The 71,700-nt window shown below is 46.2% G+C and overlaps 2 protein-coding genes across 6 annotated transcripts; one reads left to right on the top strand and one right to left on the bottom strand.

Annotated features, from left to right (window-relative positions):
* Positions 1-20,274: 20,274 nt before the first annotated feature.
* On the bottom strand, positions 20,275-33,139 carry tmem154 (transmembrane protein 154). 3 transcript variants are annotated; one of them, XM_035418139.1, is made up of 9 exons: positions 32,989-33,139; positions 30,104-30,160; positions 29,767-29,835; positions 28,763-28,837; positions 28,189-28,386; positions 27,879-27,933; positions 26,568-26,644; positions 25,800-25,852; positions 20,275-22,442 (listed from the first exon to the last, which is right to left on the bottom strand). In XM_035418139.1, the coding sequence occupies exons 1-8, from the start codon at positions 33,080-33,082 to the stop codon at positions 25,812-25,814; spliced, it is 666 nt and encodes a 221-aa protein (XP_035274030.1). In that variant the 5' UTR covers positions 33,083-33,139; the 3' UTR covers positions 20,275-22,442; positions 25,800-25,811. The 3 variants fall into 3 exon arrangements, with proteins under 3 accessions (XP_035274030.1, XP_035274031.1, XP_035274032.1); XM_035418140.1 differs by having other exon boundaries at positions 28,189-28,383; XM_035418141.1 differs by having other exon boundaries at positions 28,189-28,356.
* Positions 33,140-38,035: 4,896 nt separating this feature from the next.
* Positions 38,036-68,386, top strand: arfip1 (ADP-ribosylation factor interacting protein 1 (arfaptin 1)). Of its 3 annotated transcripts, XM_035419001.1 has the most exons (10): positions 38,036-38,300; positions 42,633-43,024; positions 50,834-50,932; positions 55,256-55,358; positions 58,259-58,354; positions 59,485-59,597; positions 61,971-62,192; positions 64,891-65,048; positions 66,153-66,327; positions 66,680-68,386. In XM_035419001.1, exons 2-10 carry the CDS (start codon positions 42,635-42,637, stop codon positions 66,836-66,838), a joined length of 1,515 nt encoding a protein of 504 aa, XP_035274892.1. In that variant the 5' UTR covers positions 38,036-38,300; positions 42,633-42,634; the 3' UTR covers positions 66,839-68,386. The 3 variants fall into 3 exon arrangements, with proteins under 3 accessions (XP_035274892.1, XP_035274894.1, XP_035274893.1); XM_035419003.1 differs by lacking the exon at positions 42,633-43,024; XM_035419002.1 differs by lacking the exon at positions 58,259-58,354 and having other exon boundaries at positions 38,043-38,300.
* The last annotated feature ends 3,314 nt before the right edge of the window (positions 68,387-71,700 follow it).

Below are 71,700 nucleotides of genomic sequence, written 5' to 3'. Positions count from 1 at the left end.
GAGACCGCCGGGCTCGCTGATCCTCCCCGAGCCCTGCTCCTCCGCGCCGCTTCAAAAGCCGAGGCCAACGCCGCGCCGCCAACGCCCTCCACGCCGCGGAGAACAAAGCTCGGCTCGGAAGGAGCGCGGGCGTGCCGGAGTCCGGGAATCCTTTCGGGAGGGCGAGTTAGCATAGCGGTCCGCGAAAACCGCGGATCGGGGCCCGCCGGTGGGGCGCGAGGTTCAGGAGACGCATTACGACACACTTTACATACATCACATACATTACGCACATGAACACATAATGCACTGCCCCGGCAATAGACTATAACCCTTACCCAACTATTTCATGTGTCCATGTAGGCCTATACATTTACAAACATTTTCCATAAATGAACGCGGGCTATTTTGTCATATTTTAATAATGAGTGGGTAACAGGACACAAATTCACTCCTTAAGTGGGCCATGGGCTTTGAAATTCCCAATGAAAGCACTACATTACAGGCATTTAGCAGACTCTCTCATCCAGAGTGACTTATGCAACATTTTTACACAGCATTTACATTGCATCCATTTATACAGCTGGATATATAGTGAAGCAATACAAGTTAAGTACTTTGCTCAAGGGAACAACAGCAGTGTCCTTCACGGGAATCAAACCTGTGACCTTTAGGTTACAAGACCGGCTCCTTACCCATTATACTACACTGCCGCCCGTGCCGCTACATGAAGAGTGAGGGGGAGAGTCAGGCGGGGGCTCTCCCGGCTCACGTCAGTCAGCAGTGACTGCGGCATGCCCCCCCGCAGGCTGCGACAGCTCCGTCGGGCACTCACAGCGCCGCGAACCGCCTTGCCGATTAGCGTCCCGCCACAGGACGCCCCGCGCGCGGCGTGGGATAGCGCTGCATGCCCATTAGCATTAGCGATCACCGGTAGTTAGCACTCAGCTACAATTAGCACTTGTAGGCAGTTAGCACTCGGCAGTGATTAGCACTTGGCAGTAGTTAGCGCCCGGCTGCCCTGTAATGTTAAGCAATGCAGAGAGAGAAAAGCGGCCTGGCGTCCCGCTTTCCGGGAGCTTCCGCCCGACGGGGGGGGAGGACAGCTGCCAGGGAAGGAGTTCGGAGGAGGGAACCAGAACAGAAACTGAAAGACAGAGAAACCGCTGGCACTCACGACCGCGGGCGCGGATCCCAGAGGAAATCAGGAGAGGAACGCGCCGTGTGCGGCGCGAGGCTCCGTTGCCATGGAAGCCGCGATGAGAGCACAGGTGTAATCCAAGGAGCTCGAGCATCCTCCATTACCTCAGGAAGGGGGAGGAGCAGAGGAATCAAACGGAACTCTGCGCAGGGCTGGTTCAGTCATGGAGAACCTCCAACTACACCAGTTACATTCCATTCAACCAAACCTTCTCAAAAGCCATTATGACACCTTATCTAATGTTTACATGACATTACAGTACAGGCATTTAGCAGAAGCTCTTATCCAGAGCGACTTACACAACTTTTGCATAGCATGTACATTAAATCCATTTATACAGCTGGATATATGCTGAAGCAATCCTGGTTAAGCATCTTGCTCAAGGCTACAACAGCAGTTGGGAACTGAACCCGTGACCTTTAGGTTACAAGACCAGTTCCTTACACATTATGCTGCACTGCTGCCCTAAAACCTGGCACGGGATGCATAGAGCACAAAGTAACAAAGATGTTAGCGTACGCGGGGCTAATGTGAGCAGAGCTAATGCGCAGTGACCCGGCCCTGCTCATCTCCAGGCCCTGCAGATAAGCCGGCGCTGAGCTCCAGCACCGCTGAGGAGCTGCCAGGGGAGCGTGCCAAACGCACAATGGGCACGCGCTCATCTCCAGCGCGCACAGGAAGCCCGCTCGGGAAAGAGAGCCGCCAGAGATAAGACACTGGAAGAGCTCCCGTCTGGGAAGAGGAAGCGCCTGCGCTCACACACATAGCCATGCAAATGCAGACACACACACAGACACACACACACATTAAATCAGATGCACACACACACACACACAAGTTAAATCAGAGAAACACACATCCACGTTAAATCAGATACAGAAACACTCACACACTCATGTCAAATCACACACACACACACACACACACACACACATCAATGTTAAATCAGACACAGAGACAGAAGCACACACACATGTCAAATGTCTCTCTCTCACACACACACACACACACACACACACACACACACATTAAAGCAGATACGCATGCTCAGTAGTAATTAAGCAGAACTTTGAGCAGCGCTGTCACTGGTACTTATCTGTAGATCATCTATACATCAACTACCACAGACCAGCGCAGGGTGGGTGGTGTAGCCTACATCCTGTGTAAGACTGCACTTTGCAGAATGCACCCCTTTAGAAGGATTACACCTCATCAGGCAGCACAGGCAGCCAACGAAGGAAATAAATATTCACTTTCAGGGCTGAAAAGTTTTCATTGTTGCCATTCCCCAAATATACATAGCATAACCCCAAATATGGAAAGTAATGATGGTCAAGTATATGCAATCATGATGCATGTTGAAGCAGGTGGCACTCCTAAAGCTCAACCCTAAAGAGGCTCAACAAGACTCCAGCAGCAGCAGAGATGGAAGCCAAAGCGCAGAGCGCCATTTTGGCTCTAATTATAATGTCCCGCATACTGCAGAGCTCAACCAGGTGAGTGGAAACTGGGCTTTGGTCAGCAGATGTGGCCAGACTCATTTCCCGCTACCTGAACGGAGGGAGAAACAGAGCTTTCAGCGCCGCGCGGGGCTCGGCGCGCCCGAGGCAGGGCTGGCAGTGTCAGCCGTGACCGCGGAGCTCCGGCCCAAGCGGCGCCATCTCCCCCAGCGCAGAGCGCCGCGTTCAGGAGCCGGACCACAGCCGCGGGTAACGGCGAGAGACGACAGGAACTCACGCAGTCTCAAAAAAAAAAAACAGGAGAGCACGTTCCAGGCACACACACAGAAAGGCACATGCATATTAGGGGCGTATGATAATACCCGGGCGGATCGGCAGATAACGGCTTCAAACGAGTCCGTGTTGATAAGATTACGGCCGATATGATGATGCCTGATAAAGGGGTCAGCGGGAGGACACGGATGCCTTGCTGATCTGTAAACCAAATGAAAACGTCAGGCTCAAACAGTAGCCTAGGCTAATCATAGACAACCCAAGCACTTACTTGTTATTCATTTACAAGGTGTCATTTTTACAGGGCAAGCTCAAAGCAAAGCTATGCAGAGAAACCACAGATTTCTAGGCATGCTACCCCTGTTTGACTGCACACCAAAGTGTCACAATGGTCGGTTCTCATTTCATCAGTACCATGATAGCCGGGTTGGCGTGTATTTCATATCTAAATTGGAAATGGTGCAACACTGGTTAGCCAGCCACACAACCTGTGGGAACATTGCTTTCCTTTGTAATACTGCTAAATAGTTATGAAACCAGCTCACAGATTTAAAATGGATGCTTATGAACCAACTAGCAAGACATGAAACCTTGCAAACATTAGCCATACAATGCCAGGGGCTGCAAATAGGCTACCGTATTTGCAGTGCATTTCGTATCTAGAATAAGTGTGATCCAAGTTAACCCACGTTTCCCAGCAGACTATATATTCCAAACTTGTCAGAAATCGCAGTCTATTTATATTACTAAATTATACAGTGAAACCATGGTCACTATAGTATTTTTCAGGAAGGTTACCATACAGTCAGAAACCCATGTCACACAGGCCTACTCTAAACTCGCTCTTAGTAGGAGTCAGCAACTTGAAATGTTCTGCTACAAAAAACACAATGTTGCATTTAAGCTGACACTTGTGCTCCCATACTTCTTCCATGAATGTGGAAATTTGGTTGGAGTTTGCATTCTGTGCTAGAATGCAAACGAGGGCGTTAGCGGCATCGGCTAACATCGCAAAACAAACAGCCTATCAGTTATCGACATCGGCCTTCGACGTCCGTATCGCTAAAATAAACAAAGCCGTTATATTCGCTGAGTGTCTCCCCGTACCGACCGAGCAGCAGGGCCGCCCGCCTGCATTCTGAGGGAAGCTCGGTGGAACCGAGGACAGACTGCGCCACAGTTAAAAATTAGCCTGAAGACAGGTTTGCTCTGTTTCGGCTCACTCAGCTGCCAGACTATCGCAGTGAGATTATCCCCCGCGCTGGTAAACACTGGCACCTGCCAGATTAGCCCACAGGTGTCTGGCATGCGGCTTTATGCGCTGGTGCCCGTGTCGTACACCCGTCTGCAGGTCCCACCGACGCTACCATCGGTGGCCTGGGGCCCTCATTAAACCACTTCTGTGACGGTACAGAGAGTGCCAGCCCTTGCACTGAAGGTGTGTGAGTAAAGTCCTATTGGCCAGCGAAGGCCTGGGAGTCACCCAGCCACAGTGAAGGGGGATGTGAGGTTTCAGGAACCCCACATTCGAGGGGGGGTACGCGAATCTGTCAATCACTCGCCCGTCCGAACAAATCGAAAGGGCTTTGCTCTCCACAGCAGAACACAATGACTGGTTCAGATGCGTCACTGGCACTGCCCAGTTTAGCTTTTTTTAAAACCTCACTTACACATCGTCACCCGGCAGCACAGGCCCCGCCCCCTACTCTGGGCTCATGCGGCCCTGCGGGGGGCCGAAGAGCCCTGGACTCGCCGTGCGACGGGCTCAGCCTCGCAGTGGGGGGGGGGGGGGGGGCTCTCCGTCCTCGTGGCGAGGCGCCACGGCAACTGAATTCCAATGAGCGGTAAATAATTCAGGGCGCGCGGGGGGGGGTGGGGGCGGAGAGCGATGCAGGCCGATTCTCCGCAGTCGACCGCTCTCTAAAGCAGACATGTGTTTTTCGGATTCGTCCTGAGAGGGAATCCATCCGCGAAGCACTCCTATCAAAGCAGCCGCGCACTCCAGACTAAAATACCCCGCCTCGACGCTTGCTGGAACACTTAATGCGCTGAAACGGTTCGCGTTTAAGGCATAACCTGAAATAATTTACTTTCGCAAGCCCCGGGGGGGAAAGCTGAACTAGTTCGTACCCAATATTCCACGCCGCTTTAAAAACAGTTTTTATTCAGAAACGATATTACCTGGCATGACCAAAGTACAGAAACGTTTTATTAATCTTCAGGGGGAAATTCTCCCGGTCTCCAGCAGCAGGCATCTGTGGGTCGCACAGACACACAGAGACGTAAGAAAAACCGCGAGCTTGCGACAGACCTTAAGAGATGCTGAGGTATGGAAGTCCAGACGCAGTGCACAACCCAAATTACTCTTAATGGGAGGACGAAAACAGAAAACACTAAAAGCACTAATTAGCCTCACTTAGATACCCAAGAACAACAGGAAGAAAAAAGCCAAATAACAACATTCAGACAGATACATAGTGAATAACCTAGGCCAAAATGTGTTACTGCCATTATGGAGAAATGAAGCAAAGATTCATGTCAGCTGGAACTGCAGATATGAGCAGATGTGGGTCTCTTCCACAACACGACATACAGGACTCTAGTGGCCCCATGTTAGGACCATTTGCTCCTGAAAATGTGTGTGCGCTAACAGAAAAAATCATTTAGGAGCACATCTGCTAATTGGGATGCATAGCCCGTTGCTGAATCTTTCTACTCAAGTCCTTCTCAACGCGTCAACAGTCCAGGTACTGCAAAAAAGGTTTTGGCTTGATTATTAATGTGCCCCTCCTTTTTTTGCTGTGCTCGTCTTGTGAACAAACCAGACCGCCTTGTTGAGGGAGGGACTGGCGGAGGCACTTCCTGGTCAAGAGGGCATTGGGTATTGTAGTTCGTTACACCCACCCAGTCGGTGAGTACAGGGCTCCGTTCACAGATAGCATTTCCCTCTGCTGGGAGCCACCCTCTGTCAGCGAGCCGGCGGTCCATCCCGTATCGCCCTGCCGTCGGATCAAAGTCCATTGTGTTTAGGCAGAAGGTGGAAAAGACCAGAAGCCAACGAGACTGACTCAGAGAGAAAGAGAAGTGACAGAGAGAGACAGAGAGAGAGAGAGAGCAATAGAGACAGACAGAGACAGACAGAGAGAGAGAGAGAGAGAGAGAGAGAGAGAGACAGAGAGGAGAGAGAGGAGCAACAGAGAGAGACACAGAGGCAGTGGCCTCACACAGTGAACCACTGTTCCAGTGCACTCAAAGAGAGTGCACTGCTCTCACACAGGTAAGCCCATTCAGATAGCTTTAGAGAAAGCCCAGCAGTCTCCCGGTCAGTAGAATTCCCTGTTAGTAAAGAGAGGGGGGTTTTGATGTCGGGAGGTGCTGAGGGATAAGAGCACCCCCGACGGACCGGCTCGCCCTCGAATCGGCCGCGGGGTCGCCCGGGCGGGCCTCCCGAACCCCCAACGCGCGGTGACCCCCGCCGCGCCTGCCGCGAGGGAGCACGCCAAACGAACACGGCCCGGCGGCGGGGGAGAGGCGCGAGGGCGAGCGGTGAATTAATCATGCGGGTCTGCTTTGATGTTGAGGGGAAGCCAAAAAAAATGACGGACGCCCCGGCGAAGGGTGCAGTGACGCTCGGACGCTCCGCGGCGAAAAACGGCGCTTTTGGCGAGGGCCCTCCCCCTAAGCACGCCGAACAGACCCGCAATAAGGGGGCGGGGCCTGGAGGAATCCAGAGAACCCCGTTATTCCGTTTGTTTATTTAGTCTCCTGGCATTTTTTCCTCTTTTTTTTTTGGCAGGGGTTGTATTTAGTCTGTGGCTGGCACAGGGCTGCGTGTTCCTCTGGGGACGGCTGTAGCAGCAGCAAACGCAGTTACGCTCTGCAGCGTGTTTCTTTAAAAGCATCGGCTTCTGCATACGTAAAAAGCTTGGGAAAATTAAAACTACCAAATTCCGCTTTAAAGCCCAGGGCCACAACGCAGCACTGTTTGCCGCCGTCGTCCCGGACGACGCTGGACCGCGTGTGCGACTGTTGACGAGGCCAGGCCTGTGTCAGTAAGGGCGATACGAGCCGGTTTCACAGACACAGATTAAGCTTAGTCCATACAGAGCATCTCCATTCAATGCTGAATTTAGTCTAGGACCAGGCTTAATGTGTGTCTGTAAAACCAGCCCAACGCGTACAGGATTTAAGTGCTGCTGTTGTGTCTGCACTTCCCATTAAAATATTCTAACAATAACCTGACTGACGAAGCACCTTTCATCTAGGCCTGTGACACAAAGGGCTTTACAGAATAGAAACAAGAAGTTAACACAAAATGCCACGGAGCAGGTGGCGAAAGGAACAGCAGGAGAAAGAAAATGGTGCCATGAAAAGCCAAAGTTCTTTGGTCAGATATGCACCTCAGCACATTATGAAAAGTATAATTTGTTATACAAGCAACAGACCACACACTGACTCCAATAACCTGCACTGTAAGCCCACTGCTTCAAATAGCCCATTTTAACTTCAAAACAGGCAAAGGCTGGTTTGAAATGAAACAGAATTATTATTACTATTATTATTAAGCCATATAGAAGTCTGGGGCTGCTGCACTATAAGGCACTTAAACAGTCTCCCCCCATACAGACTTTAAAGGTCTGCTGTACTTTGGCATCTCTAATTAAAACGCACACATAATGCGCTTCCTGTTCAGTCCCATTCAGCCACATAATCCATACAGCACCTGAGAGAACAGGGTAGTCGTCCACATCATCGACAAACCACCGTAAGCCCAGCATGCACCTCTGCTGACTGCACAGAGGGAGGCTGACTGAAATTTTAGAAAAACAGTGGGAGCTGTATCACTGGGAAAATTCAAGCACCCCCCCATTACACACACACACACACACACACACACACACACACGGCTGGCTGTACGTGCAGCCCACATCAAAGCCTGCAGGCTTGCTGGAGTACTCCCATATCAGGGCTGAGAGGCCCGGTGCTGAATTATTCAGAGCCTCTCCCTCTCTCTCTCTCTCCTGCTCTATAACTCTCCCTCCCGCTAGGTATCTCCTCCGGTCTCCTCCGCAGAGCAGGCGGGAGAGGCGTGAGGCTATTTGTAATGGGACACCAGGAGGGGGGGGGGCGGTGAGGGTTTGCATGCGGTGAGCATTCGCCAACAGAAAAACGTACGACCGGCAAACAAGCCTCCTCCACAGAGCCGCATTCGAAAACCCCCCACGACCGCTGAGTCCGCTCCACTCTGGCGCCCCTCCCCCCCCTGCGGCTTGCTAGGCACCCCGAGCCGCCTCCCCACCCCCTCTCTTCCCCCCGGGGTGACCCCCCCGGCGAGGTCAGAGGGGCCCCCCGGTCTGCGCGCTCACTCACACACCTGGGGAATCGGCGGAGTCGCCCCCCCGGCCCTCCGCCACCCCTTTCATCCGACAGCGGCTCTGTTTTGCCAACATGGACTTCAAAGCCAGGAAGGAACAACGCTGGAGGCTGAACAGCACTCACGAGGGATGGGGTGGGGGGGGGTCGGGGCAAGCCGACGGGGGCGAGGCAAGTCAACGTGGGGCGAGCGGGCGGGGGCAACGTCAGCGGGAAAACCGAGTCAGCGCAGCCGCCATCGCTCCTTTCCAGGGGCGTCTGAGCCAGTTACTGCGCGACTCGAACCTCCGTAGGGAGGGCAGACGCCAACCCCTACCCTCTAAAGTAAAATAAAAAAACACAATGGAAAACTGCCACGCCAGCCCATCCTCTTAACGAGGGCCTTGTGCTCTTCCTCCGCCGTCAGAGCTGACGCGTGATTGGACGAGCGTGGGCGAAAGGCTCAGGAGCGGCAGGAAACCGGACTGGAAACCGCGGCGGAAAAGGATGGGGAAGCCAGCAGGACAGGACAGGACACAGGCAACAAACAGAACATCATTCATGTTACCAAAGGGAACGTTCAAGGGGCAGGTGAGAGGAGAGCCAAACGTTCACACCTGGTTTTGACTGCCAGAACAATGGAAATGTACGACCTTCACCCCCGAGTGCCTTGTGGAAGAGCTTATTTCAGTTCCTATTACTGTTCGGTTAAAGGAAAATCTCACGCCCAATGAGACAGATGCAGACGACACTGTGCAGTGGGAGCTCAATCCCCAGTCCTGCAGCGCCACAGTGTCTGCAGGTTTCTGTGAATTCCTTTCAACCAGCAGCCAATCTAGGCCTTGGAAACCATGTGTAGACTCTTATCTTATCCAACACTTTAAAAAAAAGATTTTTTAAAAACACTGGGATGCTGAAAAACACCAATGACCAACAGACACTCCGACTCTCAGGATTCTAGTTTTGAGATCCCTGACATAGAGCAAGACAGAGAACCAGCTTACAACATGCACTGCACCGTGCATATAAAAATTCTCTCTCAGAAATTCATGAAAATAACCATTTTATTTGGGGTGGGGGGGGGAGGATTTCTGCCCCCATTCATAAAAGCTCAGCTCAGGAGACGCAGGTCCTCCGGCACCCTCCCTGACTCCGCGCCGGGGATGACGCTCGGCCCCGTGACGGAAAACACTGACGCCGTTCCCTCAGACTCCAGCGATGTTCTGGGCTTCGCGCGCATCAGACAAAGGCGAGGGAGGGGAACAAAAGGCGTCTGCGTAAGGAAGGGAACGTCACGCGGAAGGGCCCCTTCGGGGAGATAAAGGGGACGCGTTCGGCTGGCTGCAGATCACTCTCCCCCCATCAAAGGAGGGCTGGTGCCAAACACGAAACGCCATGGAGAACACAATGCGTGTGGAGCACAAAAGCGCGTGTTGTGTGAGGTACGACAACCTCAGCGTGGAGGGAGGGGGAAAAAAACCAATCGAGACTCCTATCCTGCCTTGACTAGCCTCCAGTACTGCATTCTGGCCTAGTTAGATAAGGCTGTTCCTCAGGTCTGTGCAGAGGATGAGAGATGCAGCCATTTCTTTAGCTCCTAAGACCTGAACAGGCTTTCACGCTCTTCTTCTGTGGTTCCGGAACCAGGCTCTCTCATCCAGGTGACGCTCCTCCGACTGCGGGCTTTGGAGCGGGGCGAGAATCGGCTGCCGAACCGCAGCCCCGTAAAGAGCGGCGGGCTGGCGTGGCAGGCGGCGGGCGGCGCGGGCAATGCTACGGGAGGCGTCGCTCGGTATCCCGTTAAGCGTAGCGACAGAAAGACGACTGGCGTAGAAACGCGCGTGCACACACACACACACTAGTCCTGGTACAGTCTGTGTGGGAAATAAACTGCAGCCCGGGTCTAGCAAACGGAAAGCTAATCAATCTTCATCAGCCTGGCTCAGCTGGGTAGCAGCGGGGCGCAGCTTGCGAGCTGCATCGGTAGAGCGGAGGCATTAACGCCTACGCCTGCACAAATTTACACCTACAGACTCGCGACGTCGCCCGGCCCTAATAAACCAGCTTCTCGTCTCGTGCTCGCCTGATCGGACCGCCCCGGGGTCGCTTCAGCCTGAGGAGGCGTTTCCGCGACGAACGCTGACCTCGCGCAGGACCCGCCCTTCCATACATCAGCTGAAGAGCCGCCGCTCGAAATCGCCATCGCCGGCCGTAAGAGGACATCGAGCGACGGCAGCTCATGTGACATGCTCTCCGGCTCAGCTGCCTCCATTACGGCTCTTATCTCGGTACAGCGGCAGCTCAGTTGCAGTTTTTCCTGAGAGAAACAGCGCCCTTCAAAACACACATCCCATCCCATTCATGGGGAACTGGGATTGAAAACAGGCTGCAGTTGATATCTGTACCACATTCAGAGAGGCACCGTGCAACTCCTGTGTGCTACAAAAGCATGTCTAATATAGAAGGTGAAATGGGTGGATTTAACAGGAAGTGAGAGAAGTCACCCCTTACAGCAGGGGTGTCAAAATGAACCCAAGGGGGCCGCAGTGTCTGCTGGCTTTTGTGTTTTCCTTTCAATGAGCAGCCAAATTAAGGCCTTGAGAACAAGGTGTGTGGATTCCTTAGCCAATCAATGACTTAAATGAAACGCTTGTGCCGAGAACACCGCAAAAACCAGCAGACGCTGCGGCCCTCCAGGACTGGCGTTTGACACCTGTGCCCTACAGGACCCAGCCCTGGCGCCGACCCACAAGAGTGCATAGAAAAGCCCAAGTTCCCCCACCCCCAGGCCCCGAGTCCCGGTTCCAAGCGGCTCTGATGCTGCTCCACCCGCCGTCTTCCCGCCATCTGCTTTCCCTCTCTCCCTCCCTCCCTCCTTTCTCCTCTCCTTCATTTATCAGCCGTTTCCTCTGTCAGTCGCTTCCCCTGGTCTTCCCGGGAGGACGCGCACAATGGGGCCCTCCTCGCGCTCTGGAGACGGTGCGAGCGGGTGTTGGGCCGTGATAAATGGAGTCTGCACGGCCCTCCCCTCCACCCAGCCGCTCAAACGCAGACGGAACGGGACAGGCTGGCCAAACGCAGGATGATGCCGTGGAGGACAATGCCACAAAAGCAAAACAGTCCACTCGCAGATTTTTCTTGAGGATGCTGGACGTTCAGGTGTTTACAATGCGGCATAGCACTACACTGTACAGATGATTTGTGCTGAATGACAGGGCAGGGTTCTACGATAACATTTTTTCCAAGGAGCACATGTGCACAGAAGTTGAAATATTTAGGAGCGCACTAATGCCTCCCAATTAGTAGATGTGCTCTAAATAAAAAAATTATTTTCCAGCACCACATCAATTTTCGGGAGCAAATGCTCCTAAAATGGGAGCACTGCAGAGACCTGCGGGTGCAGACAAAATGGTCAGAAACACAAGGGGAAACGGGCCAGCACACATATGAGAGAAGGGATTTCCAGCGCTGATTTTCTGCTGTGCGCTGAGAAGCCGCGGCGTTCGGCTGTTCTCTACGGACGCCCGCCGGCAGCAGCGTGTGAACTCCGCGGGTGAAGCAAGGTAGCCCGGTGCCCCGACCGTCTGCACGCTAGCAACGGCTCAACGGGCTGGAATCGCTCCTTTGAACTCTGCATTCGTTCCATTGCTAATGAATGGCTCGCGCTTTATGCTCTTTGCATTACCCCTTTTTACACTTAAACGCTAACTCGTGCATTTCTTTCTAGCCTGCCCGATCTTATTTCTTGTTAGCGAGGTCTAGCCTATCGATGCTGAAATACCTCCCACACAACATTCAGTGGTGCACAGCACAACGCTTAGCCAACAGCCTCAATTGTGTGCAAACGCTTCATTCCTACCGGTGAAAGAACACTCAATATTCAACCGTGTACAATGCTGAGAATCAACTGCCTAATGCTCAAACACATCCCCAGACAACAATAAAACGTGTCCTAAGTTACAATGCCACCCAACAATACAATAACCGAGTCCATACATAAGTACCTCTCTAAAAACATTTAACTGGTGAGCGCTGATGTCACTCCCTCTGCAATAATTTCATGGCAATGGTGTCTCATAGAACGTCCCATGTTCTCAAGTCAGAGAAGACAGGTGTAACTTTATGTAATAACGGCCATTGCATAACAACAAAAACAGACAAATACGAATATATTCCAAGAACCACTTGCATAACGCATCAGAAACTTGTGAAAGAGTTTAACAGTTGTGAAACACAGTGTCCGTCATTGATGCACATATTCTTCAGGGAGATACTGGAATGACCTTTTGACATACTTTCTATGTACCGGTGGTTCAATCGTCACAATAGTTCTAAACCACGGTTAAAGGTCAACAGCAAAGTACATGCATAGCATTATAATAAACTGGTTGGCAGGCAATAACAAACCGTGCAGTTACCAAAATGAAACTGGACAACATGAAGTCAAATTTTGCAAGTTGATCATTCATATGCAAATGTGATGCATGTATAAGTAGTAACTTATTCACACATTTCATGACAATAACTGTTGAGTGTTCCTTGCAAATCTGAGGAATGTCTTTCGTGACACTAGATAGAATACATACAAACAGGTAAAATGGTCCATTAAGCGCATTCCGACGGGTGACCTTCGCTTAAGGTAACGTTAAAAACAAATAATGTTCAAAAAAACTCATACGTTTTTATGTCTCCTTCAAATAGGCCAGCCAATTTTGAAAGCCGTTCTCCCAGTTCAGGTTAAATAAATATGCTAACGATAGCTAACGTTATGCCTACTCGAGCAGGCGCAAAGCATTGTTCCCAGCTAACTAGCCGCCATATAACCACTTTCGTAGATCGCTTGTTATTTGTGATCGTTATAACGTTAGCCACCTAAAAGCCCAGATTGTATTAGTTCGTTAGCCCACTCGCAAGTTCAACCTAGAATTGTAGTACAATATGACCGTTTGCGCATAAAAAGCTTGAAAGTATACAGCTAGCTAGCTAACCGGCTTACATGTAGAAATCAAAAGTTTTGTAGGCGAGTTTGCTTGCTGCTTGGCTAACTTTGCACATGCCAAGTAGTTACAAAGTAACGGTAGAGAACGGTCAGATTAATGCTGCTTGCAGTTATGGTTAGTTGATAAGACAATAGTCTAGCTGGTGAAAACTCGAGAAAATATAGCTAACGATGTTAATACCTAGCTAGTAAGCAAACATTAGTTGAACCAGACATGACATAGCTTGCAAGCTAGCTGCTTAGCGACGTGAACTGAATATCAAATGAGGACTTTTGTACTCTGCAACATAAGACTCCCCTATTATCATCCTCACTGTGATACGTGTTGGCTAGCTAGCTGGTATCACTTAGCTAGCTAGCGACCACTATACATTGTAGCTACCTACTTAGCAAGATAATGTTGCCCAGCTAGCTAGTTACCTTGAATGCCCAAGTAACGTTACGTTTAATAAACGACAGCCAAAGAGAATGCATGCAAACATGAGCAACATAGCCTTCGACATTACTTTTACTTCAGCAAACTATCGGTGATAAAAACGCGCGAGGTGTCTAGCTAGTCCTCTAGTTTGCTAACATTAAACGAATATTTTTCATTAAAAAATTCCCCATTGTGCGTCTCCTTTACCCTACCTTGACCCTTTGAACAAAAACATGAATGACCCGTTTCCTTTCCTATCGTTCGTTTACTTGGAGATTGTAGCTAGGTATGCGTGTTGTAGACTACACGGGCAAGAAGTGAGATATTTAACAAACTAGCTAGTGCAAAATAGACAAATCATTCGGTATACTGGCAGAAACCTTTGCAACGGTTATGGTTTGAAAGCAAGGTTCTCAACTTACTAAGCTGCCCCACTGTTTTGCCTGGCCTTTTCTGCAAAGATTTCCGTAATATGTCACGAATAAGATGACCAGCTTTCTCTGAAAAAGTCAAGTGATTTTACCTCATTCAAAGACGCACGGAACAGGGTCCACCAAGTGGGGCCTCCTTTCCCTTTTTTAATTTTCCAGCACTATGAAAGGTTCCCTTGGATGGACCCAGTGAGTATAGCCCGGTGCGCCGCGGCTACGGGTCCCTCTCCGCTTCTTTTTTCCAGCACAGCAGCAAGCTGACGCTAGCTTGGTTGCCCTTCCCTGGGCTGTTAGCTAACGTTAATTGAATAGCTAACTAAAAGCTATGCTAGACTGGATAGGTTGTTCAGTGTTGTATGTTTAAAAACTCACGATCGATACCCGCAAAATGACTGAAGCGGCTCTTCCCTCAGTTTAGTTGCCCATGGGAAACAAATCTTTCTCCGGAGCGTTGTAGGTCTCAGTCCACTGAGAGCTGACGGGGACTCGGCAGGAAATAAGACACAGAGCTCGATGCTCTCCGCTTTCCCCAGCTTTTATTTTCACCGACACACGGAGTCGCGGAGAAATGATGTCAGCAACGTAGCTTCAGTTAGCAACCGCTGCTCCCTGGCGCCGGAATGTGACATCCCCAATGAACTGTTCATTGGACAGCCTTATTGATATTGGTAAAGATGATGGTATGGTCACTGTAACCAACCATTTATTATCCCTTCGTTTTCTACGTTGTATAGTCACATTTTCTTTATGCTTATATATATTGTGAATTAATTGTGAATTCATTGTTTATTTATTTATTTATTTATTTATTTATTTATTTATCTATTTCTTCTTCTTGTTATTATTATTATCATTGTTGTCTGAAAGGGAAGAAGAGATTCAGAGTAGATTTGTCATTTATTGTTTGTTTTTGGAGGCGAGATGAAAACACCTAGTTGAGTGAGATATTAAAGAGTGAAGACATGAACTAAAACGGATTAGTCTACAATGTTTGAAAGAGAGGTGAAGGGAAACGTTTCACTGGTAGATGAAGTGCTCTGATACAGCAGGAGCTGGCAAACATCAGAGTCTCAAGGAAACTGACTGCTGGGAGTTCACACACATTTCAGACATTTTCAAGGTTTTTAAGGCCAACACAAGACAGTAAGTAGAGAACCAAACAATTGAAGGCTGGAATGAAGTCATGCACATCCAGAAGAGTTTTTTTATGCGCTTGACATCATTCTTGCTTTCCATTGTTTGTTTTTTCTACATGTGGCCTTGTATCCACAGAGAACCTTATTTAACGGTTCACTTGTTTCATAATAAAAGTGTGTTAAAAGAGCAGATGCACACACATACACACACACTGACGGATGGATGGATATATAATACTTTAGAATTCCAGAGATATTTATTGAGTGTAGTACTATATGCATAGTTACTTTTATCTAAGGACAGTCACATAGTCACAGTTCACCCTTTTACAGAGTTTGTATTACAGGAGCAATCCAAGAACAGATACGTATCACTCAGTATATATATATATGTATAACCCATCTCAAAAATAATAGATATACGTAGCCAGAATATAATAACAGGAATCACTATCTACAAAATCTCAGCAAGTTCAATAATATAACTGAATGCCAGCCATCTACAGTGGCCTGTTGTACTTGTGGAATTTTCAAAGCCGTATTGTTTTAAACATATCCTCTTGAAACAAAAATGGACACAATGAAAATAGTGTAAGGTACAGTTGTGTAAGCATAACTCCCCCCCCCCTCCACCCCCCATTAGATATTCCCTGTCCTCGGGGTCTGTCTGTATTTACAGAGTGTGCCGTCTGCTGTTGAGCCGTTTTTCCATTCAACATTTCCATGTTGAGTATCTGGGCCTGCCAGGGGGAGAGACTGAAGCCCCGCGCTATCGCTAAGCACCAAAGAATGTGATTCTGAGAAGCATGGAATTGACACTGGCGGCAGGCCAGGAAAACGCAGAAGAGCTCCGTGTGCTTCGGAGAGATTCAGGGCCTTCCCCGAGGGGCACAATTGGGATGGAAAACACACAGTACCCAGGAACACCTTCACTGAAAAGAACTGTGTTTGTCATTGGAGACCGTAGATTGGCATTTCTGGTAGTAGACGCAACCTAACTTGAACAATACTGTTGCGTTGAATGTGGAATGAAGGTAGAGCGGAACTGGGGAAATTGCACAGATTTCTTATTTCTTCATAACTGGCCACATAACCACAAGTTTTTTGTTTTTGTTCTTTTGTTTTGTTTTGTTTTTTTGGGTTAGAATCCAAGGTGGCACTATGCCATTATGCCGTAATCCTAGCATTAGTCTTAGAATTATCAGGAATACAAAACTATGTCAAATAAATAATGCTCTCTGTAAAGACTACATTAAATCTAGTCATATAAAAGTAACCGGACTCACAATATTAATTATATATCTTTTATTTTGTGTATCATTGTTAGATATAATTTTTTTGACACCATAAGGCACAGATGTCAAACTCCAGTCCTGGAAGATCGCATTGTCAGCTGGTTTTCAGGGTGTTCATTAACACCGATGGTTCATTTACAGTAAGTCATTTATTGGCTAGAGAATCCACACACCTTGTTCTTAAAGCCTTAATTGGCAGCTGATTGAAAAGATAACACAAAAACCTGCAGACACGGTGCCCACCTGGGAATTAATTTTGACTCCCCTGCCCTAAGGGGACAATAAAATCAGTGAGTATCATTATCCAACAGGTACAATCTGACAGGTTGGCACACTACTTTTTTTTTACAAAATTGCTTCATAATTCTATAATACTCTACCTGAAGATCAAAGAAGTGTGCTTGGTTGCAGGTTGTGGCATTTCCCTTATATGGGTGTGAGTTGTGCTGCTTTCCATTCAGTTACCTTGATTTCAAACAACAGCTCCAATAGCCAAGCCCACCTCTTCACATAAGACAACGAAACCGCCATATGCAGATGGCCTATGTGAAATCGTGGTTGCTGTATAATTATGACTGTGTATGAGGCCTTCAAAAAACATGTTCCTCTTAATACCTTTCATTTGGGGCAGTGTAGAGTTACAGTGAAGGATACCGCATAACCATGAAGGGCTTAATTAGCAGAGAGATTTCCTCACATACCTCCACACATAACTCAGATTAGTGGGAGTCTAAAGCAGCCAATCCAGAGCCCACCTCATGAGGCCAGGGAGACCCAAATGGCTTCCATCTGTTTCTCTGTCTCACGGCCATCAACAAGACCCACAGTTATTTAGCTGAGTTTGGTTGTAAAGGCTTTCACAGACAAACAGCAAGCTTATTCATTCATTCATTCTCAGTCTATACTTTGCAACAATGTCTTAGCCCATAAGATACATAGTTTTTGCCATTCTGTACAATCACAATGCTTTTTGGTTTGAAAATCTGATTTCAGCGTTTAAGCTCTTAACTGTTTACAGTTTGAATCAAACCTCTCTCTGTGCTGCCTCTTTGCTCCTGGTCTGGAATTGAAGGGCTGCTTGAGCTTGGTTTGAAATGCTGATTGGCTTTTGATGACTGCCAGGTGATTAAACAAAGTGAGGCTTGTCAGAGCTACACATACAAGTAAGCTAAAGCAGACATAGAGGATGTTCAAACAGCAGTTCTGACAGCTTTCCTATGCATGTTGTTAGAGTACAGGATGAGGATTTGTTTTAGACAATTAGGCAACATGGATTCACCACTGGCTACATAAGTGGACTAAATATCGAATACAAATAAGGACTGAATCCTTGTAGCCTCAATCAACAACAACTCTTGTGACCAAGCCCTGCCCCCAGCGGCCAAATCCCAGCCTTCATTGGGTGGAGCCCTGCCTCTCTTGTCCCTGTCCTGGGGTGTGCCCGAATTGGCCTCCTAACTATTGTGTCCTCAGTATATTTACTGAGCATACTGTGTACTGTTTAATAGGTATCTTTTAGTATTCTCCATACTGTTTTCCTAACATATTGTGGAAGTGTCAAAACACTTCACAAAGAAAGCAAAACTCTGCAAAAAGGCCCATCCCATATTCCTCAGACACAAAAATACTGCAGACATTTTTGTATTAAGATATTTTCTGACATCCTATAGGTCTCTTCCATCATTAATTAATTATCTGAAGTAAACTTTGGTTTCAGAGCTCTCTCCTCTCTCCCTGGGAATGAGCTACATAGATAAACAAAAAGGCTATGCTTCTGTTAAATGCCATGTTTGTCATACGCTGGTCCACAGAGAACCAGGAGAGAGGGCATTGTGATTGTCGACGATCACTTTATGCATCAAGGGAACAAGGCAAAGTCATTCATATGGCAACAGTGCAGGTGTTTGCATTGCTGCAAATAAAACAACCTTTCCTATTGCAACAATGATCTTAAATCAATTGATGGGAAGTGTGTTTGCTGTATGTTTTTCAGTGGTTCAGTTGACAATAGATGTTGCCCGAACAAAATGAGAACACATGAAATCTCATCTGATAATACCTGTATCGGGTTGTGTTAGACAGATTTTCATTAGCTTTTAGTGGATCATGCCTACGTTATTGTCAGATGCTGTATTACGTTATGTGAGAACTGGTCTGAAGATTCACATTTACGTTTCTCCCTCATAATTTATATAGACCATAGATTCAAAGTTGTATAGTCTAGATTTGTATTGATTTGTATAGCGTATGTATCTATTTGTGTGATCTCAGCTTTTCACTGCAACCTTCGCAGATAGCTCCTGAACTCCTGACCTCTAACCACTTCCCTTTTCCAGCACACCCCTTTGCTCTCATTGGTGGCCTATATTCAGGAGGGAGGGCAACTGGCTGCTTGCGTGCTTGTGAATAAGATCTGATTGGGTGTGACAGTGACAGACCCTTAGGCATGGAATGATACACTCGTGAGGTGTCCTCCTCCCTGATACATCATATAAAGCTTTTGGCATACACCACAAATCAGCGAAGACAAATGCTGAGGATTCTTTGGTTGCAGCATTAAGAACCAGTTGCTTTGTTCTCTCTGTGTATTCTATTTTTTTAAATTCCACAAACACAACAGCGTATTTGCATATCTACCTTTTGTATTCCGGTATCACATTTTAACAACATAGGTTGCATAGGTCACAAGGTCACCACCCTAAATTATCTTCATAATTTTCAATTATTTTCAATACATGACTCCACTATAAATTCATAAGAATAATAGCTGTTACACCATTCAACTTTTGGAAATGTTCAGGGTTCAAGCTGGACCTGTCAATAAAGACAGTAGAGCCCTTAACAAAATGGAATATATTGCAAAACATTACAAATATGTGACTTATAATGATAAATGCTACATTTCACAGTATTTTAAGAAAATACAATGCAATATCTGGAAGTATCAATAATTTGTATACTTGCATAAATAATATATTTACTTGCAATATATTTTCAGTATGTTCCATTTCCGTGAGGGAGAGCCGTCATTGTGCAGTGTCTTAAGCGTAAGGTCTCCTTACATTTGTACCCACCCCAGCTTCAAATCCGAGAGCAGGTCTGCCAATGGGCCGGGGTCACGTGTGTGCTTTTCCATTCAGCGTGTGCGTAAACCAGTTTTACCTGAATGCGGGTCTAGCCAGAGTGGGTGACGGGAACGCCTCCACGCCTGTTCGCGGTACCGTTGGCGGTAATGCAGCGGCGTGGCCGAGCCTACCGGCCACCCCGGCGTGAGACGGAAACCCCGTGCCCTCTCGGTGTTGTATCCGTTCGTCGCAGGCTCGGTTGCCGAGACAGATTTCTGATTAGTGAGGGCTAGTGACAGCCAATGAGAGCGAGCCCGTGTCCTTGTGTTAGGGCAGGTTCACCCAGACCTGTCGGCCCCTTGCTCAGTGGACACATTTTTATTGGCGCGGAAGTAGGAAATACAACAGCTTGATTATCCAACCGGCTGTACATCAAATCAGGTCCTGCTACTCCCGCTGCCACCAGACACTTCACACCTGGCCTAGTTCCACCTGATTGGCTCCAAATTAGAGAGGAGGGGAGAAAGAGTTTGGGGGGGGGGGGGGGGGGGGGGGGTGGAGCGCTTGGTACCCTAGGTCAGGTGTTCAATGCTTTATGATAAATAACCGAAATATATGTTGTATGTATTTGTCTGCTGTTTGTACACACAAGAAGGAAACTGACATTTAAAATGTAGCTCAGCTTTATTTAGAAATGATGTAGACAAGCATTATAGAACAAAACTGAGAAAAGATGCTTGAGCTGAAATAAATTATTTACAATCCAAAGGAAACCTCAGCAATCTGAACAAAAAAGCTGACAGTGACCAAATTTTCAATAAAAAGTAAAATAAAGTAAAAGGCATTTAATAAAGTAATTTGCAAAGGTGGATTCGAGACTGGATCTGAAGCCAGGTGGGAAATACAAGCTTTTCTTCGCACACTTAAGTGAAGTGCGCAGAAATTCACAGTAGACCCGGGGGTAAAAAAAAAAAGAGCCTTCAGCACTTCTTTCAAAATAATTCTCTAGGTCCAGGACCAGTGGTGAGCAACAGCAAAAAAAAAAGAAGATGGAGCCCATTTACGGTGCCACGGATTCCTTATTTATATGCATTGCTTTACGGGGTCTCTGTCCTTGTCCGCTGCCTCCGCCCGTACGGATTCCATTACGGCTCAGCGATGCACAGCTGTACACAGCACCCACTGGAAATGAGGAACTCAGAGCGGAGGGCTCTGCCGTCAGGAGCAGCCGGAGGAGTGACAGTTTACAGACGCATCGTGCGCACCGGGGCGAACCCGGGTTCCGCAGCCAACAAACGGCAGGTGAGCGTGCTCCGCCGGTGGTTTTGGCCCGATGACAAGCGGATAAGGCCTGTGACTAGGGAACATTCACTCAGCATTTCATTTGTCTCCAGTTATACGTTTTTTAATCCACATTGCTATTGCGAACACACACACACACACACACACACACACACTCTTTTCAGCATGACAGGATAGCATTCCCGAGACTCAAAGGCACTTACTGTATATACCCTCTTGCCTATATAAAGTAATGAACAAATAACAAATCCCATTCCAAATTGAATACGTATCTGCCTCTTTTGCTAAAAATCAATAGAAGCAAAACTCTACCAACATGAACAAAACAATGAACTTAAAAAAGTAAAAATAGAGTAAAAAAGCATGAACATTTAAAAATATATTCTTTATATTTACAAGTATAAAATCTGAAAATAAGGACAGAAACAAAAAACAATGAAAGCACATTGAAAGTCTTGTTGTTCATAATTGTACAAACACCAGGCGGTTTGTCGTTGAAAGTGCTCCTGTTGTACTGTGCTATCATATAGGACCTGACAACAGGGGATACACTAGTATGTACTGACAAGTCAGACATACTGAATCCATTATTTGGCTATTTTGGACGAGTGTAAAACAGATAACACTGAGGAAAAGCTTATACTAAAGCTGCTTCAGCAAGCTTGCAGAGCTTACGCATGTAAAAACAGGAGCCCGTCCAGGAAGGGACTGTTCAAAACACATGCAGTAGCCAGCGCGCTAACGAAGCCGAGGAAATGAAAAGCTTTGTTGGCATCGCTCCCGCATTACCGTCGCATATTAATTTGCATCCTGACCGAGAGGAGCATTACTGCAGTGTTGCAATATCTCAAACGGCCATTCTCCCATTTGTAATGTTGAGCCCTCGAGGTTTGACAGCGATGACGCGAGAGGTGAGACGCGGTGACGTCAAGGGCGGACCACGCCCCGGCAAAACGGCATGGCGTGCCAAGAACGGAAGACGGAGCGCCGAGCTGAAATGTCTGCAGCCTGAATACCAAAAGGTGTTAAAAACACACTCGCACGCTGTACAGAGATCACATGACCTGGGGCACTGCGAAGAGTTCAACCCTAATGCCCCATCACCCACCCCCAGGGGCACAATCTGCCTGTAGGAGTCCGTAGGCTGCGTGTTACATTGCCTTTGCAGTACAAAACATGTAGTAATGCATGCTTATGCAGGCTCATTTTTTTTTTTTGCTTGCTTGCTTGTCCATGCTTGCATTCATGTATGCGTTAATAAGAAAGCATTAAAATCACCCCGGGCACTATTCTATCGCTCATATAAATTATTCATTTTTTTAAAAAAAAGCAATAGGCCTGTTTGTTCCTGTCATTGTTCGCTGCGCTTCAGCAGCGTTTCCAGAAATGCCTGTCCGTAGGCATTGGTTTAATGTTGAGGGAGCGTTGCTGGTGCGTATGGGGTTTTGCGGCGTACAGTGAATTGATCTCTTAACCCACAGGAATGGTCCACGGACTTCCAGGGATGCGTGTGTCACGCCTCAGACAGACCCTGCAAGGAGAACAGAGTCAGTTCAGACGAGCTATCTCCATTAATAATCGTCTGATATTTCAATACTCTAAGGCTCAAAATAAAATATTCCAATTCAATCCTGCCCACCCCCCTTTCCCCCAGAATTGTATGAAACTCAATTTTTGTGCAAATTATGACTCACTGCAAGATAAATCATCACAATTCACTTTCAGGCAGCTGATTAAAATCATTTAACTGCCCTACTTTACGCAGGATTCATAGGCCCTCCTTTACAAATATATACATGGATACATTCTGTTTTCACAGTGCACAGTCCCATTCCCTGTGTGGCCTCCACCTGAATTACGCACACCCATTTTGTAGCACGGCGCTTACTATGTATCAACTTGGAGCTGGTTCAATTGCCAGACGGAGAGAGCCAGATTGGGAATGTTCCAGAACACCAGGGAACCCCTTGTCTTCTCTTTAATAGCCACAGCAAGTCAGGACCTCGCCTAACATCTCACTGGCGAAAGACAGCGCCTCTGGCAGCAAAACACAACTCCATCTGTTTTGCTTTTCAGCTCGGTCCATAGGGAACCTGCTTGCCCCTCACTGGCCCGCAGATACCGCCTCCAGCAGCAGCCAGGCATCCCCCCCCCCCCAGGAGAGAGCTCGCGTACGAGTGCAAACGGCAAACGAAACCCGGGTCAATTTTGAGCGGGAGAGGGCCGCCAGGTGACCCGGCCGCCGGCGGTCCACCCTTCACGGCGCGTCCTCGCGGAGCGTCGGTGCGGCTGAGCATCGCGGGCGATTGCGAATCAGGGCTGACGGCTCGCGCCGCGTCTGAGAACGAGCAGCTGTTCAGACTCGCTCGCTCCGCCGCGCGCCGCTGCTTGTTTTTCTCCAGCGGCTGCCCGCGCGGCGTTTTGAATAGACGGAAGGCGAATGTTTGGACTGAGCGCATACGGTGGCCCTTTGGCCTTGCTGTGACGGAGATTTCCTCATTTCCCAGAACCGACAGCGAAGCGAAACCCACGCAAGGGGGGGGGGGGGTGTGTGGACAGGACAGGGATGGGGGAGGCGGTGTCAGACCCCTTGCCCTGTGATGCAGGGACAGGACGGGTGGGACACTGAGGCAGCAGCCTAAAACCAGCAGCGCGGTTTCAGTTTCCCACTGCTTTCGGTGCCTCCCTTCTGGTTTCACATGAACACAGAGAACATCTGTGCATCCGCTCCACAGACGCCCTCTCCCAAACACAGAAAAAGACACGGCAGCCATAAAAAAACATCAACTCCCGCAAGAGTTATCCGCTCAGTAATGGAAGCATCTTTTTAAAGACAGCTACATACTTAGCAGGCGCATCAGAATCATCGTTATCTTCTACACCTGCAAACAAATGCGCCATGCGTTCATCGATAGTTCAGATTTGCTCTTGCGTTAGCAGTCTGCATTCGTAGCATAGCGCTGAACTCAAGTGAACCGTTTCGTTTTCTCTACGGTTTCCCCCATCATGGGTGTCCTTACGGCAGGCCCGGCCCTGATAGCAGAGAGGTCTCTGCGTCACAGACACGAGCTCACGCTCTGCCCGGCGGACCCTGACCTCAGCGCTCCCAACGCGAGGCTCTCCCTCCCCCCGGCTGCGCCACAACGTGCGTGCGCTACCCGGGTAATGGCTAACAGATGCCGCAGTTGTTCCGGCCTTAAAAGTGCCCGGGCTACGGCGGGACTGCCAGGGGCTCGGGGTTCAGGGACCCGGGGGCGGGAACGGGGGTGGCATCGGGACGAACCGCGGGACGAATCAGCTGTGATCTCCGAGGACAAGCCTGAAGCTTTTCTTTATGACCAATAAAACATACATATACACTGAAAAACCATGTTTTAAAAAGTGGAAACAGTTTGCACTGGGGGTATGGTTAGAAGCTTGGGTTTCGAGCTAGGGTTGAGGCTGAACTAAGTTAAACGTCTTGATTATGGTTAGGGTTGGGAGATTAGGCAAAGGGTTAACATTAGAATTAGGGTTGGGGTTAAGGTTATAATTAGGATTAAGGTCAGGGTTAATGTTGAGGTTAGGATTGGGGTAACGGTTGGGAGCTAGGGTCAGGATTAGAGTTTTAGGGTTATGTACAGGTTGTCTAATTGCTTCTTGTGGACTGCTTCTCACTGTTGACACAGTGTTAAGTGTTAGCTAAAACCCAGAAGGGGAATTGGGTAAGGATTACTCAGTGACATTGAATTCCACCTGACTGTGGTACTGTGATCTCTCCAGACAGTCAGAGTTCAGTTTTTTGACTGCTATTGATCGCTTGTGTTGCTGTGAGGGAAGGGGGGTTACCTCTCTCTCCTGTCCATCAAGGATGGTGATTGGGTGAGGAGAGTGTGGTCCTATATGGACATTGAATATACTACAATAAATTGTAAATATTTTTGGAAATGGAAATATATTTAATTGCAATATATTTTTCAAAAAATAATGGAAATTATTAGTAAAATTGCCAATATATTGTGAAGTTTTAATATCTGTTTAAAATCAATATATAGCATATTGCATTTCCATGAGGCTGGGAGGACTTTAGAATGGAGCTGGAGCAGCAGTGTGGAGGGGCTCTCCCTCCACACACCACGGCTTCGGAGTGACTGTGAACTCCACTCCAACTGTGACACAGCACAGCCCTGAACGGAGTGGGAGGGGCTGTCGCCACGGCTACTTGTCTTATTATTCCCCATTGGAGCAGTGATCATACACACGGTTACAGCTATGGGAATGACAAATAAATATAGGAGATATTTGTTATGTAGATAAATAAATGCTATGTAAATAGATTTTAAAAAACCCTGTATGCTGTATTTCTGAGCAAACAAAAAATAAACACCAAACGTTTACCACGACTTATATTGGTACCTCAAAAAAGCCATGCTATTAGTTAGTAATAATTTATTCTTTTCCCAAAGTTTATATGTTATCTTACAACCACAGAAGAAAAAGAAACAGTGCTCAGTAGTGTCTCACACATTTCCACGAAAACATATTGCAGAACTACAGACTTCTCCGTTTCCTATCTCGCTATTAGTCAAAGGTGTTGTTATGAGAGCCGGAAGCGCTCTGTCACTTATTGCTCCCCGATTCCCGTAAATCCCAGCCACGGGCGTTGCATTCAAGGGCGTGACGCCTTCCCCATCTTGTCTCGTCTTGTAACCTTACGGAATCATTCAGAGAGTGTGAGAATCAAGCAGTCATTATATCCTGCAGGTGATATAATGGGGCTGCACGGCTGGTAACCTTAGTGACACACTGAAGAGAAATTCGAGGGGGGTTGGGGGCATTGGAAAAAGGAGATCATCTGGAGCAAATTCTTCAGATATAAAAAGATAAAAAGAGTCAGCAACCTACTCACCAAGTATTCCTCTTAGCGTTCATCTCCTGCAGAATCCACACAGATTCTCCCAGCTGTCAAAAATGTATAAATAATGAAATTAGGCAGATAAACAATATCACTGGCTGAGATTTAGAGACTAATAAATCATAGCCTGGTATAAACTGTGAATCGTATCTACTTTGTTACTCCGTACAGTACATCTCTCAGGGGAGAGGTATATGTTGAGTCAGAACGCTGGCTCAAGGGGAACACCGAGTAGTCACATATACAAAGAAAAATAAATTGATTTTTTAAAAATCTTTCCCACATGCATTTCCTTTCTCAGCTGAGAGGTGAGCCTCTTATTCATGTTACATGGACGTCTTCAATAAATATCATCCAGTGGAGAATGTTAAGAAAGTTTAAAAAAGTTTTTTAAAGAGAAGAAAATCAGCAAGCAGTCAATTCAATATGTAATCAACACTGTGCGCTAAAAGATGAGGTTTGTAGTATAAGAGGCACCTCTACTGGTGAAAGTGTTGCACTGCAGGAGAGTGTGTTCTATTTGAATGGCCCAGCAGTACAGGGTGAATTACACTAAAACACATGTAATTCGTTTTTCACATTGTTAACAGCAATTAATTACTTTAAGAGGGTGTTACAGTGTGTGTGATATAATAATGGATATAGATAGGGATGTTTAGACTATCCATTGTCACCGTCTCAATCCTGAGCAAAAAGGGGAAAAAAAGAAAAAAAGTGGTGAGGTTTACCAGAGCCTGAATGTAATTTAAAGATGTGACTCACTGTCTTTTACCATCCATTTCTCCAGGTCCTCCATCTCTAGCTCCAGTACCGATGGGACATCATCCTCAAACATGGGCCTAGATGATGGGCAGACATAGCTCAGGGCACAGATTCTTGCCTATGTCACAATTTTAGCTTATATTTATTTTAAAAGGATGACGTCAGGATTTTCACCCCTCACACTGTTTGTACTTGGTCCAGACAAATCGGGTCGCAAATGCTCACCCATTAAAAAACAAACGTTTTACGTATGTGTAATACCAATTCTGTCCAGCTGATGGCACTGTAGCCTGACTTATTTGACTGACGTCAATTATCTATTATTCACACCGAATGGCAGACATCACCTTGTTCATTTTCCACGCTCTTCTTTTCTTGATTCTCTAGATCTCTATGCTGTGCTCTCAAATAATAATGAAAATTGCATGTGAAATAAATGCAAAGAAATGCATATAACCTGCTGCCCCAGCTTGTCTGTTTATCAGTGGCAAACCTGCTTGGCGAAGCTAATTAGCCATTTTGAACTATAATTTCCCACTCAAGCAATTAAATGTTGGCTTGAGAAATAGGGCTAGGCCATGGCCTTTGGGGAGGGGGTTTCTCACGGAGGACAAGTACCTATATGTGTTTGTTCCGCGGCCTACTGTCGGCCTATGCAAGCTAGTTGCAACGAGGGAACTAGGTGTTAGTTCTCTTTTCAGAAAAACCCTAACATGGGTGGAAGCTTGCAAGCCGGAGGGAAATTGCAGCACATTGCAAGGGCGCAATAAGCTCATGTATTCACGCCGTCACTTCAGACACACCTCACTGCGGAGTCACAATGTTGATTATTGCATTCAGCATCACCAGAGGAAATAGGATTGTCGTAACTGTTGTGTGACAGTTTTAAAAGTGCATGTTGTGAAACATGATGGTGGCAACCAAGTGGTGCTGTCACTTCTTAAAGGTACCAAATACAAGTTAACAATAGCTCATTAGTCAGAGTTCCAGAAAGCATCTGTCACCCTTTTAGCATGTGATTTACAATTTGATGTCAAGGATCTATGGAACACTTTGAAAAAGGAATCTTTTATGATTTTATGAGATCTTGCTTCCTTTTCCCCAAAATTTCCCTAATTTTATCCTCCCAAATTTGGAACTATGTATTATACAGTGCAGCGCAGCAGAATAGGGCACCCCGTGGTTTTAGAAAAAGCCAAACATTAATTAAAAAAACCCTCCGTTGGTAGATCTGGTCATGTTCGTGTGGAAAAGGCCTATTCTAAACTGGACCAAAGGAGACTGAATTTGTGACAGCTTTTGTTTACTTACATTGGTATTTTTTCATTTTCACACCCATGCAAGATCTCATCTTCTGTCAAATGCCCTGAAACAGAGAACGATCATGTTTTTGGCATATGTTGTGTTTGGAACACAGTCATAAATCTCAATTTTAACCAGAGGCAAGAAGCACAATTATAAATTTGGCGATTCATGAACCCCAAGAATGAAGACCATTCGCATATATACTCGTGAGCAAATATATATATATATATATATATATATATATATATATATATATCATTCACACTCTAACCACAAACAAAAGTTCTTTTGAGAGATGAAGCTCAGCTCGACTCACTGGGATCGCTGTGTTTTTTTGCCCTCCTCCGGCTGATCGTGTACGCGGCCAGGGATGCGATGACAACCAGCAGTAAGAGCAGCACAAGCGGGATGATGATCATAAGGGGGTCCAGGTCTGACGCTTCCAGGTTTTCATCTTCCTCCGGCGGAGTGTCTGTAGCGTCGCCTGGTGAATGCAGAGGGTTCCCGCGCCCTGCTTAACAACAACTTCCATTACCTGCTTAACAAGGTCACCATTAGCACGCAGGCTACTAACAAGACATCTATGCCGCCCAGATCACTCTTTGAAAACAATTAATTATAGCTTCAACTGTAACTCTGCAGACGGAAACATTTAACAGTACAATAGCCTACATCACTGAAATTAACATTAAATTATAAAATGTAATGATATTATGAACACATACAGAAAAAGGAAACCTCAATGTATCATAAGATCTCAGCAATATTCTTGCTGGAAGCCGTATGTTGGTGATATAAAGCTCCGCTCAGACAGATACTGTAATTTTCAATATCTGAAAAGGAAGATTGAAAATATAGGCTGAGCATATATGTGTTTCAGGGACCATTACTTGTGATTAATGGAGGGTTCAATTCTCCTTCCCCGGATAAGCCATTGTCATCTGGTGTAATGTCCCCTTCTTCTCCTGACAATGAAGAACAAAAATTAAATAAGTAAATGGTACATAATGACACATGAATTCCATGTCATGGGTATCTCTGGTCAGCTATGTGAACATTATTGCTGGATACACTTGTATATACTACTCAGACAACAATCCTTTTACAAGCACACAAGTGTGGAAACAAAAAGGCAACAGACATTTTAAAATGAAAGTGTGTTTTTGGACATACCACAAATGCCAAAGGGCCACTCTCATGTGGACAATTTATAATTCTTGGGCATGTCCAATCAGACCCTTTACCTGGGTTTGATTGGCTCACAGACCAGAGCTAGATTCCCTTACAAGTTGCTGTTAAATTCTTTGTGCACTACTACCACCTATATTACAGTATAATACTGTATTACTGGGAGAGGTGCTGTGTGGGGAGCCTGAACTCATTATATTTGCGTTCAGACATTCCACGAGAATTGCATTAAAATACAGCACAAAGCAGGAGGCTAATCCTGCGTCCTTGTTCATGACTTCATCAGAGATTCCTGGTAGTTTAAGAAATGATTCACGCCATGCCCATATTCTAAGACTGAAAGTCCCTTTCCTGTTAAAACAGTTGTCTTCACATGGAGAACTCATGCTTATGCGGTCCCTATTACAATGGAATAGTAGTAGTGTAGAATAGTGGGTAGGGAATAGAACTTGTGACTTAGAGATTTGTTGCCGGTTCTGTTCTCAGGTGAGGCTCTTCCAGTGCACCCTTGAACAAGGTACTTTACCTGAATTATTCTTGAATTACTTCAGGAAATATTCAGCTGATTTGGATTGAATATAAACAAAACTATGAAAGTAAACTGGGCCAGTCCTTCTGGATTTGTAATCCAGAGTTTCTGCTAAATGTGAATGCAAAACTAAGATCAGAAAACCATCCTCACTCTTCCACTGAACAGGGGGCTTACCTGGAGAATGCAAAGTGGTGAAGGCAGTATCCACTGTCGGTATGACATCATCATCTCCCGCATTCAGGGCTGTGAGCGCAAGAGGAAATGACACAAGGTTTGCACTGCTGCCAAAGGAAACCGCAACACACGGTGTGGGAGCGGACACGCCCACGCGTGTCCAAAGACAGCGTGGTAAACACCTCTCTCCGAGTAAGCATGTGAACGAGGAAGAGGCAGAGGGGGAAGCAGGATTACCCAACATGGTTGCGGGCAACTGAATTACTCCCCACAATTCTCATAAACTTGAGTGTAGACAAGCTGTTGCAGAACCTCCAGCCTTTTTAAATGAATTTACCTGGATCCTCGTCCTCTATGGCCTCGTCTCCTGTGGTGTCGTGATCTTCACCGCGCACTGAAAACACACATATAAGCACCAGCATGAGCCGCCTTTCAGTGTTGCCAGGGAGATGTGTAAGCCAATGATTCAATGCAGCAGCAGGAAGCAGAGTCGGGTGTGTTGATGGGTCTGTGATAGTGACAGTGAGTCACGTTGAGCACTCATATCAGACCAGGGTGAAGCTGGGGATTTCAGGCAGGATCCTTGGGTCTGTTCATTAGTACTGATTAGTGTGTGTTTCCTAGTGCTGTTCTTGGGGGAGTTCTTTTTGTTCTTGCCGAGCTCCCAGTCGGTTGTGTTTGATGGGGCCATTTTTTGGAACACTAAATGGGATCCGGCATGATTTAATGAGCAATAACTGCTCTTTGCTAAAGATGCGGTATTCAACTGAACAAGCTTAAGTGCTTAATTAAGTTTCTATAAATCATTTCTGGTCATTTCAGGCCCTTCAGCAAATTAATAATGAAAATACATATTGTTTTTTTTTCCTTCCGAAAGAGTCATTTGTTGATCAGTGGATGCTTAGTGTAAGTCATTGAATGATTAAATTATATCAGACATTCAACCGTTCCAGATTTACCCAAGAGAATGGTGTTAACAAAAAACGTTATTCAGCTGAATTTCTTTTTAGCTTTCCATTGACACAAGCATAGCCTCTGCTTTGCGTATTTGTTAATAGTAAGCTTAAATATAGAAATGCTGTTAGAGGACCATGCAGACATCACCATTGATGTTTTAACTCCTTACACACCATTCTTGGTATGGTGGTCACGGATGGTAGAATATATGACCAAAAGTACCTGGATGCCCCTTGGTCTGGGGCTGTTTTTCATGGTTTGGGCTAGGCCCTTTAGTTCCAGTGAAGGCAAATCTTAATGCAACAGCATAACATCGAATTCTAGATGATTCTGTGCTTCCCCAGCAGTTTGGGGAAGGCCCTCTCCTGTTTCAGCATGACAATGCCCCCAGGCACACAGCGAGGTCCATATAAAAATAGTTTTGTCGAAAACAGTGTGGAAGAACTTGACTGGCCTGCACAGAGCCCTGACCTCAACCCCATCCAACACCTTTGGGATCAATTGGAAAGCCAACTGCGAGCCTGGCCTAATCGCCCAATCAGTGCCTGACCTCTAGTATATAGCCTTATCATAAGAGTGGAGGTGGTTATAGCAGTTATAGCAGAAAAGGCACTCGTGGTGGATTCTCTCCCATTCCAGTTACTCTATTCAGCCAAGCAGGGTAGTTTCTTTCAATATTTAAATTTTGAGCAGGCCTGACCAAATTCCAGTGAATGATATTATCAGACCAAGGGTTTAAGGAGCAGTACACATCCTTTTGGGTCACTGGAGAAATAACAGACACATACAAAAAGAAAACATGCCACTCAACCAAGTGAATTCTTTATAAGCCTTAAAACGTTAAAAAAAATACAGCGCTTGCTGCAAACAGAGCTCATTCAATAAAAAAATACTAGTTTATACCATCACATTATATACTGTACCGTACCAATGAATAACTACATTCTCCATTATATTGCCAATAATGAGCATGAGGTCTGAACCAAGTAAAATTTAACAAGGCACAACCTGTTGGTTAAGCTAATGGCTACATAAGCGTAGACAGTTTTGTGTTAGCCTAGGTTCCCCACAGGTATGTCAATCACAGGACTCCAGAGTCTCACTGACTTTACCCTAGGGGAGATGAACATGGCAACCCTCGGGGTGACCTTAAACACCACTGTGACTCCGTGTCTGAACGCTTCATCAATACAAATTCATAGCGAGGCATGAATGATTCACCAGGTCCTGCCGTGATTATCCACTGACTCAACCGTGTACGTGTCAGCACTAGTTTATGTTTGATTTATGGCTGCACTTACGGTGCTTTTAAATTACCTGTGAACTGGAGGATCTGTTTTCAGATCTCTTGGAATATTATAAAATCATTGTGACACCAACACCCCCGTTATATTTCTTAAAGAATAATGCCAGTTCCAATAGGTCTGTTTGACCCTTTAAATTACCTGCCGCTGTACAGCAGGAAGTTAATACTCATTTGTATACTTCTGTCCATTGTGACACTAACAATGAATTATTCATAAAAAGGTGAAACCCTTTGCAGCAATGTTCCAGCAGATGCTAATTTACATTTCTTTGTATTCTTTTGACCGCTTCCCATTTCTGAGAAAAGTGATACATCTATAATGTGACTGCATGTTGGCAAAGAAGGTTTAATCGACAAAACCAAATAAGTTGTAGGAAAGATGGAAGTCAATCTTAAATTTAATTTGCGCATTTCTTTTTTTTATTTCAGGGAGCAGGGCTACACACATGTTTCATTTGCAAGCTTTCTTGTAGTCATCTGAAGAAAATTACTTGAAAGCAGCCTACTTTTATCTCAAGAACACCGATAACAGAAGCTTGTTTAGAGCAAACACTTATCTCTGTTTCTCATATTTGTAAAGGAAATAGCAGACGCCTTATTTTATGCTCCCACAAAGAACTTAAATAAACTGCACTGGTAGCAAAAAAAACATGAGTAGGCATGCAACAACTGATTTATCCTTAGAACTGATCACATTTGCAAACCTGTTCTTCCATGTTAAAATATTCCAGCAAGTTTAAAAAGTCTGAACAACTGTTGTCTGGCTGAAACACAGTAAGGAATGAAAAGAATGCCAAAATAACTCAATCTAATTTACATGATCACATTTGTCGTCCAGCTCTCATAAGCCACACCAGATCACAGATCTCCCCCCTGGTGATTTCACGTCTCTTTTCAGCAGTCACACATGGTATCATTCACAACTGTTCTCGGCGGGAAAAAGCGGCCTCCGCACCTACCTCGTCCAGCCAGTCCGGCTGTTAGAACCAGGAGCAGCAGCAGGGTCATTTCCTGGTGTCTCCGCTGGCCTTTACCTCTCTCAGATGTAGCCATAGTGCCATCGTGAACCAGGTCTCCTCACTGCCTGTCACGATTTCCTGTTTCCTGGTTTGGGCTTTGACTGCTCACCTACCCTCTCTTTTTTTTCTTTCTCTCCAGTAAAAGGATGTCTCGCATGTGATGCAATCAGCAGTGTGCTTGTAGACACAAGCCTTGCTGCACTTCTGCGAGCTAAGAAAATAAATTCCTCCAGCTAAGGTATGCGGGCTTGCAAGAAAAAGTGCAGAGGTTTTTTTTTTTTGCTGAAGCAGAGAAACAGAATCAGTATTGTTGAAGTTTCATTTGCTTTCGTCAATGTGCAGCTTTAATGCTTTGTCTCCATGACATGTTCTATTGTGAAAGATATGCACTCGATAAACTGAAAATACAAGTTCTCTCTCAACTACTTCTCTGTTGTGCTCCTTAATTCATACTGCTACTTGTAGTGAGCAAAATAACTTAAAAATCCTTCATGACATACCATTTGGGGAATCTGGGAATTATGATTATAGTGTTTTTTTTCAACAACAGGAATATTACATGGGTTAATTTAAGATTACAACTTTCTTTCAACAGAATCAAGCTGCTTTTGCCCATCTCCCCAGTTGTACTTCATTACTGAAAACAATAACACCCCTTTGTGACCGGTCACTGTTAACTCTGCTCCACCGTGAATACTGCTTCTCCCGTGTGAACGTTTATCACCGTGTGGTAAATCACGACTGCAAGGCACGACCTGCCCAAACGAAGCCAGGGTTCTGCAGGCGTGTGCAGACTCAAACGAAAGCTGAAAGTTCAGTTTCTCCTGTGCCTAAATTATTTCAATACTTATCCTTTTCTCAGGCGGGTGTACAGGCAGCGTGAACTTTCACCTGCAGTGACCTGGAAAATGTATCTACCTTGACAAAAGTGAAAAAGCATATTTGACAAATACGTGCATGGATATGCCGTAAGCTGAGGGGAGACACAGAGAAAGGGTTAAAAGATCAGATAAATGAACACCAGAGGGCTCCTGAGTAAATCAGCCTATAAAGGAGCCTGTCACAAGAGACAGCTGGGCCCCACAGCCAATACATTGCAGATTTGAGCTCCGTCATTGGCTGGTTATAACCAAGTCCACGTCAGCAGGAAAGAAAAAAACTTATTTCTTGCCATGGGTAGAGTGGTTTATGTTAGAGTAAATTCCTCCAAAATTCATGCTACAATGGCCCATTATTAAGAAATACCCCTCTGCTGTGGGCTATTCCAGGGAATAGAGAGAGCCATTCCTTGGAATACCTCACAACAGAGGTGTGGCAGACAAGGTAATGTAGGTGGGGTTAGTACAAACTAATCAGCAGCAGAAGAGGCCTACAGAGATAATGCCCAAGGTGACCGGGCACCCTTACTGTATGCGCATCACAAACGTCCTTGGGGCATGCCACAGTTGGTGTGACACCTTAACTCATGACATCATACTTGTCAGGATGTGGCACGCCTTTTATGAGAGCATTTATCCCCACTGGCTGAAGAAGAGAGAATGCACAGTTGCGCAAGCATGAATTATTGTCATGATCATCATAGGTCCACAAAAAAATCTGCTTGGTGGTTCATTTGTTGTGGTGCAAGGATATGACCCCCACGATCTCTGACCAATTTAGAATGTGCCAATGCCCACTGCCGGTAGCTCCAGAGGGTGATGCACAATTGGTGATGCCGTTGCCCAGGGCAAGGGAGGGTTCAGTCAGTTAGGGGTTTGGCTTTCATCACCCTTCAAGGACCGACACAAACACTAACATAGAAATTGATCTCTGCAACATGAGATGCGCACCCAGTACATGCCAGGAGATCTGTAAAAGAGAAGGCTTTATGCTTCCATGAGTCCCCATTCAGAGAGTCCTTTGATTCTGTGTGTGTGTCAAGGCCTTGTACATGACGCAAATATTGAGCAGAGTGACTGAGAGTGAGATTATGGGCGCTAACACAAAAGCAAGTACATGGGTACAGGGTATTCATTTGCATCATCAACCTGCATATCCTAAAACATGTTCTAATTATTCTTAAACGTACATTAATACAGAAATACCCCATAACACCCATAAGTCCATAACAACCTCCAAACATAATTAGTTCACAACTAATACAAAAATGTAAATAAACCTCATCATTGCATTCAGTGGGAAAAATATTATTTCTGTTTAATTGTTTTATGTCTGTTTAATTGTTTTATGTCAAATAACAGTCAATAAACTTCCCTCAGTTCAAAAATTTCATGCAGAACAATATAAAAGTTGAGTTTATTCCAACCATGAAGTCCATTCCATTTCAATTCTGTCAACCCAGGAAATTAATTGAAATTCAATTCATGATTGAAATAACTTTTTTTCCCAATCATTAAGACTCAATTAATTTCTTCAACTGACTTAATTGAAATTGAATTGACCCCAATCATGACACAAACGCATCAATTAGAGACCTTTTTTTCCACTTAATCCAGATAATTAATTGAAAATTAATGTTCAGCTGAAACAAAAATCAGTGTACATATTTTTGAACAGAAGAGCAGAGCCTCCACCTTGTGGAAAATATGTGCAACTGTGGCCACAAGTCAATCAGATTATCAGAACGTTTTTCTTAGCCTCCAGTGTTAACGAAAAAATAAATAAAATACAAAGTTAAAAAATTGAATGAGAAAATATTTGAAAGATATTCTCACAAAGCAAATCAAATTCATATTTCCTAGTTGTTCAATCAGTTTATTTTATTACTGAACCATGAATTTAACAGAGCAACTTAAAATATTTCATAATGTACAATACGCAGCCATTTAAACGGATGAGACACTTACACAGCATACATTCTTAATACAATCGTTTTATACAATCAATTCACACCACTGTATATTTAGTGAAGCAATGCAGGTTATATGCAGGTTCTACCCTTGAGCAAGTGTCTTGCTCAAGGGTATAACAGGAACGCACCACTTGGGAAACAAAACGGCAAATTCTTGAGTTAAAAGCCCAGTTTCCTACACAATTGTAAAGTAATTTAATTACATTATATTACATTACAGGCATTTAGCAATTTACAATTGGTGGTGAAATTGGCTGTGTATGGAAAGGCTTATTTGAACTCAACATTACAGCACAATAGCTGTGAAGCCAGTGGTACCAGACAGTGGTTTACAGGGACCCCTTTAGTCTCACAGATCCTATCACGCTTTTCCTAATCTTTCATATTCACTGTCAGTGTACAGTACAAAGGATTGTGCAAAACGCCATTGATGTCTGCTGGGAATCACTTGCTGTCAGGGATGTGTAGCCAGGGTAACACGGCCTACCTTTTTAAAATGAAGCAAAAAAATTAAACAAAATAATAATAATAATAATCGTGCAAATGCCAACTGTGACTCATTGCTCACTAGCGACGCCTGTTGGTGGATTGGGCACTCGCAATACGCTGAGCTGCACCAGAAGCGTCTTCCTCCAACTCATGCTCGCATGTTCCAAGCCAAATTTCTTGACTGATGTGTAAAAAGAAGTGACAGTGAAATTGCATGCTTTGGAGGAGTATAAATTCTTATGATAAGTGTTGTAGTGTGTGCCTCATAAACCATTCCAAAATGGGTGGCAGTGTAGTACAATGGGTAAGGACCTGGTCTTGTAACATACAGGTCACAGGTTTGATTCTCAGGTAGGACACTGCTGTTGTACCCTTGAGCAAGGTACTTACCCTGCATTGCTTTAGTATATATCCTGCTGCACAAGTGTATGCTATGTAAAAGCTGTGTAAGTTGCACTGCATAAATGCATGTAATGGGAATACATTTTTAAAATTGTATGTTCATTAAACTTTACATTTTAGAATTTTTAGATTTAAAAATATATATTTTTTTGCATAAATACCAGCACCGTGAGGTCAAATACGTGATTTGGAATGTGGTATAACACCCTACTTTGGGGTTTTGTGCTGTACCATCAGCTTTTTTTTTTTTTTTTTTTGAATCAGCTTTTTACCACAGGCAAAATCTTCTGTACCCATCACTTCTAGTTTAATACTCTTGCTTGGAGTACCATGCAGACCATGAATACAGCTGACTGCAAGGGTGCTGTGGTGTACCATGACATTCAGTGTATAGTCTACAGTATGTTCAGTGAGGACAAGAGATAATATTAGTTATTCTTTCAAGTCATAAATTGGCTAGAAAATCCAAAATTCACACACCTTGTTTCCAAGATCTAAACTGGTGGATGAGTGAAAACCCCTTCAGAAGCATTCCTTCAGAAAATAAGTGTGACACTATTGTTCATCATTATTTTGTACAAGGTCAAACATTATGATGATGCACAGTGAGGCATTAATGTCAATTAAAGTGTAAGTTTTAATAAAAATAAATTTTGTAAATTTTGAGACGTAAACAAGCATATTAATTGACATGCTATATCAGGGGCTGCACACCTCCACATCTGGAGGCCACTCGTACCAACAGGTTTTCCTGATATGTGTGTGGATTCTAGTCAATGTCGTAAATTAAGCATTGAAAACCAGCACGCCACGCGCACACGCAGGCCTCAAAGTCTGCATCTGTATGTAATATACTGTTACTTATGTCCTGTTTTTTTTCTCTCTCCTAAGATTTTGTATTGCTTTATAAATATCGACCACTGCAGTCACCTAAAATTCTTATCCTTTGTCCCAAAGCCGGTTAACGCACACTTCAAATGCTTACAAATACAGTGCTGCAAATAAATGTTCATCTAACTTAATCATGCAAATGTATAACTATTACAGTAAACGCTGGCGACCTAGGTGCAGGCAGAGGAAAGAACATATCCCAGTTTATTCGCCCGCCCTCTTCCGATGGCGACGCCGTTCTTTTCCTGCTCGCCAAGCTGTTCAAACAAGTTAGCAAGTTACTTTTAAATGAACGTGGCGGCAGCCCAACACAAATAATATTTGAGAAATGTAACTTATTCGATATCTCACTGTAAAGTTAGTCACGCATACATGCTTGCAAAAAGATTATGGAAGAAACTCCCGGATGTTGATGTCCATTCTTACAATAGTCGGTGTCGATCCCGAAATCCGTCCCCTTCCGGGTCTGAACGACTTCATTGAATTGAGTACAGATCCAATGGGCGCAGTACAGTTACAGCGAAAGAGTTTAATCTAGATAAAAAGACGAAAAGGAGCATCTGAGGGAAAGCGTCTCCAAAACCCAACAGGGAGCTAGTACTTTGGAATATATTAGCAGGTAAATACATCGTGCGATTAAGTCCATGTCGCTTTTAAACGTTACCTAGTTAGCTAGCCCGTGAGCAACAATTGTGTTAAAACGCTGTCTGTTGGTCTAGCCTGCTAGAGAACCATATCTTTTGCTGTCAGGGGTGTGTAGTGACACCGTGGGGACAGTAGCGGAAAGAACCCCAAAGTTAGTTTAACATTACTTGCAAAATAACTAACGTTGCAATACACAATTCAGTGGTACATTGTTATTTCTCTAGGTAACGTTAACGTTCCCTTTAGTTATTGGCAAGTGCTTTGCGATGACATTCTGCAGCGTTGATTTTCATGGTGAACAAAGTTAGCGAGTTCAGAACTCCCGTCATCAAATTGATAGCTATATTAACGTTAGTTAGTTACTTGATGGGATCTAACGAGCTAGCTTAGTATACAGAATTTACACTAATGGCTTGATAACCAACTTTGTCGTTTTTGGAGTATTGCAAACTAGCTAGCTAGCACGGTGTAGCTAGCTGTTGAAGTCGACCCGATTTCCGATTATGTTAGCTAGCTGGACGTTTATGCTAGATAAATTAACTTAACTGATATCTTAACTGCTTACTTTTATTCAAAAGACACTAATGATGTTGCCAGTTAGCTTACTTGTGTAGCTAACTAGATAGCTAAGGGAAATGTGGGTTATTCAAGAAGTGTTAGACTAAGGAAGTCTAGCTATGTGAATTCCAAGACTACTGTACTGGCTTCTCTGATGCAAGTTAGTTAGTTTGCTAGCAACAGGAGTTAACCTGCATGTTACTAGGTAACAAGCTATCCGACGAACTGTTGCATTAACATGGATAGTTAGCTAGCTAAGGTAACCTAAGTTAAGTTGCATCGACTACTACATCCTCGACTACATTTAACGTTTGCTAAATCTGATTCTGTGGCGGAACTGCTGTACGCTAACAGGCTTGATAACTACCGTTTACGTGTCCCTGACATCTTCCTTGTATATTCTTAAAGGAGCAGCGTGACACCACAAGCAAGCTTTTGTTAGGTGTTTCCGAGTTAACAATGCTGTACTTAAGTAGTGTTACCTAACGTAGCCTAGCCTCACTAGCGCTAGCTGGCTAACTGCGGAAATTCAAGTTAAGTTAGCTATAAGTTAGCTATTGTAACTAATGTGTTGGACAGTTGCGCCACGAGTTGCAATTTAACTTATTAGGAATGAACTAAAGCAGACACAAACGCGTCTGCTTTATTAAGGCTGTCAGTGTTAGCTAGCTAATTTAGACGTCTCGTTACGTCATATTTCTAACTAATAATATCTGATAGCAAATATCAAGGACAATAAGTGCATGCTCTGGTACACAGGGCTCACGTTTTCTCTGGGTTAATTGCAGTGACGTTAGTGTAGCTGCAGTGCTACTTGTACTTGTTGACTTCATTACACTACATGAATTGCAGTGGCAATTAAGTAACTATAGTTACTGTGACTAGCTTGCTCGGCTTACTGCGAAGTCAAAGTCCGGAACTAACGCATGCTTTAAAAGAGATCGAAGACTCATTTATGACATTAATGTTCAGTTAAATGTTATTTGTATATCACTTTTTACTCAGAACTGTCACAAAGACTCTTTACAGAGTAGCAAAAAATGAAGGGCAAGAAACGGAACAAAATGTGCCAGTAGATGAATGCTGCTCAGGTGGTGTTTGAGAATGGCATGGGAGCTACTTATCGATATAAGTTTTAGATTCTGCAACAGAGAAGGGTGCTCCACCCTTCACGTGAGACCAGCCGTTTAACATGTGGTTTAGGAACAGTCCAGATTCAGTGCATATGCCTCACCAAGACCAACTTACTTACTAGCCGACATATTATTAATAATATGCTACTTATGTATTTACCATTTTAGGTTGTGTTGGCTTTGTGGAAATTACAGGAGTGAAACCTTATTCATTGAACTTAACAGACAACAGCAACATCGTGGGGGAGAACATTCATGAAAATAAATAGCCTACAATGTAAAGCATATTGAGAATTCTTATGGATCCCTTTGTATTTAAGGCCGGAGGGTATTGGAGAGGTATTGGTTGACATTAGCTACCATCCACTTGCAAGTCAAGTCAACAAAAATTTAGCACGATACTCTTAATTTTGATGGAGCCCATTTGGTGGATGTATTCAAAGGGGATGCATCAGGGGTCTGCTTTTGAATAGAATTGTAAAATTGATTGTGAATATTGCAAGTCATTGGTTATTGACATATTCTCATCACCTGGCCTGTTTCTTGGTCTGTTTTTTGTTTTGTTTGTTATAGCAGTAGGTAATACATTTTTTTACTTTAACTGATACATACAAAGATGTGTAACTGAACATGCTGTCCTCAGGGAAATGGTATTCTGAAGCGTTCATTTTTTGGGAGATTGCGCTTGGCTTTTGTGGTTTCTCATGTGGCCAAATAGTTTCTTTCTTTATAGTAAACTGATTAATTACAGAGTTCCTGTGGTGGCCCATATTTTTTCCCATTTGAATTAGCCTTTAGTACGGAGATAATTGGCTAATCTTGGCTATGCTTGAGAGCTTCCTTGCTGGACGTGTGCGTGCAAAATGTTTCCTAAGAGTGTGCTTTCCTTGTCGCGTCTGAACTCCAGCATTGTGTGTCAATGATGTAATATCCCTTATGTCGAAGCTTGGAAAGCCAGCAGGCAAGGCCTTAAGCTGCTCCATTTTAGAAAGCAGGCGGGGCAAGTCATTTGTTGCTTTCAGGCTCTGTCTGAGGGAGGGGAATCTCTTTGAGCAGTTAACCTTATGTGTGTCATGTTGGCTATTTCAGGGGGGCTGATTCACTGTCCCTGTCCACAGAATAATAGAGGATAACAGCCATCTTGCTTTGGAGTCCTGAATGGGTAGAAGCCTTCCCTGCGTGCAGGTTTCTGACAAGGAGCTGAATAATACATGTTCACCACACAGCCTGTGGGGCCCACACTACAACATTTGGGTCTATTATTTTATTAAACATTTGTTACTAACCTGTTCTGATAAACACATTTGAACTATGTAATACACTATCTGTCTTATGGACTGTCATATTTTAAAGGATGATCGCTAAGAGTTGAGCAGTCTTACAACAGGAAAAAAAAACCGCTTCAGTTCCAGTATTATCCCCCAACCTTACAAACTAATAAGGTCAGTCTCATGACCAGACTAGGTCAGACTGCCACAGGATGATGTCACTAACAGGGCTCAACAGCTGACTGACCTTTCAACCCTCTTCCACTTCTGTATTTATGGTAATGCCACAAAGCATGATGGGAGTTCAATACCAATCATTTCAGCCATGTAGGATGCTAGTGCACATACATGCTCTCTGATGGAACAAGTTAACTTGATAATTCGCCATCTTCGTTTTTTATAATGTTATTTCAGTTTTAGATTATGAAAGTGTGAAAAGAAGAATTGAATCTTTAAAGGTATATGCATTGAGTTTAAAACTCTTATAAAGGTTAGGACACTATTATGGTTTGTGAAGTCCATGGCATAGATTAATTAAGAAACATTGGTAGAGTTAGAAATGTAAGGAAATGTAAGAAATGGATGTTCATAATATAGGCCTAAACCTAAGCTTCCTAGTAGCCTATAGAATTTGGCAGTTTCATTTATCCAGGGTTGGTGTTCTTGTATAAATGCTCAGTTTGGTTTGGAATTGGTTGAACACAGAGCTACCTTTTGCACTTCACACATAGCCTACTTATCCTGCCTGTATATGTAACAAACTTGCTGATAAGGACTTGTCCTTCAGGAAACATTAGTGCCGTTTACCAGCGAAGCAGTTACTGGAAGTGCCATTTCGCCCTTACCCCCCGATTCGATATAGGCCGAGTATACATTGAACAGCACATAAAACCGTACACTCACACATTTGTCTGTTACTTCCTGTGATGACTGAGTGAGGTTTCTTGGACCCTGTAATGGTTGGAGCTGAAATGCCCTGTCAGTCACCGACTTGCTTACACCAGTCAAAATCATTTGCTGTCCTCAGCAATCCACAAACCTTTAAGAGTATTGCAGTCTATCCTTCCCCCATAGAGCTAACATACCAAATAGCACTTACATTCTGTTGAATGCTATGTAAGACATAAAAAAACATAAAGAAGACTGGGATAATCTCCTACGGTCACATAATATTACATGTTTGCTTAGCAGATACACATACAATTGTCATATTATTTATTCAGGTATAACACTATCATCCCAGACCCCCACCCACTGTATCACACTGCTGACCCTCGGAGGAAGTGGCTGTTTGTGGTGGGTAACGGTGAAGGACCTGTTCATGCCCGCTGTCTTGTTTGTTTTCAGGAATGTCTGAAGTTAGTTTTGAGGCTGATGCCGACAAGACCCAGGCAGATGACCCTCGAACGGATAACGAGGAGACCGTTAACTATAACGAGGAAGCACTAACCGATAACGAGGAGACACTAACCGATAACGAGGACACGCAGAACATTAACGAGGAAGCACTAAGTTATAACGAGGACGGTCAAACGGGTGACAGTGGTGCCCAGATGGATGCTGGGGATGTTGAAAGAGAATATGAAGATGTTCAGATCCATGATGAGGACGATAACGAGATCCATAACGAGGAGGCTCGAAAACATGACGGCGAAGATGCTGTGATGGGCAGTGTTGACACTCCGAAAGGAGAGGGTCATTCTCAGAAGGATTCTGAAGATGCAGAACCTGAGGGAAAGGTGACACACTTATTATCAAACCCCGTGCTCAATTAGCGGGTCTTTACAAATCAGTGGGTCGTACGAAGTTCATGCTGTTTTTATTTGACAATATTCCAAAGTGCATCAACTCTTAATGCATTTAATACAACTCCTGTTGTATTACAGTCTTAATATTGATCATAAACAACATGAACTAAAGTACCTTATCGACTCTCAAATCTTTCTTTTTCTCTTCTATTTCAAACTACTTCTGATTAGTCTGAAGGTTCTTGCTTTCTGTGCTTGTGCAGCCATTTCTAGCCATTTTGTGCTGGTGTAGCCATTTCTAGTAGTTTTGTGTTTGTGTTTGTGGCTATTTGGACTAAGCATATGCCTACAGCATGTAGTGCTAGGAAATAAACCAAATGTCTGTTCCAATCCTTGATTCTTGCCTACCTGATTGTACCTGTAGACTTTTCGAGACAGTGTTGGGGAGAGTTTTGTCATGTCAGGGTCGTTTGTTGCCATGCAACCCGGTGAATCCTCGTTGACACAAGTCAGGACTTGGGCTGCTGTTATCTGTGATCTTATGCCACCCTGTCGTTCCTAATATGATGCATCTTGTCTGAGCAAGAGACAGCTTGCGCTGTGTAATTGTGCACTGGGCAATTTGGTGTAGTAATTAGAATGGTTCAGATAAATAGTACGGTTGCTGTACATTGAAGTTACGATGTTGTGTTGGCATTAAAGTAGATGTTCATTCCCTTCTTTCATATTTTATTGCAAGATTCAGAAGTTCTGATCAGCCCCGTTTTTCTGATTTTGGCATTGGCCTATTTTGCTGAAATGAATATGACTCCATACTGCGTTCTTTAACCTTAGATGCAAGTTTAATCTAAAGTGTAAAATTGCTGACAGGGTTTTTGCACAGGCCCTTATCCCTTCTGCTAGCTTTGTGGCTATTTTGTTCAGTGTTCATGCTTTGGTTGTATTTGCTGTACCATATTGGCATGCTGTGGACGGCAGTGTCCTATGACAGGAAACTGAGCTAGTAACACAGATGTTGCTGGTCTGATTCCAGTTTGGGACACAGCTCTTGCATGCTTGAGCAACGTACGTAATCCAGCTTGCTTGAGCGAATATCTAGCTTTGGAAACGGGTGTAAAAATTGTTTGCTAAGTTCCAGATGAGAGCCTTTGCTAAATGTGTCAAATGTGAGTGCGAACGCGCTGTGTAGGAAGTTGTGCCTTTTTTCGGATCTGCCTGTGATAGAGTCACAGTATGGCCAGCCTGTGGTTTTCCTGTGGTGGTGAGGGTGGTATTGCACTTTGTAGTCTGCCGCTCCACTTTACCGAGTGCTTCTGGAATGTTCTTGCCTTTGCGGGTGAGCGTACCTGAGAGCCTGAACGAGTGACTGACATTCAGGGCAGGCCACGCCCCCTCCAGGTGGTCCTGGCTGGCTTCAGCTGAGGGAACCAGGTGGAGGGGGGGGTGTTGAGGAGTACTTCCTGTTTCACCTGTCAAGGTGATCGTCGTCACCCCCCCCCCCCCCCCCTCCTTTCCTTTAGCGTGTTTCCAGGTTACGGGGCACTGGGGGTTTGTGTACCCACTGCCGCGTCCTGCCTGATTTCCCAGCAGGCCCTGGAGCTGCAACCAGAGCGGCCCGCGGGAGGGCAGGCGGCCGATCGCCCCGGATACCAGCCCTCGCTGCGCCCCCTTAATCATTCATGCCGGCCGCTACCGGATCCGTCTGTGCGTTCGCTCCGACCGCACACTGTGACGCAGGCACGCTGTGGAGTATCATTTATTTACATCTCACCGAGAGTCTCATTTAGGGGCTTAAAACTCCGTCACAATAGAATGTGATTTCCATTCTTGAGACTATGGTGCGATATTTACATTACATTACGTTACAGGCATTTAGCAGACGCTCTTATCCAGAGTGACATACACAACTTTTACATAGTAGGTTTTCGTTGTATCCATTTGTACATTTGGAGCACTGAAGCACTGATACACTGAAGCAATTGGGTCAAGTACCTTGCTCAAGGGTACAACGGCAGTGTCAAAATGACACATTTTGCTTTGATAGTGCAATCTGATAGTCAGAAACTCTTGATATATATGAGCCAGCTAACACAGTCCTGCTACAACGCACACATACAACCAGAATGAGGTTGAGAGTGCAAAAACTTGTTTACCAGAAGGAAAAATGTGAGGGTGAGGATGAGTCGGAAACATAAACACTGATTTTGGCAGCGTTGTTCGAGAGCAAACCGCTGTAATACAACGGACTATTTAAATATTTTTCCGTGATTCGTAACGATGCAGATAGATTTTTGCATGCTGCATCGTTTGGGTCGAGTCACTGCCCTTTGAACCATTACATTGATCCGGATCGATGTATCGTCGCCCCCCAGTCTCATTTTAATGCAGGAGTATGGATTCATCACTGAAGTGTAATTACATTACATTGTATTTAGCAGACAGTCTTACCCAGAGCGACTTTATTTATTTTACATCCATTTATACAGCTGGAGTTATACTGAAGCAATGCAGGTTAAGTACCTTGCTCAAGGTGTGTCCTACCTAAATGGACTGCATTTATATAGCGCTTTTATCCAAAGCGCTTTACAATTGATGCCTCTCATTCACCAGAGCAGTTAGGGATTAGGTGTCTTGCTCAAGGACACTTCGACACGCCCAGGGCGGGGTTTGAACCGGCAACCCTCCGACTGCCAAACAAATCGGTCTTACCTCCTGAGCTATGTCACCCCTGGGAATTGAACCTGTGATCTTTAGGATACAAGACCAGTTCCTTACCCATTATACTACGCTGCCATGCTCTGCTTCAGAGAGTGAGTTCAGAGCTGAAACTCTAGACTCTAGCTCTGGCCCTGGACGCGCAGGTCGGTACAGTAGCGCGGCAACGCGACACTCTGGCACGGCCCGTGTTTGTGTGGACCTGACCCACTCCCACAGGTGTTCCCAGTTTGTTTCAGGTGCGCGCTTCCTGCTTCGCAACGCAGCCTTCATCAAAGCAGCGCGTCGAATGTCACGGCCATTTAAAAGCCCGCGTCTCGCTCGCTCGTGTTGGTTCAGCCCTCTTTTGCGTAGCGCTAAACACCATTGTTGGCCCAAATGTAGGCGTTAGCAGGCCCTTTGAGTGGAGGGGAAATTGCAGCACGTCCCTTCCTTTTTTTGAAACGAGGTCGCTGCTCCACCTCTTGTCGTTTTTTTTTTGTTGTTTTTTTGAGGGGGGGCGCGGGGGAGGTGGGGGTGGGTTTGGCGTGCCCCCTTCTCTTTCATGCTGATGCTACCTGATCTTGTTATCAAGCTGCCCCTATGGAGCCACTCCCCTGACTGTTACTCTCTGAAACGTTTCCTGTGTCCTGCCCGTGCTGTTTTACATTTAAAATTATTATTTAAAAAAAAAAAAATCTGTCTGTGGTCTTAGAGCGCAGTTACAACCTGGCAGCGTTTCACTTCCTCATTGCTGTTTGGCCTTGAAATGGGTAGGGTTAGGGCTGGGGAGCATGTAAATGGGGTCAAGAAACAGAGATAACAACAAACGCTGCACCTGTGTGGGCCAAGACCAAAAGCGCGGTCCCCTGCTGTGAAGATGGCGGGGGGCCAGTGGCGGTCTCAGTCTGTTGGGGGGGGGGGGGACTGGCAGTCTGAGCCTGGCTGTGAGCCAGGGGAGCGGCTACGTTTATGTACAGGCATTAAGCTGCGTCACACGAAAGCGCTCCCCCTACTGGAAGAACCTGCACTTGACACTGGGGCAGGCGGTTCCATTCCTGCAGAGCCAGTGCGCAAATCGGTTCTTGCTGTCACCGATCACACTGGCAAAATAAGCTAATTAGCTGAATAGACTTTCGCTCGTTTAACCACGGATTTGACCACAATGAGATGTACACCGGACACAGTAGCGGCCTTCAGTTGCCATTCACGAGCTTATCAGGAAATGTGGTTAAAATATCAATTACAAATTTATTGGGCTCATTAAATAATTTAGAGACAAAGTTGGCATGTAATCCAGAAACGAATACAGCGCTCCTTGCCAATCTCTGGTCTAACCTGTTATCACAGGCATAATCAGGTCCTTATGCCGCAAACTGCAGTACCCTGTGCCTTTAATCAGAATGTGTGTGCTCTAGTGGCCCGCATGCTGGAGTGCGCTTTCATGTGGCCGAGGATGAGAGGGAGAGGGAGAGGGGGAGGGGGAGGGAGGGAGGGAGGGAGGGAGGGAGAGGGGGAGGGGGAGGGAGGGAGGGAGGGAGGGAGGGAGGGAGAGCGAGGGGGAGGGAGGGAGGGAGGGGGAGGGAGGGAGGGAGGGAGGGGGGGAGGGGGGGGGAGGGGGAGGGAGGGAGGGGGGGGAGGGAGGGAGGGAGGGAGGGAGGGAGGGGGGGGGGGAGGGGGAGGGAGAGGGAGAGGGAGAGGGAGAGGGAGAGGGAGAGGGAGAGGGAGAGGGAGAGGGAGAGGGAGAGGGGGAGGGGGGAGGGGGAGGGAGAGGGAGAGGGGGAGGGGGAGGGGGAGGGAGAGGGAGAGGGAGAGGGAGAGGGAGAGGGAGAGGGAGAGGGAGAGGGAGAGGGAGAGGGGGGGGGGAGGGAGGGAGGGAGGGAGGGGGGGGAGGGGGAGGGAGGGAGGGGGGGAGGGGAAGGGAGGGGAAGGGAGGGAGGGAGGGGGGGAGGGGGAGGGAGGGAGGGAGGGAGGGGGGGAGGGGAAGGGAGGGGGGGAGGGGAAGGGAGGGAGGGAGGGAGGGAGGGAGGGGGGGAGGGGAAGGGAGGGAGGGAGGGAGGGAGGGGAAGGGAGGGAGGGAGGGGAAGGGAGGGAGGGAGGGAGGGAGGGGGAGGGAGGGAGGGAGGGAGGGGGAGGGAGGGAGGGAGGGAGGGGGAGGGAGGGAGGGAGGGAGGGGGAGGGAGAGGGAGAGACTCCAGCCTTGAGGACACCCCAACTGACACAAAATGTTCCCACAATGTTACTGGAACGTTTTGTCAGCGTTATAACATTGCCACTGCTCTGCAGCAGCGTTGTGAGGACGTTTCGTGTGAGCTGGGAGACTTCGGACAAAGTTGACGGCTGGAGACCGCCCGTTCGATGAGACAAATTGGCGCTTCAGCATCAATCAAGGCTGACGTGCCGTCCACACAGTCCCAGCCTATTCCCACTCATTATCTGTGAGCACTGTTAGAATCTTAGAGAGGGATTGCTCTCTAAGTTTCTGCTGTGATGTTCTTTATTTAGCATAACAAGGTTTTCCTTAATCGGGTCCAGCTCGTCTTCGTTATCATCCACGGTTGTGTTCTGCTTGTCTGTTTATGTCCCGAGGCCCAAGATAAAATGGCATCCCTCACCCACGGTATGTACACTGTTGGTATGCCACGTACTGTGATTGGCTTATTCCTGCTGCCCTATTGTTCAGTGAGTACTCCGGCGGTTTGGAAATTAGGAGTGTCCAGAGCCTCAGGGTCTCCCAGTGACAGAATGTTCTGAGGTGGAGTAACATAACATGGCAGCACGTTATGCCTGGTCTTCTTCCTGTGTTTGAAGGAGGGGAGGGGTGGGGGGGGGATACAGTGAATGAAAACCTGCACAGCGAGTAGGTACACATTGTCCTGTGTCTCAGGCGCTGAGGCGCTAAGCTAAAAGGTGATAAGTAACGCGTGAAAAAGAGTGCTGGTTTTCTTTCTTTTGTATAGAAGGCGGCTATGGGGGTGGGGGTAGTGGTGGGGTAGGCCTTGGGGTTCGGGGCATGGGCTGTATATCTGGGCCTCTGTCAGGCTCTGTGTTGTACTGAGTCTGACCAAAGCTTGCAATGGCCAGGCTGCTTCATCACCGTTTGCAGCCGGTGTTGTCCTGGCTTCACTGTTCTACCATGTGTTTGTGGAAGGAAGAGTGCGTGTGTGTGTGTGTGTGTGTGTGTGTGTGTGTGTGTGTGTGTGAAAAAGAGAGAGAGAGAGAGGCTGTGTGAGAGACTATGAGAGTCATTGTGTGAGAAGCTGTGTGTGAGAGCGTATGAGTGTGTGTTAGAGTACTGTATGTGAGAGAGAAGGAGAGAGCGTGTGTGAGAGAGAAAGTTGAGTGTGTGACAGTGTTATAGTGTGAGAGAGGAGGAGAGAGTGTGTGAAAGTGTTAGGGTGTGTGAGACAACGAGAGAGTGTGAAAGTGTTAGTGTGAGGGAGAAGTAGAGAGACTGTGAAAGTGTTAGAGTGTGTGTGAGAGAATACTGTGTGTGAGACCGTGTGTGAGAGTGTGGTAGAGTGGGTGTGAGAGAAGGAGAGTGTGTGTGGAAGTGTGTTGGTGTATGTGAGAGAGAACGCTGTGTGTGAGTGCTTGAGACAGTGTATGACAGAGAAGGCCTTTGCTCTGCTCTGCTCTGTTTCAGCAGAAGGAGCTGTGGTGTCTCTGGCATGTAGCAGATGAATACAAGCAGCTCTTTTATGCAGTCAGAGGGTGACAGGGAGGGGACGTTTGTACCCAGGGCAGGTGACTGGGGAAAGTACAATGGGCTGCAGGCTGATTTTATTACTTCATATAAGGAACCAGATTTTCAGGCTGGTGAAAATGCTGGTAATACCATTCTTCCACTTTATAACCTGTCAGCTCTGATGTAGAACAAACCCTGATGGACCTATGGTTTCAAAAAAATGTTAAATGAATGGCTTTGCATCGTGTGCACCAGACCGTCTGGTCTACCTGGTTTCTCGGAATGTTTTTTCTGATTTTGAAATGCTTATTAAAACCCAACCACCAACCGTTTAGGCCTGTAACCGCTTTCTGCTGGTACTGTCACAGATAACGAACGCATCAGTCCATCAGCAAAAGAACTGATCTGATTTATTAGCTCTTGCGTGACTTCAGTCTACGCATGTAGGTACTTTGCTGTTATTTTGGTCGAAACTGCGAATTCAGACTACAGATGTGATAACTGCACGTGAGACTGTGTGAATTGGAATTTTGTCTGTAAAGAAAGCCAGCAGACACGGGGTGTCCCAGGGTTGAGCATGTGAAGCCCGGATATCAATGGGTCAAACTGACTGTGTTGACGCTCACAGGAAAAATCATCCACTAGATGGCGGCAAACACCCTACGGAATGCCTCTGCTTTTGCAGGGCCAGTCGGTTCCTTGGGTCTTCACACTAACAGCGTGAATGCAAATACTCAACCATGTGATGGGTACAGGATGCAAAACGGACAAAAATAGTAGCTGTGCTTGTGCCCAAGTATAGAGTTTACAATGATTTGAAATATACAGGCTTTTATATGAAACAAATAGGCCTATGACATTTGGAAATATGGGTATGGAGAAAACGCGTGTATAGATATCCAGAGAATCATAATGCGTTCTTAACGAAGGGACAGAAATAATGTCAAATTCCAAAGAATAAAAAACACAAAAGCATATGCAAGCTCTCTCTCCTGGTTTGTTTTGTACATGTTGTGGTAAGTGAACTGCAGTTTTGCAGGGAGTGTGTGTGGTCAGTGTAGCGGTGGGGCTCACAGGGTGTGTTCCGCTGCTGCAGTTTTGCAGGGAGTGTGTGTGGTCAGTCTAGCGGTGGGGCTCACAGGGTGTGTTTCGCTGCTGCAGTTTTGCAGGGAGTGTGTGTGGTCAGTCTAGCGGTGGGGCTCACAGGGTGTGTTTCGCTGCTGCAGTTTTGCAGGGAGTGTGTGTGGTCAGTCTAGCGGTGGGGCTCACAGGGTGTGTTTCGCTGCTGCAGTTTTGCAGGGAGTGTGTGTGGTCAGTCTAGCGGTGGGGCTCACAGGGTGTGTTCCGCTGCTGCAGTTTTGTAGGGAGTGTGTGTGGTCAGTGTAGCGGTGGAGCTCACAGGGTGTGTTCCGCTGCAGGCAGAGATGGCGGAAGACTCTCCCAGGAGCGCGGCCGCCGAGATCCCGGTGACCAGCAACGGCGACGCGGAGGAGGGCCTCGGAGACGTCTTCCAGAGCGTAAGATCCCACCGGTCCCCCGGGTCTCGGTCTTTCTCTGCCTTTCAGGGTCAGCAGACCGGATGGGAGTTCCCCCGATTCCTCCTTAATCAGGAAAAATAGTAGCCTGTCACTCCTGACTTCTGATTTGTTTCCTGATTAATCTGGAAAAATAGTTGCCTGTCGTTCCATTTTTTTTTTTGTGATTTTTTTCCCCCCTGATAAATCAGGAGAAATAGTAGCATGTCACTCAGATTCCTCCTGATTTGTTCCCCTCGATTAATCAGGAAAAATAGCAGCCTGTCACTCAAATTTCTCCTGATTTTTTCCTTAATCAGTCACTCCAGACTCTTGTGCAATTACATGCTAGCAATTCCTTATATAGTATAGTGTAATATAAATGCCTTATATAGTGTAGTGTAATATAAATGCCTTATATAGTGTAGTGTAATATAAAGCTTGGGGAATTTGCCTTCTAGGTTTCCGGTTTGATTCGCAGGTAGGACGCTGTTGTTGTACCGCTGAGCGACGAACTTAGCCTGAAATGTTTTAGTAAATGTCCTGCTGTATGAATGGATGCCATTTAAAAATGCAAAGTGAGAAGCGTGTTACCAGCAGTTTAAGGAAGTGTGGCATAGAGCACGTGCATAACCGGCAGTGTTGCACAGGTAGCGTTAAGTAAGCAGTCGGCTGGCCGCTGGAGCTGCACTGAGGGTGAGTCTCATCAGCACACCCTGCTGGCAGCAGCTGATCCCTGCAGCATAAAGCGCTCTGTTCTGTCAGGACGAGTCTCTCCCCCCCTCTGTCTGCGAGGGTGGGGGGGGGGTGATGGTGGAACCGAACCACACCGCCGTTATCGAAGATCGCCCACCTGCAAGTTTCTGGTTTCCCCTTCATTCTCTAAGGGTGTTTAAGCTGTACCCTTCGATTGTGTCGCTCCTGAAACGGAGCTCTGTCACAGCCTGTGGGAACACGCATTATGGTGCCTGAGAGACCGCCGTTGGTAATGTCTTACCACTTAATTTCAGCTGTAAGAACATTAAGCACACAGTGTACTAAAACTGTGTATCAGCCTCTGGCCAGCAGGGGGAGCCGGTGCTTCACAGCGGTGCTTCCTGGAGCTGAGTGTGGATTTAAATCTTTAACTAACTTACGCCCCACTGAAGCCACTCAATCTTCGCTAATTGGCCTGTTTGGGCCCGATGCTGCAGCTCCTGAGAGGGAAGTGTCTGTCTGTTGTGTAGGAGGGAGAGAGGCGCTGAAGGGCCTACAGAGCTTCAGTGATCCACTTCATCTCAGTATCAATGGGGAGCCGCAGTCAAGCAAGTCCGTTTTCCTGGAATCCGCACGCACACTCATCTGGGGAGAGTGGGCGGTGCTGCACTCGATGGACAGACTGGTCACATGACCGCACTCTGGCCAGTCTCCAGAGGTCCTGGTGTTTTTAGTTTCATTTGTTTGTTATGAGGTCTGACCTCCTCTGACCCCCACCAGGGCCTGTGTGAGCATCAGCCAAGGATGTTTTTTCCCCTGTTCTTAAGAGTCCTCGTGGATTCCCGCTCATCGCTTTCTGATTCAGGGGCGGTGATGTGAACGTAGGGCCGTGCTCTGTGTTTCTGCAGATCGATTGATCGTGCCTGCTTGCAGGTGTGCACTCTGCCATTGTGCAGATTGACTGGTTGTGCCTGCTCAAAGGTCTGCACTCTGCAATTCTGCAGATTGACTGGTTGTGTCTGCTCAAAGGTCTGCACTCTGCAATTCTGCAGATTGACTGGTTGTGTCTGCTCAAAGGTCTGCACTCTGCAATTCTGCAGATTGACTGGTTGTGCCTGCTCAAAGGTCTGCACTCTGCGATTCTGCAGATTGACTGGTTGTGTCTGCTCAAAGGTCTGCGCTCTGCGATTCTGCAGATTGACTGGTTGTGCCTGCTCAAAGGTCTGCACTCTGCAATTCTGCAGATTGACTGGTTGTGTCTGCTCAAAGGTCTGCACTCTGCAATTCTGCAGATTGACTGGTTGTGTCTGCTCAAAGGTCTGCACTCTGCGATTCTGCAGATTGACTGGTTGCGTCTGCTCAAAGGTCTGCACTCTGCAATTCTGCAGATTGACTGGTTGTGTCTGCTCAAAGGTCTGCACTCTGCGATTCTGCAGATTGACTGGTTGTGTCTGCTCAAAGGTCTGCACTCTGCGATTCTGCAGATTGACAGAAACTTGTGGGGAGGGGGGACACGTGCTGCCAAACCTATATTACAGCCTTTGGGTCACTCTTTTTTTCCCTGCCTTTCTTTTCCTCTGTTTCTCTCTCCTTCTTTTTCTCTGTTACGTACTCTTCTCCCTTCCTCTCATCTCTCTACCTCTCTTTCCCCTTCACTCTTCCTCCCTTTCTCTCCTCTCTGTCCATACCACTCCCCTCTCCCTCCATATTGCCCCCCCTTTCTCTCTCTCTCTCTCTCTTACTCTTTCTCTCCTCCTCTTTTGTGCTCCGCCCCCCTTCCTCTCCATATATACATCTGTATAAAAGCTGTCCTTGTTTACTAGCGCCGCACGTCGCGTTTCAGACTCTTCCCTCTCCGAGTTCTTGCGTCACGCGGGGTTATTTACCTGTTGCTTTCCCTGCGTGACTCCCGAGTGACGCAAAGTGTCTGGGGATGGTTGCCATGGGCACCAGCGCTGTGGCCCCTCCCTCCAGGGCTCAGGTGAGCGGTAGCGGGGTGTAAACGCCTCGACCGACAGACTCCTCATAAACTCACCCCCTGACACTGCTTTCATATGGCTGTGGTCAATGATTGGTACTTACAGTATCAGCCATTTTGTAAATTGTAGTTTTAACAATCCATTTTATGTATGAAATGGCCCCCGTTCGAAAAATGTTTAGGTTTAGCATTGAGATTTACAGAAACATTACTCCTTTGACTACTCGTTATATTGGCGTGTATGAAGACTACATTCGTGTCATGATGCATTCCACTGCAGTTGCTCATTTTAGTTTTCCTTGCATAGGTTGTCATTACTGTTTAGTGTTGTATATTTCTACAGCTGAAATGGAGTGGATGAGATTATATACAACTGACTGTATCATGATAACCTGTAATTTCTTTTCACAAATAAAATTATAGAGTGGTGCTATATAATGCAAATATATTCCTTAGTTGCAACATACAATTAATACTTTTTTCCTAATGGAATATCCCTCCCAAGTGGGTTTGTTTTGAACATGCCTGTTAGTTGTCCAGAGACAACCAATCAGGACAGGAGACATTGCCTGGGTCATAATGGAACCAGGATAAATTGCATTGTGCTGATGATGTCATTGTGGACAGTGGTTAGGCATGGCCCTTCTTCCAGTGTGCATTAATAATGAAGGATAAGGATCTTCTTGTGCACATCACTTCCAGTCAGCTGCCATGGAAACCTCTGAATAAAACTTATTCCTTATTGCCACTCTGGACCCAAATGGCATTTGTGCTGAATGGTTCTTCAGTTATTTTTGAGATGATCCCCCCCCCCCAAAAATTGTTGACAGTTGTAGTGGTAGTGTCACTGGTAAAGGGTAGTGTGTTCTAAAGGTATGTTCCCATCAGTAGATATTTAAATATTTTGGATGTCACTATCACTATATTTAAGGGTAATGGGGACTCATATATGGCTTTATTTTTGCTCTGTTTACCCAGAGTCCCATTGCCAGTGTTATACTGACATTTCCGTAAAAATTCGAGCCAAGTACTGCTGTTTGAGGTTTTTTCTCACCTAGGATCAGGTTAAACAGATTTGCGCTAATTTGCGCTAAACGGCTAGTCAGATCCCCTTTTGCACACCTGCCTGAATGCGAGCCGCCTCTCGTTCTCCAGTCCCATTAGAAGGGGAAGCAGTCTAAAGTGGTGACGTGGCCCTGGTGTTTGCTAGCCTCCTGTCAGGAGCTCACATATTCAGCCAAAATGAATTCCGTTCAGTGCCGCTCCACTCGGGCCTAATCCGGTTTGTGCGTCAGAGCCTTGTCAGCGTTGGCACTCAGGGAAGCGAGCTTCGCGTCGGCACCAAGTTTTCATCCTTTCAACATTTTTCTTTGCCCTCGACAATTATCCCCAAGATCTGTAAAGATGGACAAAGAACAGTGTGGGAAGCTGAAATGGCTTTTATGTGTTATATTGCGTGTGTTATATAAACAGGAGAGCAGTATTGAGAAATCATATTTGTGTTTATATAATTAGAATGTGAGACATCAGCCCCAATAAGAAGATAAAGGACATTGGTGAATGAGGGTCATCACCTATGATTTTCCTTATGTTTGTGTCTGCTTATTCTTAATATTTTGTGTTAATACTGTGTCTGCTCCTCTCTGTCTTAGGATCCTTCGCTCAGCGGGGGGATGAGTCTGTCGGACACGCACATCACGTCCAGCAACTTCGGCTCGACCACAGAGGGAATCATCGAGGCAGGACCGTATAAAGGTACGCCATGACTCATACCCTCGCCAGTCAATGTGGAGCCGTCTGTGGCCGTTTAAAGCCTGGAGAAGGAGGATATCCAACACCAGGGCTGCCCAAGCCCTCATCCTGTGATCAAAGCAGTCGCCTTCCTGTTCATCGCCATCTGTCAATACAGCGGAGCCAAAGCATGTTTAATACAGGCCATGGCTAGTTGGCTAAGTGCCGAGATGGAACAAACGCCTTTAGACACTGTGGCCCTCGGGACCAGGGTTGAGTAGCCCTGTGGTCTCTCTGGCCCTTAAGGACCAGGGTTGAGTAGCCCTGTTGTCTCTCTGGCTCTCCAGGAGCAGGGTTGAGTAGCCCTGTTGTCTCTCTGGCCCTTAAGGACCAGGGTTGAGTAGCCCCAAAGGCTCTGGGAGCAGGAGCAGCCTGGTCTGTTCTTTACTGTTTTCACCTGTTCCTGTTGTGATACATTTTCTGTAGAGTCACAGATGCTGTCTAGTTCCTCCTGCTTTACCTGTGTGATGCAAATAGTCTGGTAGCATTCAGATCTTGGTCTCTGTCAGTCATGCCGTCTCCTGGGTGAAGAGGTGTTGTGTTTCAGTGGAGAGCACATGCACACACACACACACACACACACACATACACACATGCGCACACACACACACACACACACACGCATACACATACGCACACACACACACACGCACACACACACACACACAAACGCACACGCACACACACACACACACACACGCACACACACACATACGCAAACGCACACACACACACACACACACGCACACACACACACACACACACACACACACACACACACACACACACACACGCATACACACACGCACACACACACACACGCACACACACACACACACAAACGCACACAAACGCACACACACAAACGCACACACACGCACACACACACACACACACACACGCACACACACACATACGCAAACGCACACACACACACACATCGCCCCTGTCCCTCTCTCGTTTCTGGAGCTCTCGGTGCCCCTCTGAAAGAGGAGACGGGTCATTTCCATCCCGCGGCGGCGCACTCCTCTTCACGTGAGGGACGCGAGGCCGAGGGGCCGCATTTGAATCAGAAAGGGAGCGGGGGGGGGGGGGGGGCGCCATTGATTTAATGAATCCCCTCTGATCTTCGTGTACCTCCGGTCCCTTTCATTTCCACGTCCTCGTCGCACAACGTGAATAAATTAACCGCCGGGTAACCTAGCAACCGGCTCGGCGCTGCCCTGGCCCGGCCACAGCCAGCTGAGGCCACGCGGTTCGGCCGGCGCCGCGTATCACCTGAAGCTAATCATGGCGTACGGCAGTGGAAACCGATTAGCGCCGCCGCACAGAATCAGTGCTAATGTAGCAAGTCACCTTCTCCCGAATGTTCATCCATTAAGTTATTCAACAGATATACACAGGAAAATGCCCAGTGTTAATTAAACTCTAACAAAGTACATTTGAGTCCAATAGGGACCACGTGTACTCTGCAAGAGTTGATTTAACACTGAGCATGTTATTGGGTAGGTCTGTTATGCGGTATTCTCTATATGAGCGAGTTTGATGTGCCATTTCTTTTTTTGTCCTGCTTCTTCAAAATGGGAAAAATAGAAACAATTGTCGTGTCATTGTATGACACTCGTTGCTAACATACGAAGATATTTTTGTTTCTTGTTATGCGCTGCATAGCTAAGCAACATGGGAAAACGGTTTGCACATGAGAATACCCGATTGGTTCGTTTCTCTCCAGGGGACATCGATTAACCGTGGATTGGTTCAGGGCGTGCGCCTGACATTACTGTCCACGTGTGACGATCGTATTGAGTCACAGTCAACACTGCTCTGCAAATGAGCTGTTTTTCCCTGTGAGTAACTGCGCTGTCAGAACCTGTGTCCTGTGAGCATGACTCAGGTTAACTGGCATGCGACGTGCATTTCCAGGTGAACAAAGCTTGGGTCATGTTGGCGTTCGCCACGTGATTAACAGTAGCTGTGTTTCGCCGTTCCAGGAATCGGGAATGCTGCCACTCAGTACGCACCTGACCCTCGCTTAAACTATAGTTTGTGTGTTTTAGCCTGGCACTCTATGGCATGCTATGTGCTCGCTGAGCTAGCTGAGTTTCCAAGGTGCGCTCTGTTGCTTTCCCAAGTCCAAGTCCTGGCTTTCCAATGCGAATAAACTCAACAGTGTCAGATGGCACATGACTGACCTTAACCCTAAGGATTACCTAACCCCAAGGAAGAGAAGGATTCTGAAGGAATCTTCTATTGTGAATCGCATTGTGGTTCTGCGGTCTTACCTAATTGGTCATTTACGGAGTAGCCTTTACTGGCAGTCCTGCCTGACGATGAGCAAACCAGCGCCATGTGGAGGCCTTGTTGACTGCCGCAGGAGTCTTCACTGGTCTGAAGCTCGCGGGATCTTCTCAGCCTCCGAGATGTGTTGTTTCAGCAACCTCCTGATGAGGGGTTTTAAACTCCGGTCCCAGAGGGCCTGAGCGTTTGTGGGGTCTCAGCTCATTTTGCTTGTGTCATTGATCGGTCTCTAAAGAGGCCAAATGCGTTCCAAGATCTAAGTTGGCTGCCGATTGAGATGAAACCAGAACGACCTGCCAGCACTGCAGACCTCCTGGACCGGAGTTTGAGATCCCTGCTTTATATCATATGACCCCCGTCAGCTCAGCCCCTGGCCCCCACCCACCCACCCACCCAAGTACTGAGTGGGAGGTTCCGCCAAGCAGCGCCCAGGAGGTGTGTGTGTACGTGCGTGCGTGTGCGTGCGAGTGTGTATGCGTGTGCGTTTGTGCAAGCGTGTGTGTGTGTGTGCGTGCGCGTGTGCTTTTTTGCACTAACCCCGATGTCGGCTGTTTGGCTGTTTTTAGGATCCATAAGCCAGCCCACCTCCCCCGCCGTCTTCCCCAGCACCGCTGTGGCAAGCAGGCTGGCTCGCTCAGTCAGCGACAGCCAAACCGAGACAGGTACCCATGCCCCCCCTGTCCCGTTGTGTCCCGCCCCATCCCGTATGAGAGATAGGGCCGCATTGCTTAGGCGCACTAACATCCCTCAAAGCCTGCCGAACCAGACCTACGCCTCTCTATCGGTCCTCCTTCCACTGCTTACCAGCGATCTTCCCTCCTCCTCTTCTCCTTTCGTTCCACTTTGGACTTTGAGCTGCTTGGCAACGTGTCTCCGCGTCCGTTGCTACGGGCCCCGCTTTTCGCCGAACGCTCTGTTCGCTTTTCCACCGTAAGACCCGATTGCCGGGTCTCGTTTCCGTTTCCAGGTCGCACGATCTCGGGGGGGGGGGGGGGGGGGGGCTTGACGGTACTCCAGACCGGCTTGCTTTCCTAGAAGCTTCTGGAATCTTCCTCTGAAGCGCCTTTAATTCCAGGATTCATTCGCTTTGCTTCCTCTCGTCCTTTCCAGTCTCTGTAGAAATTCTCTGAAGTCTACTGCTGTTCATTAATAATCAATAAAATAATAAATTCTTGAATGCTTCTGCCCTGTCCTTCAAAGTGCATGATGATACTCTGACATGAGTCCTTCTGTTTCTCCCTTATTGGATGGATTATTCACTACCTTGAATGCATTGATTTCACTCCATTATAAATTTTGATTTAACTGTAGATAAATCAAATGAGACATATCAATGGTGAGTTCCCAGATTTACTGTGAGCTTCCATCTTGAGCAGTGGTACTGAACCCTGTTCCTGGAGATCTACCATCCTGTAGGTTTTCACTCCAACCCCAAAAAAGCACACCTCATTCAACTGCAAGAGGTCTTATTGAGCTGTTAATTGGAATCTGGTGTGCCTAATTAGGGTTGAAGTGAAAACCTACAGGATGGTAGATCTCCAGGAACAGGGTTGGTTACCACTGGCCTGGAGTGAAAGCACATCCTTTCAGAAGTCCGGTACTGACTCGGCATTGATGGTGCACGCACGTGGGGAGTACTGTGTTCATCCCGACTTTAAATTCTCTGTTTCTGGAATACTGCAGCAGTGTGTGTTCAGTAGTAGTACCTTCTCAGCGGCGGGATACGCTGCAGTGGGTCGCCCGTAACCGTGATCTTTGTTGTGGCTCAACGCTCTCTGCCGCCCCCCCACAGGCAGGCCGAATACGCAGGCCAAGGGCGGGGCCCTGGTCCTGTCGGACGACCTGAAAAACCCCGCCATGGAGAAGCTGGAGCTGGTGAGGAAGTGGAGCATCAACACGTACAAGGTTAGCGGCCGTCTGCAGAGAAGTCCAGAAACGACTCCTCTCCTTTCCCAGACGCTCTGTTCACCTGACATTACTTCAGAAAATACGTGACATTCCAGATGCCACGTCTTGCATACTTGTGGAAAGAGGAAGCTCGCACAAATGTTTGAAAAGGAAAATAACTGACAAGATTTTTTTCACTTGAAGGAAGGCTATTCCACACAGGAGCTTTTTCATCTCTGTCATCCCACATTATGTTACAACCTGACAGACAATGTGTCTGAAATGAAGTGAACTATTTTGTTAATATTGTGACAATTTTAGAAATCATTCAGGGTTTTTGGCAAACCCAGGGCTGTGGTGGTATTGGATGCAGGCCAGGATGCAGACACCATTAAAGAGATGGCTCACTGTTTGGGTTTTTTCATTTAAATTCAGTTTGAGTGGATGTTTTTGATTGGCCAAGACAGATTTTGTGTGCGATGAAGGATACAGATAACGGGGCCAATGGAAATCATGCATGTGGAATAGTATTTTAAAAAAGGTGAACTGGCCCTTTAAGGCCGTGATGGACGCAGACACAGGCTCACACTGTGTGTTTAATGAACTCCCTCTGTCTCTCTGTCTCTCTCCCTCTTATCTCACAGTTCCACTGCAGCCCTTTAACAGCTCATGCATCTGCTGCTGACACACAGAGCAGCCTTTTCAGCAGTCTGTCTCACACATGCGCATGCCACGCACACGTGCGCACACACACACACAAAGGCGCATTCACTTATGCGCACACACACTCATATATGAAGGCACATTCACTCATGCGCGCACACACACATACACACACACTCTCTCTCAATTTCACGCACGCACGCACACACACACACACACACACACACACACACACTCTCTCTCTCTCTCTCACTTTTACGCTCATTCGCACACACAACACAGCACACACACTCTCTCTCACACACGGAGGCAAATACACTTTCTCTCTCACACCCGCACGCAAACACATACACACACACACACACACACACACACACACACAGACACACACAAATCACGCACAAATTAGACTGTAGCCAGAAAACAGTAGCCATCAACTCAGCTTGTTTGGTGAGAACATGAGCGGGAGAAAGCTGTGCTCCTGTTAAAACTAGGATCTGAATGACCGCAGAGCTTTCAGCGATGAGCAGTGGCATGCAGCTTATGCAAAGCCTGCCTTAAAAAGATGAGATTGAAGCTCAGAGTGCAGTTTCTCTGATTGCGTGGCAGTATTACACCTGAGATTTACATACCGTTTGACACTAGTGTCGTCATGGTGGTGGTTCTCTCGTGTTTACAGGTGCCACTGCTACCTAAACGGATCTGTCTGTACTTGGCCGTTTGCCGTAAAAGGCTGCGGCTTTGTAATGGTCGATGGCGGGTTTGAATGGTTTGGCGGTAATTGAGAGACAGAGGGGAGAGACAGAGAGACAAGCAGGAGAGAGAAACCCGTGCCTGATTATTCAGGCCATTAAGTACATCACTGCAGCCGGACGTTATCTTCAAACAAAGAACATAAAGATTACCTCAGTACATAAAGCGCGGACTCGTGGGCACTGATACTGAGATGCATGGTACAGGCACTGGAGCCGATGCTCGGCACAGTCAGTAAAGCTGAAAATGTAATCTCAGGTTCGGTATAATTCAGCTAAATGTAAGGGTGCGATTAATGGCATCTGTTTCAATCGAGTCGTTCAGCAAGAAATGACCAAAGTGCGTATTCGCTAGCGAAGTTAAAGTGTGTGTCACAGCGTACCTTTATAAGGGCCTGCGTCAGTTATCCTGTGGCTGAGCCGTAGTTTTTGGATTCATTCTAATGCTGAGAGAAGGAGAAAAACGTGTCTCAGAAGTTCAGGAAAAATGCTGTCCCAGTGAAATGTACTAACATCTCAACTAAGCACATTTATTTTAAATGTGTTCTTTTAATAAATACAGACTTGCTGGTATTGTGGTATCAAACTGCGTATTATATCCCATTTGAAATTAGCACTGGCCTTATTCACATTGTTATTCATGTTCATAAAATTTGTTTTTCTTTTAAAATTTTTTTTTTTTTTATGAACGAAATGGTGCTTGAGGTATTGAATAACAGACAGAAAACAGGACCTGCATATTTCTGGATCTGAATCTTCTTATTGCCTTGGAGAGTAGTGAAAAAATTATTGCGTGTGATTGACAAGCTGTCTCCCCACCTTCCCTTTCCCTTCTTTCTGCCCTCCCCTTGCCCCACCCGTTGCCCCTCCCCTTGCCCCTCCCCTTGGCCCTCCCCTTGTCCCTCCCCTTGCCCCACCCCTTGCCACTCCCTTTGCCCCACCCCTTGCCCCTCCCATTGCCCCGCCCTCCCTCCAGTGCACCAGGCAGATCCTGTCGGAGAAGCTGGGCCGGGGCTCTCGCACGGTGGACCTGGAGCTGGAGGCCCAGATCGAGGTGCTGCGGGACAACAAGCGCAAGTACGAGCACGTGGTCAAGCTGGCGCAGACGCTGGCCTCCCAGCTCTTCCAGATGATCCAGACGCAGAGGCAGCTGGGGGACGCCTTCGCCGACCTCAGCCTCAAATCGCCCGAGCTCCACGTGAGTCCCCGCCCCCTCACGCCTTTCCCGGTAGCCTCCACAGTCATGCGCCTTTCTCGGGTGGTGAGACGGTAGTCTACTTTTTTTCCAGGCGTGTGTTTTAAGGCCAGGCAGCTGTTCTTAGTTCATTTCTCCTTAAGTTTTACTTCATTCATCGTTTTTGCATGAGGCTGTCCGTATATATGCAGGTAGTCTTCACCACCAAATCTTCATGTTGGCTTTGGTGAGCACATACTAGCAGAAAGGCGTGCAGTCGTGGTGATGTCTCTTCACTCTGGGATCCAGTTACTGCTGCGGAGGGGTACACAACTGGTTTAGGCAACTGTTGTGTGCCGGTCGGCCAGAGGGGGCGCTATTTTGCAATGTGGCAAACTGCACCCGCTTTCCTATCACACATCAACTTGTAGGACCCCCGGCTGCAGGCGGTGTTCACATGGCTCTGATTTTATCCTAGGATGCTACAATAAAAAAAAAAACCTGGGTCCACATTCTCTGTTCACTCTGGCAGAGAACCACAGCCTACTGTACATACTCTGTGTACTCCGTATAGACCACTCAGGTGGCCCCAGAAATGAACCTTTTTCAATGTAAACCTTTAGAGTGCTTGGCAGACAGTGCTCTCGCATCACGCTAACATCCACACCATGCTGACGATACCTTATGTCAGGAGCCCAATGCCTGCGTACGCTCCAGCACCACTATAATTGCAAAACACTTTGCTCCGTCAGTACGTCTGGCTCGGCCCGAGGGAACGCTAAAAACGGTTATGTGACAGTCGCTTCTGAAAAGGTGCCATTTCTATGAGTGAGCTGGGATCTGACTTGTCTCAGATGAGTTACTGCGGGTATCAGTGCGGATATTGTTATTATAAATATTGAATTTGTCGTCGGAAGTAAATTCTTCTACCATAAACCCCACATAAGATGTGAACAAAAATGTTGTAAATGCCAGGGGCTAATATGATCTGCCTCTATGTGTGCTCTTTTATTAGTGTGGGATTAAGAGCTTGTGCGGCTATATGAAAATGGTAAATCACAGCAGCGGCTGTGACTATTAGGGGTGGGACCCAACACGCAGTTTCGTAATTAAAGTTGCATCACATCGCAGCTGGATCGTTCGTTAAAGGCACCACACTGTGGTGCATGGACGAGCCTCACGGCCTTGGGTTGAATCCAGATTATACCAGTGCCGACCGTGGTTGGTAGCTTCACTGGTTGACAGCTCCATTGGTTGACATGCAGTTGGCGATCGCCGATTGCATCGTCCAGGGTAAGAGAGGGTCCGTTTCATTGCTATCTAGTGACCCCCTAACTGGTCGGTCAGGCACCCTTGGACTGCCTGTAAAAACTGAATATGAAAGGTTTTCCTCCGACTCCACTCTTTGGTAGCTCAGCTGTAGCCTGTAGTGTGAAAAGAAGCAGTTGGTGACATAAAAAAGTTAAATTAAATTTTAAAAGGTTATATTCAGTATACATCATTTATCAGACTAATCAACAGTCTTTTTGACCAATTCGTTCCAACATCTCCAAGGTATTTTAGACTTTCAAGTCTGAACATTAGATTACATTTGAGATGAATTGACAGAGGTTTTTTTTTTTTTTAAGCACAATGGCCCTGACTGTTGAATATGAGCGCCTTAAGATAGTTATTGAACGTTGAAGTATGTATGGGCGATGGTTGTGCAGTCAGTGTAAACATTTTCAACTTCAGTCTGGTTTTTGCAAAATGGTTGCCGAAGAAGTTTTAGTGAGATCGATACTAGACCATGCAGTTGACCAAGTAGAATACCCCCCTGAACAAAAAGGCCCCTGGTAATTTACTATTTTTTTTCAGGGAGCTTATTTAAGTTTCTGGTTATTTGAGCATTTCAATTCACAGACATCCACGCCTTTCCGGAAGGCTTTAGTGCAACTTCTTTCCACATCACTTGAACTCAACATAGCTGCCCATCTTAAACCTGTATTTTCAGTCTCACAGTCCAAGTTTCTGCGAGGTTCTTTTTTTTGTTTTTGTTTTTTGGGTTTTTTGTTGGGTATAAACTCCCCTGCTAAGGCCTGCCTCATATCATGTTTCCCGACCGGCTTCTTAAAAGTGCCGTATTTTTCATTATTGCGCACTAATCCTTTGGGCTTTAAACTGCGAACAAGAGACAGAGGAAGAACCTCATCGATCAGCTTACTTAAACCAGGGAATTCATCTGGCCCTGATCCAGAGAGACCCTAGCTGTTTCCCTTACGGCCTATCTGTATTCAGAGTCGCTAGCGGAAATACAAAGCTGTATCAGATGGGAAAAAATTAACCTTTCTCTGTCTGAAAGTCCAGCGTTCCTTGTCACTATAATAGTGTTGTGCCTTGCTCTTCACATTGGATGTGGTTTTAATTGTATTACTTTAATACACACACAGACACACACACACACACACACACACACACACACACATACAAACATGCACACGCACACCTGCACACACACACACATGCACGCACACACACGCGCACACACACACATACACACACAAACACCCAGACACGCACGCACACACACGCACACACACACACACACACACACACACACACACACACACACACACACACACACACAAACACCCAGACGCACACACACGCACACGCACACACACACACACACACACACACACACACACACACTGGTGATTTACTCTTCGCCCCTCTGTTTCAGGAGGAGTTCGGCTTTAATGCTGATACCCAAAAACTCCTGTCGAAGAACGGAGAGACGCTGCTGGGCGCCATTAACTTCTTCATCGCCAGCGTGAACACCCTGGTGGACAAGACCATCGAAGACACCATGATCAACATCAAACAATACGAGACGGCCAGGTAAGAGCGTGTGTGTGAGAGGCCTGTTTCTCTTTAAGATAATGCTTTTTCAAAATTCCAAGTCAGTGTTCTAGAACTCCCATCATCAGTAGCGATTGCTACGTCAGCATTGGAACGTTCAGTTGAGAACATGCTAATCACATATTTGTGACGTACACCTGCATAAATATTTATGGTTAAATATTTAGTTTAGAAGAGCAGCGGTGTGAATAAACTGCTGACACAGAAGCGCTGTGCGGTGGAGGAGTTTCAGTTGAGATGAAGTGCCAGTGGACAGCTATTGAAAGGATAAAACTGGATCGGCGCATTTAAAATGGAGGGCCTGTCCACGTGCGTCTCTCCTAGTTCTCAGCCATCATTAATCACATGGGGGTGGGGGGTGTTTGCCTGAGAAGTAAACCGAGAGGTCGAACAGTGACCTTTTGAGGGGCAGGTGCTCAAAATGAGAAATGGGCACACGAACCTAGAAAAACTGTTTTACGACCCTCAGTTATTGTACAGAATATATTTGACCTAAATGAAGCATAGAAAAACAACAATTAAGTATTTGAGTATTAAGTATTATTCATATATAAAATTTTAAAACAGAAAGGGGGTACTTGGGGCAAAAGGGGCAGGTGCTTAGGCAGACCCCCCCCCCCCGTGTCAGCTCCACAGAGCTGGGCACATGACTAGCGCCAGATGTTTAAGAGGATGCAGGCTGAGAATCTCCGCTACAGCACAGACTGCAGGCATTAACTATCGCTGAGTCACATTGTAGCAGCTGTCAAGAAACGTGCCTGCTCTCCAATTAGAGTGTGTGCGAGTGTGTGTCTGCATGAGTGTGTGTGTGTTTGTGTTTGTGTGAAGGCATGTCTGTATGTTTGTGTGATAGTTGTGTCTGTGTGACAGTAATTATGTGCCTGTATGTTAGTGTGACAGTAGTGTGTCTATATGTCTGTGTGACTGTAGTGTGTCTGTATGTCTGTGTAACTGTACTGTGTCTGTAAGTTCCACAGTAGTGTTGCGTCTCTGTGTATGTTTGACAGTATTGTGTCTCTGCATGTTTGCCAGCAGTGTTGCGTCTCTGTATCTGTCTGACAGTAGCGTGTCTGCCCCCTGCAGGATCGAGTACGACGCGTACCGCACGGACCTGGAGGAGCTGAACTTGGGGCCGCGGGACGCCACCACGGTCCCCAAGATCGAGGCGTCCCAGCAGCTGTTCCAGATGCACCGGGAGAAGTACGAGAAGATGCGCAACGATGTGTCCGTCAAGCTGAATTTCCTCGAGGAGAACAAGGTGAGGCTGATGTGTCCCTTCAGAGACAATAGAAAAGGACCCTTCAGAAGAACTTTCTGGCACAGTGCTGATGGGAAATTGAGGCTTTGTGCTACAAAATGAAATGACTGGCATTTACATGAAGGCAATAGTCAGGTTCTCTTACTCTGTCCAATTTACAGGTGTTACTATTTGTAATGTATAATAAGTTTATATAGCTGAAGCAGTCCAGGTTGGGGACCTTGTTCAAGGGTACAACAGCAGAACCTAGAACCTAGAACATTTGAGCTAGAAGTCCAGTTCTCTAACCGTTACACCACACTGTTGCTCCAGACCTGTCCTGCTTTAATGCTCCTCCCCCCTGCCCCCCCAGGTGAAGGTGCTGCACAATCAGCTGATCCTCTTCCACAACGCCATCGCCGCGTACTACGCCGGGAACCAGCAGCAGCTGGAGCAGACGCTCAAACAGTTCCACATCAAGTTGAAAATGCCCGGGGGGGACAGGCCGTCCTGGCTGGAGGAGCAGCACTAAGGGCCCGCAGTCCCCACACACACCCACACACACCACCGCCGGGGCCCCCGAGGCCCTCCAACATCGCCCCTGCGGGGGCCCGACGGGGCGGCCCCTCGCCGACCGCACTCCAGACGCAAACACGCATCCCCGCCTTACCCCCCGCACCCCCCCCTTCCTGTCCCAAACCCAGATAAGGAGGGGGGGGGGAATAAATATTTATATAGTATACCTAATTTTCTCTCTGAGCTGGAGATTGCATTTTATACTGTGTGATTTATCTGTCTCTGCGGAGGAGGTGGTTCTGCACTGTTGAGAGCAGCGACTCTTTCCCTCCCTGGTTCTTTCTTCCTCCTCGCTGAAGAATTGAACTGTCACAGTTGGCGGAATTGGAGGGTGTGTGTGTGTGTATATGTGTGTGTGTCTCCAGTGGGGTTAGGATCTGATTAACCCAGTCAGGCTGGATGCATTAGATGAATTGGATACGTGCACATTGTCAGTGCAGTGATTCAGCTCCTCCGATAGGACACAACTGTGGCTCTTCATTCTGCACTCCCTCTTTACAACTTCCTGTTTTTTGCGAAAGATAAAGAAAAAAAAAATCGATATAAATAAGAAAAAGTTTTTTGTAATTCTTCTCATGGGATTGGAGGACCTGCCTTAAAATGCATCTTGATGTGCCTTTTGATATATAATATAACATGTATTATATATGTATATGTGTGCGCGTATCAGTGTGTGTGTGTGTGTGCGTGCGTGTTTGATGTGTTAGAACAGCACATGTTCTCAGTCAGATTCTTCAACATTCCGTTCAAAGGCAGTGCAAGGGGACCAAAAACCAATGTACAATTACGCACAAGCAATCACTCACACACGCAAACATGCGCACACGCAAACACGCACGCTCACAGACAGACCAGCAAACACTTTCCACTTCCACCCATAGGAGCCTTTTCGATAGCAAGCCTGAGTGAGACTATCTCTATGTTCATAGCAAACTTTTACACGTATGTATTCTGACTAATAGCAAACTTTGTACGATATGTAAACCGAATGGAGTTGACTTTTTCGGAAACTGTGTTTGTACAGAAAGGACCGACGTTTTCTGCCCGCACTGCTGATATCCTCTCTGTTTGGTTTGGGTTTTTATCCCCCCTCCCCCCTCCCCCCTCCCCCACCCACTAAGTGGGACTGCAGTGTGCAAAAGCCCCATTGCCCCCTCCCGGTTTCCTCGTTTTGTCAGTCGTATGAATCGTACAGCATTGTATATGCAGTATACAGCCTTGTGTACATTGATGCTATGTTTACTGACAGAATTATATGATATATATAATTGTATAAATTATATATATATGTATAAATAATGAATTTCCTGTATTTACCTGGGATATGAACACATTCACAGTCATGGGCATTTCTTCAGCAGATATCACTGGTCCAGTGTGCCTCTTACCATGGAACGTGCTGATTAAGTGAAGAGCGGGGCCTTTGAATGTTGTATTTTTTTTCCCCCTTGAAATTTGTAACATCTTGGAAAAACTCATTAAAAACAAATTTTATTCCAAAAAATTATTTGGTCAGTTTTGTTTTAGTACTCTGAAACTTGAATTTCAAACAATTCTGTGTCTTCAGGTTCATCAAATGTGGGTAAAATGATGTGGTTGAGTGTGGGGCATATCTCTCTGTGATTGCCATGGTAGAAAAGAAATATGAATTAGTGCAATGCAGTACAGTCAATCTGCAGTGATAACACGTAGATGCACAGTAATGTAAGTTATTGAATATGTATGGTAGCTGTAGGTTTAACACAGGGATATATCAAATTAGGTATGGGAAAGCGAATGTGGCATTTTGGGCTGTTGCGCAGGGTATTCCTCATATGTATTTTGTTTGTCGTGTGGCCCCTCCTCTTCCCTTGTGGATTGGTCGTGTCCTAGCAGCGCATCTTTCTGAAGTGCTGCTGTTCCCTGTGTGCGCCCTGCCTTGAGTGCTTACTCTACGGCTAACGTCCGTTTCACCGCAACCGCTTTCATAAACACTCTGCATTTCATTACCAATCTCCGGTCATGTGACCAACCGAGCCGCTCCTTACAAGTGTCAAAAACAAATGTGGGAATCCAAGAATTCTTTTCTTCTTATTTATGTGTATTACAGCGGCTATGGTGTGGTTAGCCTCTAACCTCTGACCCAAGGTCAAATTGCAGCTCCTGCTTGCTTTATTCCAAATTAATTGCCTTTACTGCAGTACGGTATAAATGCTGGCAGAAATGTTTTATGGTCGCCTCTGCCGACTTTCCAGCTAAGCCGCAATTGTTGGTGTTTTTCCAATAAGAAGGCGCACAGTGATTTGCGTGCGAGTCCAACATTTATGACACAACTAGGCAGTTTATGCCGGCTATGACTTTTACACACAGCCAGGGGATTTCACTGCCGTTTGTAATTTTAGTGTAGTCATAAATAAGAAATTTACTTGTGGGCAGGTTGGGCGTGAATACATCGAGAGCGAGGCTGTCAAAACACTGGGTTTGCCTCAGCTGTGACACAGGCTAGGGAGGCTAGAGTGGCTATGTGTCTTTACTCCTGCAGTTAGCAACAAAGGGTTACTCTGCCTGTCTGTCGCCAGAACAAACCCTCACGGTGACTCAGGTAAGCCTATTCCTGCCAAGCAGTCCATCACGCAGTGCTGCGTCACCACTGCTGTGTCACCGTTCTGGGAAAATGGCGCACAGTTGAGCCGCATTGGCGAGCACGTGGATGCCCTCCACCTAAAGGTGATGTCACTCCCACAGAGCAAGGGCTGGAGATAATTCTGTGCAATGGTGGAATGTTGTTTATGTGTAAATTGATTCATTTTACACAATTCGGTCTGACTTATTTTACTATACCATTACAGTTAGAGTGTAAAGCAACCATAAAGCAGCCCAAATTGGCCTTGTTATTCAACATATTCAGCATGTTAAACGGGACATTCCACATGAGACATTTTCGACTGAAATACAGGATGACATGGTTAGCAATGGACTGTTTGCAACCATATCTTTTAGAGGACGAAAAGAGAGAGGGCCTACATTGTGCCACTGTTTGGGACTGATAGGTGCAAGCTGTCACTGTCACTAAAAGGACTGCCTGCTGACAGTTAACTCACGTGTGCATGCACAGACACACACGCGTGGCAAAGTAATGTCAGCATTAAACAAGATCGCTTACTGAGCAGTTATTGCTGAGTGCTGATTGGATTTCTTGCCCCAAAGGACTTCAACAAAATTAAGTTGTAACAATACACACCACTAAACCTATGCTTTCAAGTTGACTGCTTTTTTCGCAGTATGTACAAGCAGAAAATTGGAAGACTCCCACATAAAAATCCGTCCACGGCACTCTTGAGGCAGGCTTTGCTCTGGAGGATGTTTACTTGTGTACTACACTAGGAAAGTAATCACAATCACTTACTTTTTGGTAATTACATCAAGTAATCTCCAGAAAACAGTGCATTTCTTCATCACTCAGTGAACAGATCTGGATTTGTGTTTCACCATTTAATACTTCCTCTTGAATAACGGTCTAAATCTTTTTAGTGGAATAAAATGATTACACCGACATGCAGCTCATCTAACGCAATAAAAAATTAAAACCCCAAGGGAAAGACGAGAGGGAATGATGCATATAACGGGCATTAATCCATGTCTTTATTAATCCTATTTCAACAAAAAACTAATTAAGGCTTACATTTACTGATTAGCTGAACACTTTTGTCCTCGAGACAGTATGGAGACAGGTATTGTAGGAAGCACTTTTATTAAAAGGAAACTTCTAATGAAATTCAATTAGTCAATTTACTTTGCAGATTTTCCAGTATTTGAATGGATTACCTCCTATCCTCAGTGCCTGAATTTATCCCAACCAGATGAGGATCAGAGTCTCCTGAGCTCTATGCAGGCCTATGTAAACCGCCTCCAGGCAACTCTTTGAATTCTGTGTTTATTTCACAAACTTTATATATGAGCAAGAATAGCAACTGTTTAAGGCAAGAAATGTCATAACTTAAAGAATGTATTTTTTAGAAGTTACTCATTGTACTATTATTTCTACAACTGCATAGAGAAAATACATTTTTGATAGTAATAAATAGGGATGGGTGATACCTTGGATTTTCATTAAAATATGATGTCAAGTAACACCAATGGCTAATATCCTGATACCGATATCAATACTTTCAAAAGTATACATCTAGTGTACATCAAAACGGGAAATATTTGTGAGTATCGATACTTTGGTATCAATCGACCCATTCAAAATAATAATATATGGCTCCCCTTTAAACTTTGTCCCAGAAGTGAAGGTCATTCATGGCTTCGCACTTTGATATCAAAGCCATGCTTTTCCATTATTTGAAAGAGAGTTGCTGCAGAATCAGTTAAATTCATAATGCTTATAATCCCGAAGCAATCTGTTGAGTCTCTGACTCAGTAAAGCTCTTGTGTTTAACCAGGGCTAACCCACATTTCTTTTGACAAATATGCACACACATATGTCAAGGACCTACAATGGTAAAGGTGAGGACGGGATTCTGGAGGGAACTTGCTAACGTGCTCATGACTCACATCAGGGACGAGCGTGTGGCGTTTAATTTGATTTTAAAGCAGTGACCTGGGTCATGCCCATGCCTGGTTTTTTCCCCTCCAAACCCTCGTCCGCATTCATATTTCCTACAGCGCCATGGCTGCAGAGGGTCTGAGGGGCCGACAGAAATCCAATCTTTTCAGAGTAAACACTGTCTGACAACCTAATTCTGCTGCAGATGCTCTCTTTTCTTACCCTTGAATGGTTGGCTGGGGAGGAGAGGTGTGTTGCTACTATTGTCTCCATACATGTGCGGTATTCCT

This window comes from Anguilla anguilla, chromosome 5 (genome assembly GCF_013347855.1).
Source record: "Anguilla anguilla isolate fAngAng1 chromosome 5, fAngAng1.pri, whole genome shotgun sequence".
Taxonomy (NCBI): Eukaryota; Metazoa; Chordata; class Actinopteri; order Anguilliformes; family Anguillidae; genus Anguilla; species Anguilla anguilla.
Note: the sequence above shows the minus strand (reverse complement) of the source record. Positions and strands in the feature narration are given on the sequence as shown.

Bases quoted from the DNA above. Each gene is read 5' to 3' on its own strand.
- arfip1 (XM_035419001.1), top strand. From the start codon at position 42,635: ATGTCTGAAGTTAGTTTTGAGGCTGATGCCGACAAGACCCAGGCAGAT. The intron at 43,025-50,833 runs GTGACACACTTA...GTTCCGCTGCAG, and splicing joins ATGCAGAACCTGAGGGAAAG to GCAGAGATGGCGGAAGACTC. The intron at 66,328-66,679 runs GTGAGGCTGATG...CTGCCCCCCCAG, and splicing joins ATTTCCTCGAGGAGAACAAG to GTGAAGGTGCTGCACAATCA.
- tmem154 (XM_035418139.1), bottom strand. From the start codon at position 33,082: ATGGCTACATCTGAGAGAGGTAAAGGCCAGCGGAGACACCAGGAAATG. The intron at 28,838-29,766 runs GTAAGCCCCCTG...CTTCATTGTCAG, and splicing joins CACCACTTTGCATTCTCCAG to GAGAAGAAGGGGACATTACA. The intron at 26,645-27,878 runs GTAAGTAAACAA...CCCATCATCTAG, and splicing joins GAAAATGAAAAAATACCAAT to GCCCATGTTTGAGGATGATG.